At 47.0% G+C, this 62,935-nt stretch overlaps 1 protein-coding gene across 1 annotated transcript; it reads right to left on the reverse strand.

The window, feature by feature from the left end:
* Positions 1-8,630: 8,630 nt before the first annotated feature.
* On the reverse strand, positions 8,631-40,812 carry LOC129330237 (inactive serine/threonine-protein kinase PLK5-like). Its single transcript, XM_054980260.1, has 15 exons — positions 40,693-40,812; positions 34,802-34,909; positions 32,368-32,484; positions 31,110-31,239; positions 28,793-28,880; positions 27,288-27,383; positions 26,570-26,768; positions 23,722-23,860; positions 21,398-21,477; positions 19,985-20,087; positions 17,407-17,487; positions 15,627-15,789; positions 13,954-14,083; positions 12,020-12,130; positions 8,631-11,041 (listed from the first exon to the last, which is right to left on the reverse strand). Exons 1-15 carry the CDS (start codon positions 40,804-40,806, stop codon positions 10,856-10,858), a joined length of 1,845 nt encoding a protein of 614 aa, XP_054836235.1. The 5' UTR covers positions 40,807-40,812; the 3' UTR covers positions 8,631-10,855.
* Positions 40,813-62,935: the final 22,123 nt, after the last annotated feature.

Below are 62,935 nucleotides of genomic sequence, written 5' to 3' on the forward strand. Positions count from 1 at the left end.
AGGTTTTTGGTGTGGGTGTGGTTGGTTTTTTTCCTTCCGCGTGAGCCAAGATGGAGCAAAGGGCTTTATTACCTTTTTGTCTTCCCTGTCATAAACAACACCTGGAAGCTGATCCCATCACTATCCTAGGTATTCAAAGTAGCATCCACTGGGGTCCTTAGAAGTCTCCCACCCTGGCGCTCACCACCCTGGCATGCTTTCCGATCATACCCAGGACCGCCGCTGAAGGATCGGCATCCTGGAGATACTGGAGACTTGCAGTACATTTCTTCCTATTTTTTTGGAATGGGAGATTATTGTTTTAAGCAAATGAGAGTGGCAAGAACAACATGTTTAGCACCTTATTCATTTATTCCCCCACCCTGCCCCAAATGGTGCTGGGAGGAGCTGAGCCCTACCAATATCCACATTCTGCTGTGCACTTGGAGTTCTGATAAAGTGTGAGTGGTTCGTGATGGGCCGTTTCTGCGGTGAGAGATGCTGCCTGAAGAACACAGAGCCTGGGCCTGACGACAAGACCACCAATCCTGCCTAGCGGTACAGGAGGGGACTGGCATCTTTCCTGGGCTTGGGTTGCCACCTGTCACATCTAAGCCAAGCCCCTGCAGCAGTGTCTTGAGCTTGGCTTGAACCTAGTTGGCATCACCACAGGAGTGGATGAGTGTGTTTTGCTTGAGGCAGAAAAATTCCTTGAACCATCCCAGAAAGGCCCTGGTAGTTTTGAGCTCTTCAGCATATATTAATTCTTTCAACTATTACTCTCCCAGTTGTCTGCCACCGTTGGTGGTGCAGATATGCTAACCAGCAGGTTTCTGTCCTTAAAGTAACCTCGGAAACTTTAAGTACTAATGGATTTATTGCAGCATTCTCTCTGCTACTGTAATACGGTTTGCTTTATATTCATGTAAGCTATCTGAATTTATTGGCGTCTAACTGATTTTGAACATATCAAGTAAATTCGATTTGACTCCTTTGGTGCTAGTTAAATCACGACGTGTTTGTTAGTTTTCCTGCATTCTCTCTGCATGCAGGATTTGAGTCCAGGGGCACCTTAGAGACCAACAAGATTTTCAGACACGTATCTGAAGAAGAGTTAGCCGTGTTAGTCTGTAGTAGCAAAATCAAAAAGAGTCCAGTAGCACCTTTAAGACTAACCAATTTTATTGTAGCATAAGCTTTCGAGAATCAAGAGAACTTGATTCTCGAAAGCTTATGCTACAATAAAATTGGTTAGTCTTAAAGGTGCTACTGGACTCTTTTTGATTTTGTATCTGAAGAAGGGAACCCTGACTCTTGAAAGCTGACATCCCATTGGTCTCTAAGGTGCCACTGGACTCAAATCCTGCTGCTCTACTGCAGACCAACACGGCTACGCACCTAAACCTATTCTCTTTACTCAAGCTCTTTTCCTCTGCCAGCCCTCCAAAACTTCTGCCAGAATAAATCTTGCTAGCCTTTAAGGTGCCGCAAGACGCTTTGTTTATTTATGCCTTTCTTGAACAGAACACAGTCCCCTTTTAGAATGGCTCGAGCCTGCAGGGCCAGCGTCTGCCCTTAGGGGTCAGCCTGGAGCCGTCGGCTGCTGCAACATGCCACGAGCAGCAGAAGCCATGCGCTGGAGCGCGCATCTTTCTTTTGTTTGCAGAAACCAGATCTCTGGGGATTCAGGGCGTGTCCTGAAATAGGTGCAGGGTTAATTTTAGGACCGGTTTTATTTTCAAATCTGTTTATTATAGCAAGAGAGGGTGTGTGTGTGTGTGTGTGTGTGCAGGATCAAGTTTACCTTGTGCAGCAGCCAGCCTAAACACTTTGGCGCAAGCTACAGGAGGCCCTTTCTGGACAGACAGACGGGCTAAACTTGTGGTGCGACCAGATTCCAGGGCTGTCCGTCTTGTCCCCTGCTGCTTCGACCCGTGCCATTCCCACTGTTTCTGGCTATGTTGTTCCACTCCCTGCCCCAATCAGGCAACCCCCAACCCTGTCCTCCCCCCTCCCATAACCCACGTTGCCAGGGTATTCTTGGAATGCATGCTTACATTGTAGTTTCTTTCAGGGTCCTTGTGAAATTGTTCCAGTTAGTATCAGTTGCTTGCCTCCCGGAGAGCCCCCAGACCAGTTTTGTTGCGGGTATATTTTTGCAGCCGAGCACGGTTGATGGGTGGGGGCAGCCTCGGGACCCAAGCTGTTGAAAACAAGTGACCATATTAGGCCTTTGAAGCTGGGTCTAGGTCGGGCCGTGCGCTCTGACTGGATGGGCACTCTTGCCCCAGTGACGGGACTGCCATAGGTGGAAATGCCGTAATGCTACCAGTGCACAGGGCAGACTTAAGACACCTTGAGCAAAGCCGTGGTTCTGTCTAGCTCGGTAAGCTCGCTGCTTTCCTCTGACTGGCAACGGTTCTCCACGGTCTCAAATAGAAAGAGGAGCCTTTCCTGGTCCTGTTCTGGAAATCTTTTATTTATTTAGAAATTTGTTCTCCAGTTTTCTCCCCAAAGGGGCTGACAACATCACCCCCTCCTCCATTTTATCCTCCTACCAACTCTGAGCTGGCTTAGGCTGAGAGCAAGCGACTGGGCCAAGGTCAGCCCTGGCTTAGTGGAGAAGGATTCAAACCCGGGGCTCTCATGCCCTAGTCCAAACCCTAACTACGGCACCACGCTTGTCCTTATACAGAGTCATTTAGCTCAGTATCATCGCCTCTTACTACTCTTATCATCTCTTTTTTTTCTACCTGGAAATCCTTTAACTGGGGAATCAGGCCTGAAATCTTCTGCCCTGCCACGGAGCCTCTACTAGCTTGAAGCTGTTTTCATGGATGCTGTATGAGGAGCATTCCATCACACACAAAGACACCCAGATGCTAAACCCACTAGAAAAATGCCGCCTTTGTGCAATGCAAGTTCTGCTTCGCTTGGGCTGGACGTTCACCTCTGCATGATGAATTCTGGTTGTTGTTTTTTTAAAGATGAGAAAGGCTGGCTCACATTGTGGGCATACCTTGCTAGCAAGGCTGAGGTCTTGCAAGAGAGCTGAGCTCCAGAGCACAGCTAACCCCAAAAGAGTACTTTATTTATTTACTTATTATTTTCAACTTTTATTCTGCCCTCCCCACATAGGCAGGCTCAGGGTGGATTACATCAAGTAGCAAAACCACGAACCTAGCAAACATAGTGGAGCATAAATTGACTTTGAGGGGGGTCCTACAAAAGCGTTGCGGTGAGACAGCGGCTGGTCCTCCGTGGCTGTTGGAGGGTTCTGGGGGGTTGTTACTTATCAACCTGCCAAGCTAACTCCCCCTCCCCATCTGGAGACCCATTTATCATGTCTGATCTTTTAATTTTTTCCCTCAGGCCCCTCTCTGATTTAAATAGCAGCACTCAAATTAGCCATGCTCAGATGGAGTTCATGATGGGGCTTTACCAGCTGCTCTCTTCTCCCTGCACCCTGCTCCGTCCGCCATAAGCATGCCCTCTGCAGTCTTACAGTCTAAGAAAAGAAGATTCTTGACCAGCCCCAGGTGGGTTCATCTGGCCTGAGCATGGAGTTTCCACTAGTAGCTATTGATGCATTTCCTATGGATCTGGCTAATGTCCTTTTGGAGTCATCTAAGATTATTGCCATCATTGTGTCCTGTGGCAGTGAGTTCCGCAAGCCTGTAACATCCTTCTGTTCTCACACAGCCCAGGCCTCCCCAGCATCCGGTGAGGCTCATGGCTGAGAGAGGAAACTGGGATCAGATCTTGCCTTTGCCACCAACCCACTAGCTGGCCTCTGGCGCAAGCCACTCTCAGTTTACAATATGGCGATAATAGTGCTGGCCTACCTTACAGGGTTGCTGCAAGGACTGCAACGAGATGGTGTGATGTGTGTGAATCAGTTTTCCCACTTGGAATCACTAGGTAAATATTAAATATATTCATGGTACATTGTGTAGTGGTAAGAATGTCAGATTAGGCTCTGGGAGACCCAGGTTCAAGCCCCGCTCTGTCTCAGAAACTTGCTGAGTGAACTTGGGCCAATCACACTGTCAACCTAACAAACCTCACAGATAAAATGGAGGAGAGAAGAAGAATGTAAGCTGCTTCGGGTCCCCACTGGGGAGAAAGGCGGGGTATAAATGAAGTTTAAAAAAAAAATTAAAAGTTCTGGACAGCCTGTTTTCCACCAGATGTGTGCTGTATTTACAGTCCATCCTCCGTCAGCATCTGAAGCTGGAAGGTACTGGTAAACTCAGATTCCCTTTATTAAAATTTCATCTCCCAGTAGGTCAAGCAGCCCTTTTTATAGAACTGCTACAGTGGAACACATGAAGCTGCCTTATACAGATCTTGGGTCTATCCAGGTTAGTCTTCCCTACTCTGACAGACAGCGGTTCTCCAGCATTTCGGGCAGATGTGATCTGGAGATACTGGGGGATTGAACCTGGGACCTTCTGCATGCCAAGTAGACGTTCTGTCACTGAGCCTTAGTCCCTCCTTTGTTTCTAAACACATTCAACAGCACTCACTGTCAGGGTTGTGAGAGAGAAAGAAGCAGAGTCCTGGCATTTGATAGCCCTGTGCCTGTGTTTGCAAGTACGTGCATCGGGAGTGCGTATCTCAAAACGTATCTGTTGCCTTCACCCCACCCGGAGCTTTAACTTCAATCTAGATGCTTAGAACGGGGGACTGAAGCTTTCGAACACATGTATGCGCACATTTTTGAAATGCATTTTCAACACTGTCCCAAAAGGTGAAATTGTTTCCAGAGGCAGGGACACAAATACTATCCCTGGTAGACAGGGACGTTTGGAGGGCAGGTACAGAGAATTTAAAGCTGCAGTTTTGCGGTGGTGGTGGCGGCGGGCGGCGAGCTTTTTGCTAACTCTCTCTGTTCCCCATGTAGGGTCAGAGTATAGGAATGCAACTGACGTTTGCCTTAGAGGAATGCTCTAAAAGTGTGGGGATTTTAAGTGTAATGGGAAAAGGCAGGGCTTTTTTTCAGCTGGAATGCGGTGGAACGGAGTTCCAGAACCTCTTGAAAATGGTCACGTGGCTGGTGGCCCCGTCCACAATCCCCAGACGGGAGTTTAGATTGCCTTCCGTGCCACGGCTGCGTGGCTGCCAGCCATGTGACCATTTTCTCCGAGGGCAACCCACTGAGTTCCACCACCTCTTTTCCCAGAAAAAAAGCCCTGGGAAAAGTTACTGTATATAAGAGGCAACGTGATGGCTTTATAGAATGGTGTGGAGCAAATGAAAAGACTGTGAGTTTTCTTCCTCTCCACTTACAGTAGAATTTAGAGGCCATCAAATGAAGCTGACGGGCAGGAGATTCCGGACAGACAAAAGGAGGTCCTTCAGTCAAAGCATGTTTGGCTTGTGCAGTTTGTCACTGTGGTATATGGTGATGGCTGCTACTTTAATTGGCTTTAAAAAATGAGACAAATTCATGGAGGAGAGGCCTTTTGATGCCTACGGGCAATGATAACTAAACGGAATCTCCATGTCCCAAAGCAGTCTGCATACCAGTTTCTGGGCGGTGATGGCAAGGGGAGCCGTTGGCCGCTGTGCTCTTTTGTGGGCCTTCCAGGAGCACCTGGTTTGCCACAACTGGAAACAGGATGCTGGACAAGGTGGGCTTTGGGCCTGATTGAGCAGGAGCCTTAGAGCCAAGCTACAAGTGACGCCTGACACAGGTTGGACACTTGTCATCTTCCCTCAAGTGTTGATGGGAAATGTAGGCATCCTGGTCTTGCAGCTGTAATGGAGAGCCAAGCTGTAAAACCAGGATTTAAAGGTTGGTGCTGGACAAATGCAGAGGCACCTGGTGCAAATCAGAGGCATTCCAAAGCTCATGAAAGACAAAGATTTCTAAAATTGGGCTTGCATCCACTCCACCATGGCCTATTTGCCATGCTTAAGCTACAGTAGTCCTTTCTCCATGGATTTTCCTGCACAGATGAGAGAATCCAGGTACGCACGATCACCCGAGCACACCTTCCAGTGCTGTGTGGGTAGCTGAGTTTTAACAAAACCAGGTTTAGGTCAGGGAGGGTGTTTTTGTGGGAGCGCAGCTCATGGCAACCAGGCACGCATGAGACACGGACCCAATATTGGGATCAAAGGCCGATGTGGGGCAAGGGGTGCGTACAGCTAAAGGAGAGGTGAGAAGGGCTTGGTTGGGTCTCTGACCCCTCCTCTCCCTCCCCTATCATTGGGCTAGCTGAGCTGATTTTGTGCCCACGGGGAAGTGTCACATTCTTCTGTCATGCTTTTCTGAAAGGTGGTGACAATCCTTGTCCTTGGGACCTTGTTGCACTCAAAAGGCTAATCTCCAAGTTAAGAGAGGGACATTCAAGCCCTGTGATCTTGTCTCGGGGGCTTTCTAGAGAGGGCGCATAGCATTGCCCTATAGGGCAAAATGGCCTGCAGGGGAGTCACATGCATGGAGCTGGCTCTGCCCACCAGTGTTAGGGTCATCCACATGGCAGGACGGGAATATGGGGAAGTGCAGCCCAGGCGAGTGCAGAGAAGCAGGACTTGGAGCCAAGCTACAAGTGACGAATGACACTTGCCTGGCAAGTGAACAGACTCACGTGTATTCCTCCCTGTTCACTTTCCATTCACTTGCGCTCCATTTGATCAAGTGAATGGCAAGTGAACAGGGAGGAATACACGTGAGTCTGTTCACTTGCCAGGCAAGTGTCATTCGTCACTTTGTAGCTTGGCTCTCGGTGTGCCCGCCATCTCTCTCTCAAGGCCAGCTACTAGGGAAGTGCTGTGCTGGCCAAGGGGCTCCTCCTCCTGCTGAGGGCAGGGGGGGGGCAGCTCCCTGGCCTAGAACCACCTCCTCAACCTGGAAGCCACAATCCTGGCTAGAGTGATGGAGATACCACAGCTACTGCAGCATAGGAAGAGGACTGGACTGGGCACTTCAGAGTCTTTTATGGGCCTGCTCTTCTGCTGGTTTTCCTACTCTCTCCCATTAGATGCTTCTTCCCAAGCTCAATAGTCTGAACACCCCTGAATAATTCCAGAGGGAGTCATTCGTGTGCATCCATTGCTGCAAAAAGGAGCAAACATCTTGTGGCAGCTTGAAGACTAAGGGCCAAGCTACAAGTGACGAATGACACTTGCCTGGCAAGTGAAGAGACTCACGCGTATTCCTCCCTGTTCACTTGCCATTCACTTGTGCTCCAAGTGGAGAGCAAGTGAATGGCAAGTGAACAGGGAGGAATACACGTGAATCTGTTCACTTGCCAGGCAAGTGTCATTCGTCACTTGTAGCTTGGCCCTAACAGGCTCAGGCTGGAGTCAAAAAGCGTGTTTGTCTTCAAGGTACGAGATGCCCCTTCCCTTTTGCTGCTGGATAGCCCTTCCCTTGTGCTTCCCTTCTCGTCCATCTCAGCATCCAAGAATTTGCTTCCAGGAGCTTGAAAAGTGTCGTGCAGTTTCTTGCTTCATGGACATGTTTTCGTATATGGCTCAGTTGGCTATATCTGGGTGGGCGAGCATGCCTACAAAAGCCTTCTTCAGTACCTTAAACCAAAGAAACAGATCCAGAAAGGCCCATGTGAAAATATATCTTTGGTACTTTTTGCGCAGATGTTTTTAGGCATTCTGTGTTTAATTGTGACTGTATAATTGTATGTCCTTTGAGAGTTTTGGGTTACTTTCTAATGCAATGTCCCTTCTCCTCTATAGTATAGCCGCCCCCCCCGAATATGCAACATTATGAGTTCTGAGTATTTTCAGTTTGCAAATATTGTCGTCTTTTTAATCATCTCCAGGTGAAGAGAATTTGGTTCTTGAAACATATCAGAGCTTAATCGATTGTGCTTGCTTGAGGCTTCAGTCCTTTAAAAAAATAACCACTGTTGGAAATTGGCTAATAAGTTAGCTGGAGCCATCTTGGACTTAGCAGGCATGCTCTGGTGGTGTTCTTCAAAGCAGCATTCCTCAGCCTGTGCATTCCAGCCCAAAAGTGGGTCATGAAACCAGCGCAAGTGGGTCCCCAGTTTTTGCAGTTTTGTTGATTTGCACACACTCTGTTTTTTATAGTGGGTCACTATAACAAATAAATTGGGACTTGTAGGTCACCATACCAAAAAGGTTGGGGATCTCTGCTTGAAAAAGGATTAAGGCACATTCATAGAGGAGCATCTATCTGTCAACAGCCATTCACCATATTGGCCAGCATGGCGTAGCGATTGGCATGTTGAATTTGGAAGACCTGGGTGTGAATCCTTACTCTGCTACTGAAGCCTACAAGGTGACCTTTGGCCAGTCACTCTCCCTAAGCCTAACCTATCTCACAGGATTGTTTTAAGGATAAAATAGAGGATGGGAGAACTATGTATGCTGCCCTGAGCTAGTTTAATGGCAAACAAACAAACAAACAGCAAAGTGGAACCTTCATGTTCAAGGGCAGTCTACCACTAAGAGGTGTGGCAAAGAAATGGGGAGGGCTGTTGTCTTCCTGCCTTGCCTGTGGGCCTCTCGCTGGCCACTTCTGGGATCCAGGATACTGGCCTGGGTAGCCCTTTGCCCCGCCTGATCCAATTAACCTCCAGGCCCATGTGTCTTGCCTGAGCACCCCAAACAAAGAGAAATCTATGTGTGAATCTCATGCACGCCCCCAGCTCATTCTTTTCTTCACTCGCCATTGACAAAGCAGAGAGCCCAGTCTCGAGTCCTCATCACTTTAATTACGAACCGCATTTATATCGTACAATCAAGATAGCAGCAGCATTGGGGCAGGTGGCATGGGAATGTCAGCCCAACACCATCTTAGGTCCCGCTGCGCATCGACACCGTGAGCCAGAATCCTGCTCTGCTCACACCTTGCTGGGAGCCCGGCTGCCGGGAACATCCCTCACCTTAAATTCATGCATTTCTCCTTCCTTAAGCTTGCAATGAATCTTCTCACTCCCTCCATCATTTTTTTCCCTTCTGGCTTTGCCAGCAACCAGCGCTGTGCCCACAGGACTTAACCTCCAGCCACATTCAGCTTCCTTCCTTCACTATGCAATATTCCTGTTCCCTCAGCTTTTAAAAAAAAAAACCTTTCTCATTCCATCCAAGCCCTCCCCACTAGAACACATGCTCAGACCTATGGCCTCTCCCCCTCACCTGCTTCTTTCCAAGCTAGCCCCAGTTCAGACCTGAGAATCTCCCACCCCTCCATAAAGCTTCTCTTCTTTGTAATGGCGTTGACTGAAAAAAACCCAGAAGGCTGCCCCTTGCTCAGATCCTCCATTCAAGGGTATTCTGCTCCGCATTGAGCATCTGTCATCTTGAAGTTCAGGAGGCAAGATGGTTTCTGCTTTGCACGCACTAGGTCCCAGCTTCGGTCCCCGGCATCTTCCATTTAAAGGATCTCAGTTCCTTTTCAGGACCTGCCCCCTTTCTCTGCCCAAGACCTTGGAGAGCTCCTCTCAGAGTAGACCCAAACGGGCTTAAAGGAACCAAGGGGTCTGACTCTGCAGCAGGCAGTTTTATGTACCCATGCAAATTTGGGAGAAGTTGTAGCGGTGTGACAGAGCAGATGCATTGCATGCAGAAGGCCCTGGGGTAAAGGACAGCAGATGCTGGGAGAGGCCTTTCCACACCTGGGATGCTGGAGAGACGTTGCCAGTCTGAAGAGTCAATATTGAGCAAGATGGACCAAAGCTCTGGGTCTGCGTCGGCTTCTTCATACGCACACAGATCTCCAGCAACATTCCTCTGCTTTTAGAGCCATCCCTTGGTGGTCTGGCAAATGCTTTGCTTGCAAAGTGTTCCCAGTTCAGTCCAGGACTCTCCAGGAGCAACTGCTGGGAAAGACCTTTCTCAGCTTGAGATCATGGGGTGGAAATACACCTTACTAAGTCCCATGGGATTGTATGTATAGCCCTCAATTCACATGCAGGCTGTTCTTGCTCTGCGCCCCTGAATGCCGCTTTCACAGGAGCTCCCTTTGGGTGACTGCATCGGCAAGTGATTCCGGGAGGGCAGAGCACCAAGTCAGCTCTGTTTTCTGCTGTGAGAACAAGTACTGTAGGCTCCTTTGAATTGCAATTTGCATTTCTTTAAGGTGTGAGAAAGTGTCAAGATCTGCATTTCAGTGAATGGATGTGAGGTGGGGGAAACGGAGGAACTGAGAACGGGCGGAGCAAATTGAAGTGTGAATGTGAGAGCACATGCATGAGAAGCTGGAAGGGGGACACATGAAATGATGCACACTTGAGCTTCCCTAAGTACTTAGTAACATGTATTTCCACCCTTAGACAGCAGCTGCCAATCACAGGATGAAGTTGAATGAAGCTAGTTGGGTGAAGGAATAATCTGTAAGCTTTGTAAGCTTGAGGAGAGACACCCATGGGTGTTGCAGTGGCTGTAGGTTCTCTATCTCTTCTTCCTACCCTAAAGAGGAGCCATAATTGTGATCTCCCACGGATGCTCTTCTCCACAAGCCCCCCACCCCTGCATTCTCTGCCCTTCACTGTTGCCTTGCGCCTCTGCAACATTCTCACCCTGTATCCATCACTCCTCTCTCCAGCCACAGAGATCTTGGCCAGATGTTGAGGTTGTTCCCGTGACATGCATGCCGTCGCCATACATATTCACAGCTCGGCAATACATTCGTCATAACTGACTATATCCATCAGCTCTAAAATAGCACTCCGGAGAGTCCCTGTTCCAAGTATTTGAGCCTCATTGCCAATTTTTTCCTCTCTTGGGAGGAAAAAAGGTGCTGTGGAAGAGAGCAGGATGTGTCCCATGAGCCTGCAAGCAGTCCCAGGTGTGGCAGAATCTCCCAGGTGGCTCTTCACATCCCTGCATCTGTTTCAGGCAGCCGGGAATGGGAGCATGGGGTGGGGGTTGGGGGTTGCTACAGGCTGTGTAACATGCGCAGGGCGTACTCCATCCTCTCTCGGAGGGGCAGCGTCCACCCTTCCTGCATCAGAGTGTCCAGTGGGAACGTAGTACTCCGTCGTTGGCGGTCTACAAACGTCAAGAGATACTCTCCAGCTTGGCGACTGAGGACAATCTTGGTGTGGTCGTGGTAGAAGTTGACCTGCATGGGAGAAACCCAAAAGTGTGAGAAAGTCCAGCCAGCTGGTGAAATGCAGTTGGGTGTAAACGGGCGACAGACATTAGAATCCCCCGTCCTGAATCTTTTTGCAACAAGGAAAACTCAATCCTGGCCCTTCAGTTTGGGTGCTTCAGCCGTTGAAGGTGGGATTTCTGATCCATTAAGTACCCTTTAAAACACCCTTCTGACACTCAGCCCCACTAATCTTCCAGCTTGAGAAATATTTATATCCTGCTTTTCTCCCAGTTGGGGACCCAAAGCAGCTTTCACCAGTCTCCTCTCCTCCATTTTATCCTCACAACAACCCTGCAAAGTAGGTTAGGCTGAGAGTGAGTGAGGGTCCCAAGGTCAGTGAGTTTTCATGGCAGAGTGGGAATTCTGACGTGGATTCTCCCAGACCCTGGTCCAACACTTTTACCACTGCGCCACACTTGCTCTCATATCAGATTGATCATCGGAGGACAACTCTGTATCTGTCCCTTCCTTCTCTCCCACCCCACTGTGTCACCAAGATAATCCCATGCTTGTGAAGGCCCGGTCATGCATGCTCTATTGTCACACTTCAGGCTAGTCCCCAATTTCATGCCATGCACTGAAATCGCTTGCATGTGTGCATCTCGAATTTCATAGGCAAATGCTGAAATGCTTCTTGCAGGCCAGCCTTCCTGGAAAGAGCCGTGGTTTAGTGGCAGAAGTCCTGCTTTGCACGCTGCAGGGGTCTGGGTTTAACCCACAGCGTCTCCACTTAAAGGACCTCCCAGTGCAGGTCTTAGGGAAGGCCCTTCTCTGGCTGCCAGGCCAAGGAGATAATGCTGAGCTAAACCAGCAGTCTGACTCAGTAGTAGGCAGCTCGTCCTGCTTAAAACTGTTTCACTGGGCAGGTGGATGAGGACCAGGGGGAAGGTGGCATTTGTGTATGTGGAAGTGTGTCATCTAGGGACCCACAAACCTGGCAGTTACCTGCAGGGTCCCATTGCTGAAAAGCATCAGCAGGGCTTCGTCGGACTTTGCAAAATGCAGGAGGTAAACATCGTCTGTGGCGCTTGCAGGATCTGCTGGCTGGTGCCCACCCTGTGGAGGAGTAAAGGATCAATGCCCCCACATAGGCAGGAAGGAGATGGGGCTGCAGAGCCCAAAGGAATCCAAGGACTGCCTCCCTCATATCTAGCTTGTCTGATGTTTCCATGAACCAACCAAAAGGGACAGAGGGGAATATCCTGGGCCGGGAATGTGGACTCTGAACTAGGGATGTTGTCTTTTTAGCTGCCATGGCCAGAGGCAATTGGAAGATTCCCCTCTCCTTCCTTTGCATACTCCCCTAGCTGACCCCAAAATTCACAAGATCCCTTCACAATCACTGTGGCAATCTGTTCCAAAGACCAATTAAGTCTTCAGTATTTCCTCTGGTCTATTTTCAGTACCCGTGACCTGATGCAAAAGGAAGGTGTCAAACTTTCATAGTTGGAGAGAATAAATTTGTTCTTTCAGCACTATGCATGATGACGTATTTATGCACCTCTGTCAAGATACCCCACCCACCCACCCCCAACAAATCCTGCTGTGGCCAAGTCTGAGAGTAAAGATTTTTATGAAGTCAGTGTTCTTGATATTTTGAGAAAATGCAAAGGGCAAGGCAGAATCTGAGGGGGAGGGGAGTTCTTACGCCTGAAAGAAAGAAAACGAAGAAAGCAAACGTTTCATACAATTACTGGTACCCTTTCCTGGTCTTTAGCACTGACCTTTTCCAAATCACCCCGTTATAGAAACGTAATGGCTCTATTCTTGTAGTTCTTCCATTTCTCATTTACAAGATCAGTTACCCAAAGACTGGACATTACATTTGAGCAGCAATTTTGTTCCTGTCTCCTGCTGTACCTTTCCCTTTGGTTTAAATTTATTCCGCTGTGTTCTTATGAAAACTGTATTGCTGTTCTTGACCTTTCATGCCATTTTCTGCTCAAGGGTATCATCCATTATTCTACTGAACCTGGGGTTCCCAGCCCCTGGTTTGGGACTCTACCCACTACACAACACTGCCTCTGCATTTTTATTGTGATTTGGGTTTCTAAAGATTGTCTTTATATGATTTTTAAGAAGCTGCTTCAAGAGGCTTACATGGCAAAGCAAAAACAAGGCACCCTTGGTAACAGATTGCAGAACAGAGTGAATAGATAATAGTAATAGATTGGTAATAGATTGCAGAACATCAGCCAAGGGATAAAAAGGCAATTAACCAATTTATACAATTTGTCAAAAATCATTACTATAATCAATAACCAACCTTTTAAAGTGACTAAGTGCAAAGTAGCAACTAACAATAAGTTCAGATTCTCTTATGGTACATTGTTACACTAAGTTCAGATTCTCTTACAGTACATTGATAATTTATAGGCGAACCTTAAACAGTGAAGGCAAGCGGCCAAGCATAGAAATTACAGTGGTTGCTATAGTACATTTACAGACATTTACTCAGAATTAGGTACAAATAAGTCTGGAAATACAACAAGGTAACCAGGAAAACAGTAAAGTCCAAAATGGTTCAATAATAATCTTTATATTTTCTTTTGCCATCTATCAAGGTGCCATAAGAGAATCTGAACTTATTGCTAGTTGCTACTTTGCACTTAGTCACTTTAAAAGGTTGGTTATTGATTATAGTAATGATTTTTGACTAATTGTATAAATTGGTTAATTGCCTTCTTATCAAGAGGCTTACATAGCAAGACATTTCCTTTTAGAAAAGTATATATGTTGGATTGGAGTGGGCAGCTCTGTTTCACCCGTGGTGGTACTTTCATCCGGCACCAGAAGCGTATCCCTGATGCAAGAGACTCAGCTTGCAAAATTTTGATCAAGGAAAAAGCAGAGACAAAGCTCCTCCCCTCCTTCCTTACCTCCAGCAGCCGCTGCTGCATGTATCGGGTGAAAAAATGAAGGATGCTCATTTTGGTGTTCAGGGATGGGGGCACCTCTCTCCGTGGAAAGGAAACGACCTCCTGGACTTCTGAGCAGTAGCAGATGTGCCTGGAGTATAGCAAGAGAAAACACTACATCATTATATGTCTAGGATGGACCAGAAGCCCCAGCGCCTCCCTGAAGCTAAGCGCCAGTCATACAAACCACCAGCTGCAGTCAGCAGCCAGCAACATGCCAGGCAGGGCAAAGAAGAGAAGCATGAGCAGAGCGCCTTTCCCATTGCTCCATCACCTGCTCCTATTGCTGCTGACGTCTCAAATGTTTGCGCCGTGAGGCAGGGATCTTTTGGGGTTGCTCTGTAAAGCTACTTGAGGGATACCAGGCTGTTTAACCTAGATTCCAAACGTGGCCTTAAGCATGGATGAAAATCCATTCAGAGGGTCTCCGGAAAGGGAATGCTCAATTCCAGGGCAAGATTCCTCCTCTTCACTCTGTCCCCACTGAGGACTACTGACCTGTCCCTGTAATATTCAGAAGTCCATTTCATATTATCATTACAGGGTTCCAGAATTGGGGACTAATTCCAGATTTATGGTTCTGAGTATGACAGCTTGGTAAGCTGCTATCAAGGACAAGGTAGTCCCAGTATAACTTCCTTTGTTTATTCCCAGTAAAGTTATACTGTAAGAAGACCTTCCGCATATTCCAAGCGATTGCAGCATCTTACGGTCACAACGCTTCCCATTTTCCAGCTCTGCAATATGTCCTGTATGAGATACAACAACCAGAACTGCAGACAGTATCCCAAACCCTGGTGGGAGAATCTGTTTGGTGTTGTAGGCATTTGGGTGGCTTTGTTTCAAACTATTTTATACGTGGCCAAGCCTTTTGCAATGAAGGTATCTAAGGACTTAAGAAAAGCCCTGCTCCAGCAGACCAAGGCGAATCCACCGAGTCCAGCATCCCGTTTCCAACAGTGGACAGCTCAGATGCCCCAAGCAAGACATGAAGGTTACCACTCTCCAGGCAGAGTCTGGACTTTTCCCAGAATTGCCACTGACCTCCAGACTACAGAGATCAGTTCCCCTGGAGGAAGTGGAAGCTTTGGAGGGCAGAGTCTATGGCATCAAATCCCTGTTGAGCTCCCTCCCTTCCCCAGACTTTGCATTCCCCAGGCCCCATCCCCTAATTTCTAGGAGTTTCCCAAACTAGAATTGGTAAATACAAATTGCATGTCCCCCCAGTGCCTGCTATTCAGAAATACATTGCCTCTGAGCATGGAAACTCCATTAACACATGATGACTAGTGGCTGCTAATATACGTCTCCTCCTCCAGGAATGTATCACCCCTTTAGATAAGGACATTAACAAAATCTGGATCTGTTTAGTCCACACTCCTATTATCCACAGTGCAGATGCTAACTGGAAGCTCACAAGCAAGACATTGAAGGCAATGGCCCCTCCCTCAATTCTCCCCTGCAACTGGTATTTGGAGGTAGAGTGCTTCTGAAGCTGGAGGTTCCATTTATTTATCATGGCTAACCACTATTGTTAGTTCTGTAACCAGTTTTAAGCCATTGCCACGAAACAGCCTTGAACAAGTTCCCCCCCCCCCAAAAAAACAGAGCAGGGTAGGCAGGGAGATACTCACTGGTGCTGAGGATAGAGTGCGATGTGCGTTCCATCCGCAAGGAGCACCCCAGTTGACCCATCAGACAGCAGATAACCAAAGCCGTATTTGTTAGAATAATCCACCCATTTGGTGACCATCCGGACAGGCACCGACCGTCGCTGGTTCTCCGGATTTTCTGCCGCTGGAAGGGCAGAGAGGTATGAGATACCGGTATGGAATCAAGTGCTCTGAAAAACTCCATTATTCACTTTAAAAAAAATCTACAATAGCATCTTTTTTTTTTACTGGCTGTGGCTGGATGTAGAATATTTAAACTAAGAGCTAAGCTACAAGAGACGAATTACACAAGGAGGAGCATGTGAAGGGAGTCACAATGTTAACTGGGAAGCTGAGTTTTAAAAGAGATCGGAAGGCTTTGTCAATTTCCACTCTCTACAGAGCCAGGGAGATGTCTGTTCAGAGGGCTTGTATATTTCCTTTTCTCCTCCTAGAAGGGGAGGTGAAACTGACAGAGCCTTCAGGAGGCAAAGAGGAAATTAACAAATTCTCTGAGCAGCTATTTCACTGGCTCTGTAGAGAGGGGAAATTGACAAAGCCTTCCGATCTCTTTTAAAACTCAGCTTCCAGCTAACATTGTGACTCCCTTTACATGCTCCTCCTTGTGTAATTCGTCTCTTGTAGCCTGGCTCCAAGAACAAACATCTGCAATTGGTGTCCATTGTGGAAATAAGCACATCAGCACAGTTTTGTGTCATTTATGCTGCTAGTTTTGGGGAAGGCCAACCCCCCACCCCGAATCTCTGGAAAGGCTACTCCCCTTTCTCCTGGCTCCTGAGATTTCACCAGGATTTACCAACAAATTCTCTATTTTGTTTATTTCATTTATTTATTGACACAGGATTAAGAACGAGAAACTTGCTTTTTAACAAAAAATCAATTAAAAGCCCAACATTTGCACAGTGCAATTGTAGAATGGGCACATTTGGAGAGCCAAGCTACATGTTACCTGTGACACATCTATTCGAGGGCGGGCAGTGCAGGGTTGCCATCTCTGGCTTGGGAAATTCCTGAGGATTTGGGAATGAAGCCTGGGAAGGGTGAAATGTAGCAATGGGAGGGGCTTCAGCAGGATATAATGCTATAAAGTCCACCATCCAGAGCAGCATTTCCTCCGGGGGAATTGATCTCTGCTGTCTGGAACTGCAGGAGATATCCAGACCCCACCTGGAGGTTGGCAACCCTGCATCACTGTGGCCCCCGGCAGCCATTTTGGCTCAGGAAAGTGGTGAGACAGGGAAGGCTGAAGTCCCTCTTCTTCCTATGCTGCTTGCATTCCTTAGTCAAACTGAACCTTGGCACACATGGGAACGGACACAGTGTCAACAGTTAATGCGTAAGTTTAGCCCTCACACACAAGCACTGTGGTAAATAGGGGTGACAACCAGGTGGAGTCAGAAGCGGACAATACTTGCAGCAGTCAGGGAAGGTTCAGGGTCCTGCAGAGCCTGATACCTCTGTTTCTCCTCTCCTTTAGCTACCGACCCGCTGGGCCTTGCACCTGGAGCCTTCCAGACTAGGGAGGCTGTGGAAAGACACCTTCTCTGTCCAAAAACAGACCTTCCACTTTGGCTGCTGACTTTCTGTTCCTCAGAAAGACCCCTAAATCCCAGAGATCGTTGGAAAGCCAGTTCCTGTGTGGGCAGTTAAAAGCACAAAAAGGGCAAAGAGGGGCCTACAAGACCACAGACCAGGCCTGTTACCTCAAAGGGGAGCCAGTCGAGGCAAACGTCAGCCTTACCCTGGGGGATCGTCTTCAGGCAAGCCCTCAGGACTCGATCGACTGTCTCCAAGGTGCCACCCTGGCTCCACTCAGCATCCCCTGAGGGGAGATAGCTGGGTAAGAAAACAGTGTGATGACAGGCTGTGGAGAAAACCCCACACCTCTAGGCCAAAGTCCCTGATCCTCCTAGACTTTCTGGTTTCTCTCAGACCATCATAGGCCATAAGGTTAGCCATTCTAGTTCCCTCCTAGCACTCTCAAGATGGACGTCTTTTAGGTACCAAGCCCATCATGACCCAGTGACCTTCCTTGGAGAGCAAGAGAGCGCAGCGGCCAGGGCCAGTTGAAGGTATTTCATCAAATTCAAACTATTAGAGAGAACTCTGTGTGAGAAGGCCCAAAAACAAAAGCCATAAAATCATTTAATATAGGTTTCCAATGGCATTAGAGTCGTATTTATGTGTTTAAATGATGTTTTCACAGCACAGATTCTGTACTTTTGTTATAAGTGGTGCCATAAGCCAGTGTGGTGTAGTGATCAGAATGTTGGACTAGGATCTGGGAGACCCAGGTTCAAATCCACACTTTGCCATAGAAGTATGCTCAGTGACCTTGGGCCAGTCACACGCCTTCAGCCTAACCTTCCTCAAAGGGTTGTTGTAAGGATAAAATGGAGGAGGGGAGAATGATATAAGCTACTTTGAGTTCCCATTGAGGAGAAAGGTGTGTTATAAATGCAATAAATAAATAAATGTTGCTCCAAACATCCTCTAAACCTAGGAGGCCTGATGCTGTGGCTGCTGGCTATTGTCGTTTACCTGCTATTATCATTGGGCTTCTGTAATCACTCCACTCTCCAAGATATAAGGACAGAAGGACTCACATTCTAGATGTATCTAAAGAACTGAGCAGTGACTCACAAAAGCTCATATCCTACCACAAATTTTGTTGGTGTTATAGGTGCCACTGGACTCTTGTCCTTTTCTGCTATCACAGGTAGGACAAAGATAAAGTTAAGGGAAAAAATTCCCCTTGCCCCCTACCTTTCAACCTATGACCTACAGATAGGGATCCATGCAATGGTCACCCCCAGGTTGGACTACTGTAATTCACTCTATGCAGAGCTTCCCCTTGGTCTGATCCAGAAATTACAATGGGTCCCAAATGCTGGTGTGCATGTCCTAACCAGCACTCCGTATAGAGCACATATTACTCCCTTCTTGCAGCAGTTACACTGGCTCCCTGTGGAGTTCTGGATCAGATTCAAGGTTTTGGTGTTGACCTACAAAGGCTTTAGCGGACTGGGACCAGCATACCTGCAGGACCGCCTCTTGCCATATGTTCCCCGGAGAGTGCTTAGATCAGCCGATTAGCATCTACTGGTGATCCCTGACCCCAGGGAGGTTTGACTGGCCTCCATCAGAGCCAGGGCCTTTTTGGTCCTGGCCCCAACCTGGTGGAACTCTCTGTCTGTAAACACCATGATCTTTTATCCTTTCGGCAGGACTGTAAGACAGAGATGTTCTGCCAGGCATATGGTCGAGGCTGCCTTGTATCCATGTACTGAGCCTCCCTACCAGTCTCCTGTCAGGGGGAGGGGCTGTATAATCATCTTGGGACCCCCCCACCAGTGGAGTCATAATGCAACCAGAATGGCTGTTCCCCCTTCATTCCCCTCCCCTCCCTTTAAGAGCTCCCCCCTCTATGCACTATTGGCTGGGGCAGTTGGTAGGTCCCACCCTCTTGGGAATCGTATTTTATTGTATTTATCATATTTCTCACTGTATTTTATGCTTGCTAGGTTGATTTAGTCTTACTATGTTTTAAATGTACTTATACCTTGTTGTGACCCGCTCTGAGCCCGCTTGCGGGGAGGGCAGGCTAAAAGATGAATGAATGAATGGATGGATGGATGGATGGATGGATGGATGTTAAGGTGAAGCAGGGCAACAGGGTTGCTTTTATAACTCTCTTTGGGATACATGTGTTCAGTTAACCTTGGAGGACATGAATTGCTCTCAAAAGTTTGCTTTTTAGATAGCTGGAATCTGAGAACAGAACGATCTCCACGGTGGGTCAAGTTTCCTTCTGTCTGGTACTGGTATGACGCATGGCATACAGAGGGAATCCAGCTTCACATCACTCTGCCCCATTCCTCTTTCCGTGTAGGCCATTGTCTCTCTCACCTTTGCTGGCCCCATTTTTTCCTGCCCCCTGCCTTTTCTGGAGGGAGCTTTAAAAATCTTTAGGCCAAAGGTTTCCATGGGCTTTTGACAAAGCTATTGAATCAATCCAGGGAAAGGGAAACCTTCCCTTTCTCTGCATGTTGGCACTTGTTAATATTACTAATAGAAAATAATTTGCTGATTACTAAGGAGAGTACCACTTTTCTGTGTTTCACCAAACTGATCCGCAGAGCTCTGAAGGACATGTTCATTCATAACCATGACCGATTCTCAGAGATGGGTTCTTCCTCAGCCTGCTCGTAGAAGCGCCCCCTCAAGTCCCATCATTCCGTTCCAGGACATGCTCGCCCAGGGCTCCTCTGCCACCCCCTCCCTGGCCCTAAGCGGTTTCCAGTTCCTTGTCCACTCACCCTCTCCTTCAGAGCAGTTGTTGTTCAACGATCCCTTCATGAGCAAATGAACGGGGAAGCTGCTGGGGTCTTCCACGGGGTTTGCGCTCCCTTTTTCTGCTTCCTGGGTCAGGCACAGGGAGTGGGGCAACAAAGAAGCGATCTATATGACTCCGGTGGCACAGAGCAAATACCACCCCCACATGCCCGTAAAAGCACCATAAAAGCATGGCTCATATGCAGCCTCAGAGAACCCTAGGCAACATGTAGGAAAATGCAAATAGAGGTGAGCTGAAAAAATTTCCCCGGAATTGCACTAAAAAAAAAAAAAACACGTCTTCTCTCCCTTTCTCTCTGCAGACTGCTTATCCTACATTTCACTGTCCAACAAGAAACCCCTATCTATCATTGGAAGGTTTTTTTAAAGTTTGTGTTCATGGGACTGTTGTTTTAGACAATAGACTTTGGGGGGAGGGTCATGACTTTGGGTTTAAATGGTGATTCTGATTCTGCAGAAGGTGTGTTTGAGGGTCCAGCTGGTACAAGCTGATGGACAATCTGGTTGTGTCCCACTTGTTGCTGCATGCAAAGGGAGAGCACTCAATGCGTTCCTGGGAATGGGCATTGTCACGGAAGGCCCACAGTGGCTGCCAAGTGTCCTTTCAGAGAATCTAGTCTGCCACAGAAGAAATCACAGAGCCTCTGATAAGTATTGGAGCAACCCCGGAGCTCCTCTGTACGCAGCTTCAGTTTACAAAATCCTCATCAGTCTAATGACACAAGAACAGCCCCAATGGATCAGACTTCCAAAATTTCTTTCCACGGGGCCAGCGAAGGAAGGAAGGGAGCGAGCAAGCCCTGCTGGGTACGACCAAGTGGGACAATCTAGTTTAGCATCCTGTTTCCAGCAGTGGGCAGCTAAAATGCTTATGGGAAGCCAACAAATGGAGTATAAAGATAGATCCCTACAAACCCAGTGTTTATATAGATGTAGACCGCTTCTGGACATGTGAGCTTCATTTGGCCACCATGACATGGCCACCAATTTTACAGATTGCCATTAATCTTACAGGCTCAAAGACAGTCTCTTCCCCCCACCCCAGCTAACCTCAGTAGGGGTCTCTATAGGTCCATGACGAGGGTGAGGAAAGAGATATTTGGGGAGATGTTTGTGAAGGGAAAACAACAGAGACTTTATAGGAGCTTTGTTCTTGTTGGAGGGGGCTATGGAAGAAAGACTCGGGTTTGTTTCTGACAGAAGCACCAAAACACTGCAGAAACGGGGACAGGTGCCTGCCTCCCCCCACCCCTATTTTAACCCAAGACATATGACTGTAGTGCAGTCACAACTGCCAAAGGATTTCTTTCCAAATTCTCTCTTGCTGCTCTAGATAAACTCTTGCTTTTCTACAACACCTTCCCCCATTTCCTTACCAGGCTGGGGCGCTCCTCCATTGGGCATTGCGGCAATCCTTGCTGGGGGATCTCTTCTACTTTCTGTGGGATGGGGCTCACTGTGAGCGGGAAGGCAGAACGCAGCAACAGTTAGCTTGCAGAGGAAGCCAGGAGGCTTTGCACACCTGGCAATGATTTACACCTTTCCACTAATTGATGATCTCCAGCTTATGTACAGAATATGGATTGAAACACAGAAGGAAACTGACCCCAACTGACAGCTTCAGTCTTAAGAGCAGATGAAAAACTATGATTTAAGAATTATATTTGGATGGCTTTGACCTGGCATGTAAAGGACAGGTCCTCCCCCTACCTCAAATTATTTGGGAAGATTTTTACTGGGAACAAATTAACAGTTTTAAATGAAATCTTTTTTTATTGTAAATATATGAAGCTGAATCAGAAGAAGGGTAGGGGTAGAGGTTAAGTCCTTCTAGCCAAATTTGCAGGCATTTGCAGAAGTTTTAAGGTGGATTTCTCTATTCCCAGGACAAATCTTCTTAAGACAGGTTAATTTCAGGTGGGTAGCTGTGTTGGAGCAAAATTCGAGTCCACTAGTGCCTTAAGGACCAATGAGATTTCCAAGGTAAAAGGTTTTGAGAGTCAAAGCTCCCTTTATCAGATATCAAGGAGCTTTGACTCTCAAAAGCTTATACCCTGGAAATCTTGTTGGTTTTTAATGTGCTACTGGACTCAAATCTTGCTCTTAAGACAGGTTGGTTAAACATTCATAAATACATGGATCAATGGGAGGAGAATTTAAGGAAGGGGTTGGTTTTGTTTAGGGACACTGCATTGACTGAATATCCCCTTTCCCCACCATTTCTGCCTTGAAGAAATTGGTATCCTCCCCACCCAAATATGACTACATGTTCCCCCTCCCCTCCACAATGAAACAGACTAGAGAAGACATTATGCATTTAAATAATGTGCACCCTTTCCAATGTCATTCTTTAAATGTGATATAGAATCATAGAATATAGGATCATAGGGTTGGAAAGGACCTCTAGGGTCATCAACCCCCTGTACAATGCAGGAAATTCACAACTACCTCCCCCACCCCACACTTACCTGCAGTGACCCCTGCTCCATGCCCAGAAGATGGCAGAACTCCATCAGGATCCCTAGCCAATTTGGCCTGGAGAAAATTGCTACCTGATCCCCAAGGTGGCTATCAGCCTTACCCTGAACATGTAAGAACTAAGCACTGACGTAACCCTTCCTGCCCCCCGCCCCATGATCTGCCTAGGTTCACAGAATCAGCATTGCTGTCAGATGGCCATCTAGTCCCTGCTTAAAAACCTCCAAAGAAGGAGACCCCACCACCTCCTGAGGAAGCCTGTTCCACCGAGGGACCACTTAGTTTCCACTTAGTTCCATTTTAAGAAATTAGGTATTTATGTACTACCTCCAAGCCGTAACTCCCTTTTCCCATCATGTGTTCTGTTATTGCCAAGTTAAGGACCATTTCCCTCACAGGAGAAAACTGAGGAAAAGTAGGAATTGAGCAGTTCTGCCCTTGCTTCATCGCCTGTTACAATTTCACTTCCCTGTCCCTCAACAGGCCAACAATGTCCTTGCTCTTTTTCTTACTTTGAACATATGTCAGGCTGTAACACACACAGTTGTTAAAAAGAGTTCTAATGCAAAAATCAAGTCTCGCTCATGTGAAAATCCCCGGTTTCATTTGATTCCTGATTTGCACTTTGGGTTTCTGAATGGGCAGGTTGCTTTCCTTTCTCTGCATAGCTGCAGCTGATCAACTCTCCCCTACTCAGGACTTCAGTGAGGGCCAAGCTAGAAGTAACAAATCATACTTGAATGGCAAGTGAATAGACTCACATGCAGGGCTTTTTTTCCGCTGGAACGTGGTGGAACGGAGTTCTGGCACCTCTTGAAAATGGTCACATGGCCAGTGGCCCCGCCCCCTGATCTCCAAACAGAGGGCAGTTTAGATTGCCCTCCGCACTGCTCAGTGGTGCAGAGGGCAATCTAAACTCCCCTCTGTCTACGTGATCGAGTGGAGTGCAAGTGGAGCGCAACATGTAAGTCTGTTCACTTGCCATTCAAGTGTAATTCGTCACTTCTAGCTTGGCCCTGAGGTTGCCTCTGAACACATGTCGAATGTGTTCCCCTCACCAGTTTGCCAATGCAGCTGGGCTTCAGAAAAAGGTGTGTGCTATCCCCAAGGGCCCCCTTTCATTTGGGAAGGGAAGGAGTGTCCCTGTATGCTACAGTTCCCCAGCCTCTCCCTGCTATTCTGGTCTCCTCTGGCTAATAATATTCAGGCTAAGAATACTTACCAGTTCTTGACTCTTGGCAGGGGGATCCCCGAAAGAAAATCTTGGCAGCCTTCTGGAAGAATTTGCTGAGAGGGTTGGGAAGAGTGAACATGGGTGCAGAATGACACGCCCGGGATGAAAGCCTGACGGGAGTGAAACCCTGGTGGGGAGATGAAAGAAAGAAAGAAAGAAAGAAAGAAAGAAAGAAAGAAAGAAAGAAAGAAAGAAAGAAAGAAAGAAAGGTTATTTTCCCCAAATGAAATTCCAGTTCCAAGTTGCAGTGAAATGCTCAAGAACATGCCAGCTGCTCGAGGTACAAAGGTGAGCAACAGAATGTGGACAAACGACGCAGCTCCTGTTTCGTGTTGTCTTGGAAGAACAACTCTGGGTACCAATTAGGGAGAAAGTGGGATATAAATAAAATAAAAAGAAGAGCAGGATTAAGAGGAGGGGGAGAAAGAGAAAGTAAGGCCTTGGAGCCAAGCTACAAGTGATGAATGACACTTGGCTGGCAAGTGAACAGACTCACGTGTATTCCTCCCTGTTCACTTGCTCTCCACTTGAAGTGAACAGGGAGGAATACACGCGAGTCTGTTCACTTGCCAGGCAAGTGTCATTTGTCACTTGAAGCTTGGCTCTTAGACTGGAGGGGCTTGCATTGAGGGCAGGCAAAGGAGATAGAGAAGCACATTAGCCAGGCAGTCACGGAGGAGAGAAGGAATGATTTGCATATAGGCAGGTTTTCTCCTAGAAAGTTAGATATCTGCTTTCCGCCCCCTCAATTAAGTATGAAGAGGAGGCCATGCAAAGAGTATAATTTTATTATGGCCACACAAGGAATGTCAGGAGAACACCTTGAACAGAACTAGCCGTGGTGCCCTTGTCCAGAGCTAGCTGCTAGCAAGTGCCAAATTTAAGTGGAAGTTTGGAGAATTCCAAGACATCCTATAATGGCAAACTGGGAGAGCCAATAAACTTAAACACACACACATGCACCCAATTGCAAGAGATCAGTAGCCCCTCTAAAGTTGTGCCCATCTGGAATTTTCATTACCTTGGACCTGCTTTATTTGGGCTGGCAGTTGGCGGCTAGCTATAAACTATAACGGGTTCAGGGGGATTAGTGCATCTCGTTAATCTGTCTTAAATTAGGCTTTTATATATTCCAACAGATTTATATGGAGAGATTGATGGTGGGAAGAGATCCATATAGCTGAGCCAAATACCTTGAATTACTGAGTTAGTCAGGATCTGAAAGCCACCTAAATCATCCAGGATCTACCCTCAAAGAGCTCCCCCACCCCACATCAATCACAGCAGCCTAGACTGCGATGCACCACGAGCAGAGGAGACATGGAAGGAGGCTGTGGAACGCAACAGGTAAATCACAGAAGAGTTACTTAATATGCAAGTGAGTGCTGATCACTCGCGTAAGCGAGCCATGCCAGAGACTGGGAAGGGAGGCAAGATCCATCATTTGGTCAGGCGAGTGCAGGGTATAGTTAGAGGGCCAGACCAGGAGTCCTGAGTTCAAATCCACTCTCTCCTATGAAGTTCACAGGCTGACTTTGAGCCAGTCACTCTCTCTCAGTCTAACCTCCCTCACAGGGTTGTTGTGAGGATACAAAGGGAAGAGAAAGCCCTGAATTCCTTGGAAGAAATGTGGAATAAAATATATTAAACAGATAAATGCTCGCCAGGTTAGCCCTGGTTTAGACTAGGGGTTCTTTCTTGACCCTAATATTTCACTGTTGAGTGAATTAAAAATATTTATACTCTGCTTCTTAATATATCACTTCTCGAGAGAGCTTCCAGAAGTTATTAAAATTACAATTCATTGTTTTTATTTATTTATTTACTTTCTTCACAGCGGTGAGACCCAAAGCAGCTAACATCATTCTCCTCTCCTCCATTTTATCCTTACAACAACCCTATGAGGTAGGTGAGGCTGAGTGTGAGTGACTGACACAGGCCCACCCGGCAAACTTCCGGGGCAGAGCAGGGATTCAACCTGGGGTCGCCCAGATCCAGCACTTTAACCACTACATCGCTATTAGTATAGCAACCATAACTAATTAAAAGCCACAATAGTCTAAATGAGACCAATGGCATAATGGATTTGACATAAGAAAGGAATCGGGTCCTTAGTGCAAAGGTGAAACAAACCCACTTGTCCACCCTACCACTCTCAAAATTATACCCAACTCTACCTTCACTTTCTGCCAGCATCAAGTCTAACTGTAGCTGACTCTGGTGCTCCTGATGAATTGAAAGGGGTAGAAACACACCAAAGACCCTAAGCCGAGGAGCTTTGTCTTCTTGACCTGTACAAGTCCTGTAGCTTTCCCCCAGCAGAGATAGAAATGCTAGTGTGTGTGTGTGTGTGTGTGTGTGATTTTCAGCAGGAAAAAAATTATGTAAGTTGCTAGGTTTAAGATGTCCCTCTTCCCACTATCGAAGAGTCCAGTAGCACCTTTAAGACTAACCAACTTTACTGTAGCATAAGCTTTTGAGAATCACAGTTCTCTTCGTCAGATGCGCCTCTTCCCACTGCGACCTTTCCCATCAAAATTGATGTTAAATTGTGGAAAAAAATGGAGGTAAAAAACCCAATGTCGTACAGAAGAATCAGAGAATCACAACAACATGTCTTCCCAGCCCGATCAATCAGAAAAAGTCCAAGATTCCAAGCCACTTCCAGTTCATTCACAATTCTGATTCCCAGCAGGCTGCCAAATTTTTATTCCTCTAATGGTCCAAAATGTCTTCTGGTTCACCCTGGTGTACCTCTGCATCTCCTTAAACCCGTTCCCATTTCGTTTCACCATGCTACGTCCAACAAGTTGACATACACCCAACCCCCTGGTACCTGGGTGAAAAAGACATGGTTGAGGACCTCCTCCAAACTGGGCCTGGCAGCCGGGTCAGGAGCCAGCAGCTTCCCAATCAGCTCCCGGGCGCTGGGAGAAAGGTGACTGGGCATCGGATAGCGGCCCTCTCGGATACATTGATACATCTCTTGCTTGTGGGTGATCTCAAATGGGGAGCAGCCAGTCAGGGCTGTATACCTGGGGGGGAAAGTCAAGCAATCAGGGGTATTTCTGCATGGATGTACCAGATGGTAGGAAGTGTGGTACTGCTGGAGTCCATCAAGTGGAGACAGACGCTTCCAGCTGTGCCTGGATTCTGAATTTACAGTGTATGCACTTGAAATGCTAAGGGTGGATTCCGCTTCCTTGGCTTCTACCACCACACCATCTGCTGTGTTCAGACTCTGCAGCGGTGATTTTGGCAACCCTCGTATTGTTTACTCTCTCTTACTGGGCTTTCCTCTGGTGGTGTATATGTATGCAAGCTTTGGAGACACACAAAGATCTTCAAAACAGTGAAAAGAAAAGACCCCAAGTCAGCTAGCTATAGGCTCAAATATTTTTGTCTAGTCTCGTCAGAAAGGCAACACATCTTCCCACCCGCACCTCCAAATGCCGGTAGAAAGATACAGACAACTGACGACCTATCATAAACTTCCGCTATACATAGGGTGGCTGCTGGCCCACCAGAGCTTCTTTTGCTTCTGAGTTACTCACATGATACAACCCAGCGCCCAAATGTCCGACTTGAACGAGTGCCCCTTTTTAGCAATTACTTCAGGAGCCAGGTAATTGGGGGTTCCGCAGACCACACTGTGGAAGTGGGGAAAGGGGGTATGGGTGGAGAGTGAAAAGAGCAGGTAAATCCCCTGAGGAAAAAGACAAGGAATGCTGTGCTAGCAAGATTAGGCGTAGCTTTTCTTGTGGCATGAGGTTCCAGGGGCAAGCACCAAATTCGAAAGGTGCGTTACCTGTCTGAAGCTAGAAAAGCAAGCTGAGGCTTTAAGGCAAGGGGGAGAGGCTCCGCTTAGCAGACTACAAACTCAGTCAATGGAAGCTGATTTACTGTGGATGGGAGCTGATGAGAAACACTGTCTGGTTTTGCAAATGAGGCCCAATTCTTCTTCAAGGTTTTCTTTGTATAATCAGGGCCAGGGCGATTGAACTGCACACCCTTTTAGTTTGGAAGTATTCTGATTTTGAAACACGGGGCTTTGTCCCTTCCAGGCGAGGTCACATGTGCAATAAACTTGTATGCGCTTGGGGGAAGCCCCAATTCAACTTTAACACATGACTACTCTCAACTCAAAAATGGTTTGGGGGGAGGAACATGGCTCCTGTGTGTGCGTATAGTACTGGACAGTGTCAGACTAGGATCTGGGAGACCCAGGTTCAAATCTCCGCTCTGCCATGGAAGTTTGCTGAATGAGCTTGGGCTGATTACATTGCCAACTCCTGGTTGGGAAATTCCTGGAGATTTGGGGGGGGGGGAGCCTGGAAGGCAGGATTTGGGGAGAGGAGGGACCTCAGCAAGGTTTTATGTCATACAATCCACCCTCCAAAGCAGTCATTTTCTTCAGGGGAACTGATCTCTGTAGTCTGGAGATCAGTTGTAATTCCAAGAAATTCAGGGCTCATTTTGAGGGGGAACGCGCTGGAACACAGTTTCGGCGGTTCCCCAAAGAGGTCACACTTCAGATGGCCCCGCCCACCTGACTCTCAGCCATTTGGGGCCCGTTTTGGCCCGGATTGGGCCTCTGATGGGTGGTGGATCACTCTCCCACTTTGCAGTGGCCCAATCCTGACCATTTTGGGCCCCTTTTTGCCTCTTTTCAGCCCCCTTTTGCCATTTTGGGCCACATTTCGACCCAGAATGGCCAGGACTGGGTACAAAACAGCCAGGATAGGTGATGTCAGGGGGTGTGGCATATGCAAATCAGCTGTGCTAATGACACACTTCTCGTGATGTCAAGGGGCATGGCATATGCTAATGAGTTAAGCTAATGAGTTCCTCCAGCTTTTTTTCTACGAAATGACCCCTGAAGAAATCTCCAGGTCTCACCTATATACTCTCCACCTGACCAACCTCACAGGATGGCTGTGAGGATAAAAAGCAGAAGAACGATGTAAGCTGCTTTAGGTCCCCGTTGGGGAGAAAGTCAAAGTATATATGAATCAAAATAAATTCCCCAAACACATGCTTCACCGTTCATGGCACTCACCCCCGCCTTCTGTTAGCCTGTTCCTCTCGGGTTGCCAGTCCCAAGTCTCCAATCTTTACCTGCATGTTTTTTGTGATGAAAAAGTTACCTGGGAATGAGAAGGCCAGAAAGGGTCTAAGCCCCCATCCTCAATACAGACCAAACACCACACAGCAATTCCCAGAGTTTCCGATACAGCTGCATGAGGCTGTGCCATTTATGAGGTTATTGACTAAGCTGTTATCTGGGAAACCAGAACGAGAATCAGAATCTCTGAGAGGCAGCATCGCATAGTGGTGAGAGTGTCAGGCTAGGAACTGGGAAGCCCAGGTTAAATTCCCACTCTGCCATGGAAGCTTGCTGGGTGACCTTGGGCCAGTCATACATCCTCAGCCGAACCTACCTCACAGGGTTGATGTGAGGATACAATGGAGGAGAGAACCACGCAAGCCACTTTGGTTCCTCATTGGGTAGAAATGTGGGTTATAAATGAAATAAACAATAATAATTTTATGCATGGTCTCTCTGGAATTGGAAAAGATATGTGGTGGGGGGAGTGTTGTGGTTAGAGGCTGCCCCAGACAGACTGGGTGTAATAGATCACTGTTAGATCGGAGACAGAGAAGCACCCTCGGAGAAGAGAAAGTTCTCTGGCCATTTTCACACTACTAACCTGCTTCCGTAACGTTGCGAAACGTCGCACAAAAAACACGGAAGATAGCCTCTTCTCGTGAGAGTTTTGCACGATGTCGCGCAAAACTCTTGCGATGCCGTGCAAAACTCTCACGAGAAGATGCTATCTTCCGCGTTTTTTGCGCGGCGTTTCGCAACGTTACAGAAGTAGGTTAGTAGTGTGAAAACGGTCTCTGCGTATGTTTGTGTATAATGTGCGTGCATCCTTGTGAACACAGCAGAAAGACTCCTTTTCAATGCAACATTCCCGTCTCTGCTTCTGTCTGATGCTTGCTGAGCATGCAATATGAGCAACAGCAGGTTAAGTCCCAGTGCGTGTGAAAAAGATATTCTTGCACAGGACACACAGGCCCAATTACAGCTGCATTCCCCACTGGAGTCCTATGCCCAGAGAGCTCCCAAGGTCCAGCCTGCAATAGTGGGATGAGGTCACCTCGCAGGCATTCCCCACTGCTCAGCCCCAGACAGCCGGCGGGCTGGCTGTGCCGCTGCTGTGTATTTTTAATCCCCACTCCAAAGTCCAGCCTTGCGAGTGCCTGGGAGGAAGGGCGAATTTGGGGCAGTGGGTGATTAACTTCCCTAGCATCCCTAATTCCAAACAACTATGATTTTGTATCCATGCATAAGCCGCTAGAGACCAAATATCTTTGGAGGAGTCAGCCACGTGCCGTAACAGAAGTTTTAAAGATATTAAAGTTGCGTTTTGTGCTGAATCCTAAAAATATGTTATTAAATATTCTTCCAAGTAGTTATAACAAAAGAGCACAGGGAACTTTTGAAATTTATGGTGATGGTGGCAAGATAGTATATGTAACAAAACCAAAGGCAGAATTTTGTCCAGATAAGATTGAATGGGTGTGCAAATTGTATGAATACGCATCAATGGCTAAATTAATGTTGTATATACATAACAGACCAATCCACGAATTTCAGGAAAAAAATGAAAGCTTTTTTTGATGATGTAGCTGGAATTAATTAGAACTGAGAATAATTATCACATAAAGTTGATTATAAAATGCTTAATACAAAACATTTGATCTAAGGTAATGAGGGAAGGAGAGGAAAATTATTGTGTAGCTTAGATACTTGGTCTGGTTACTTGATGCATTGTTTACTGTTTATTGATATTATTCTCCTTTAGTTCTATTTTGATCTTTCAATAAAATATATAAAACCTTTTTTTAAAAACCCAGAAGTTTTAGAAACAGACATCCCAGGCGTGCTCCACCTTTAATCTAGCCAACCTGTCCCTCATCAATCATCTCTCTCCCACTCAGGGTTTTTTTTCTGGGAAAAGAGGTGGTGGAACTCAGTGGGTTGCCCTCGGAGAAAATGGTCACATGGCTGGTGGCCCCGCCCCCTGATCTCCAGACAGAGGGGAGTTTAGATCGCCCTCTGCACCGCTTGGCGGCGCGGAGGGCAATCTCAACTCCCCTCTGTCTGGAAATCAGGGGGCAGGGCTACCAGCCATGCGACCATTTGCAAGAGGTGCTGGAACTCTTTTCCACTGCATTCCTGCTGAAAAAAAGCCCTGCTCCCACTAAAACTTGAGGGGGGGGACTTCTTCTGAGTCAGTTTGCCCATCACCTGCTCACCAAAGCAACCTTCCTCCCATCCAAACCAGACTTCAGGCGGTGCTACCTACTCAGTTTGAGGTCGCGGTGGATGATCCCTTGTTGGTGTATGTACTGCAGGCCAGAGATGATCTGCTTCAGGTAGAACCGGACCTCTGGCTCTGTCAGTGTCTTCCGCGCTTTCAGGATGTGGGCCAAGGACTGCAGAGGGGTTGGGGAGAAGCAAGAGAGACAAACGAAGCTGGTTTTCCACAGTGCACTGCGGCGCCTGCCACTCATTCCAAGCTTGGAATCCTGAATTTCAAAAGGGCAACCATGCACCGCACTGCGCTGCAGGAGGCTGGGCTGGAACACTGCAGAGCTGGAGAGTTTCACTCAGGACATCACAAACCCCAGTTATGCAGAGTCGAGCCAACGGTCCATCAATCTCCACCGACAGAGAGCCAGTGTAGTGTAATGGTTAGCGTGTCGGATTAGGATCTGGGAGGCCCAGGTTTGAATCCCCACTCTGCCAAGGAAGCTTACTAGGTGATCTTGGGCCAGTCACAGTCTCTCAGCCTAACCTACCTCACATGGTTGTTGTGACAATAAAATGCGTATAAATACAATAAATAAATAAAAATAAATGAATAAAAATAGGAAGAGGGTCTCCGGGATCAACCTAACACTGCTGTCTACCTTTGAAAGGGGAGAATCTTCAGCTGGCGTGCTCTGCCACTGAATTATGCGCCCTTCCCCAAATTCTAAATCACCGAGGGGCCTTGCACAAATCCCCCTGTTCTTGGTCCCTGCCTACCTCACAAGGCAGTTCCGAGGCTAAACCCCATCTCCAAGCTCTCTGTTTTTTTAATTACCTGCTTTCCCCTTTAGCATATTATGTGTGGAGCACATGATGTTCGAGAACATGATGCTCCACTCTCCTTGGGTCCAGCCTAACTTACAGGGATGTGGTGCTGCTAAACCCCTGCTCTAAGCCCTTTGAGGGAAGCACAAACTATGCTCCTGATTCTTATCATCTGCTTTCCACTTTAGCACATTGTGTGTGGATCCCTTGATGTTCAAGCATGCTCCACTCACCTTTGGCCTCAATTTACTTCAGAGGATTTCTGCAAGGCTAAACCCTGATGGAAGAACTCAATACAACCTCTGCTCACAAACTCTGCTCTTTCTCTTTGTTCTCTGCTTCCCTTTTAGCAGATCAGGTTCGAAGGCCATTAACACCCCAGGTAGGAGCGCATGTGGATGAAATTTCAGTCACATAGAAAGCCGTTGCCCTCTTAAACATTACGAAAACTCTCACAGCTAAGACCTCCAGTTTCTGCTTCTCACCTTTCGGCTGCAATATTCCAGCACCATGTAGATATTTTCCTGGTCAGCAAAATGTCGGTGGAACCCCACAACGTTTCTGTGCTTGAGCTGGCTGTGCAGTTCAATTTCTCGTTCAACCTGCAAAGGAGTAGGAGGGGCGGCAAATGAAATTTTTGCAGAAATGCGTGCACACCCGCCGAGAAGTCACGAGGCGCAAGTGCTGGAGTCAGCGAGAGCTTGCAAACACGGCAGAAGAAAATCCACCAAGGACAAATGCCTAAGGGGAGAGAAAAATAGTAGAGTCCAGTAGCACCTTTAAGACGAACGAACTTTATTGTAGCATAAGTTTTTGAGAGCCACAGCTCTCTTCATCAGATCTGACGAAGAGAGCTGTGGCTCTCGAAAGCTTATACTACAGTAAAGTTGGTTCATCTTAAAGGTGCTATTGGACTCTTTACTATTTTGCTACTACAGACTAACACAGCTAACTCTTCTGGATATATAAGGGGAGAGAGAGTATGAAAGAGAGAACCAACAGAGGTATCTTGCTGTTTCAAAATGTGAAGAAAGCCCACCACCAACTGCTTCTGTGGCTCACCCTCGACCCCTCTCTCTAGTTGGTACCTTTTTTAGGATGTTAAGGAAAGCCCTGCCTGATCAGAACTAAGAGGGATTTGTTTTAGCCAGTAACACTGGCCTAGTGAAAGACCAAATTCACATGCTACGAAGTCCTTGCGTCCCTCACATTTCCCTCCCCGTCTTGTCGACCATGATGCTCTTGGAGTTCCAGGCTTGGAAGTTAACTCCCAGGTGCGTAGAGGGCCAATTTGAAATAGGACCACAGAGGAAGGGGGACTGCAACCTTCCACCTGTGCCCTTTTCCGAACAAGAAACGGTCAGGAAATTATTTGGGGGAAATGTACGTGTACTGATGGGCTGCACCTAGTGGCTCTCCAGGGCTATTTTCCAAGTTGGGAGAACAGTGTAGGCTTAAGCCTCCTCCTCCCCACTTGCCACAGTTGTAATCCAAATGGGACCCCCACCCCGTGCCTGAGAATTAAGTTCCGAGCATGGAATTTGCCAACCACGTCTGTCAAGACCTGTGGTGAGCACAAGGACTTGGTAATTTGCCAACTGGCCCTGAGAAATCTGAGGGCATCAAAACTAGAGTCTGTCCCATTTTATTCTCTAAACCAACGCAAGCCAAAATTTGGCTGTTACTGGCCTAATCTGTGGCCACTAATGAGTCTATGGCCACTAACGAGGCCAGCATTAGCGCATGGCAGGATGATGTCTTTCCAGCGCAACAAGGAAGGGAAGGCCTCCGTGAGGGGGTGGGGTGAACTGAAGAAGTGAGTTGTGACTCACGAAAGCTCATACCTACCATTAATTTGGTTAGTCTTATACAGGGGTCATTTCTTAGAAAAAGAGCGGGAGGAACTCATTAGCATAACACATTAGCATAACTCATTAGCATATGCCACGCCCCTTGCCATCACTGGAAACATGTCATTAGAATAACTGATTTGCATATGCCACACCCCCTGACATCACCTATCCTGGCTGCTTTGGACCCAATCCTGGCCATTCAGGGCCAAAATTGGGCCCAAAATGGCAAAAAGGGGCTGAAAATGGCTGAAAGGGGGCCCCAAATGGCTGAGAGTCAGGTGGGCGGGGCCACCTGACATGTGACCTCTTTGGGGAACTGCCGGAACTGCGTTCCAGCACGTTCCCCCTTGAAATGAGCCCTAGGTGCTACTGGACTCTTGCTCTTTTCCACTGATTCATTAATGTTTATGATGGTGGTACAAAAGAGTGACTTGCAACCAGGAAATCAGAAGGAGATTGAGACTTCAAAGGGCAGCCATGAATGAACTAGAAGAAGAGCCTTAAGTGTAAGGAAGTATTGCTGGGAGCCAAGATCAAGATAATTCATACTATGGTATTGCCCCCATTACAATGTATGGGTGCAAGCTGGACAATGAAGAAAGCTGACCAGAAGAAAATTGATTTGTTTGAAATATGGTACAGGAAAGTTTTACAGATACCATGGACCACCAGAAAAACAGATGCGTGGGTTCTAGATCAAATCAAGACGGAATTCTCCCTAGAAGCTAAAATGACTAAACTGAGGCTACTTTGGTCACATCATGAGACGTTGAGACTTGCTGGAAAAGACAATAATGCTAGGGAAAGGTGGAAGGCAGTAGGAGAAGAAGACTCAACATGAGATTGATTTACTCAGTAGAGGAAGCCACGGCCTTTAGTATGCAAGACCTGAGCAAGGCTGTCAATGACAGGACATTTTGGAGGCAGTTAATTCTGAGGGTCGACGTAAGTTGGAAGTGATGTTGGGGGACCGTGATTTAAGAGATATCCAATTGAGGCAAAGATAGACCCAATCTCTATACAGTTCCTATCAATCCGTACCCCCAGACCTCAAACATCAGCTCACCTTTCCCCTGTTGTCCAGTCTGGAGACTCGGGACTGAGAGACAACCTTCACTGCATAGACTTTGTTGGTAGATGTGTCCGTGAACTTGAAGCATCTTCCAAACGCCCCCTGTGACAAAAAGGGGACGAGATTAGGAATCAGGCCTCTGTTGGGATACAGGAGTGAGCTGCAGAAAACAGAAGATGCTTAACTGAAGTCGCCATTCACAGACCTATTAAGACATGTTAGATTGGCAGAGGCATGTGCAAGTTTTGGAGTCTCACAGAATGCCTTTGCTAGGTAGAAGAGTGTGATGAAGACTTCTGTGACACTCAAAATCTGACACATCCTAAGATGGTTACCCCCCGACACTCACACGCAAAATAGTCCTATATATACTTTTTTATACCCCATGGAGAAATAGGAGGCTCCTCCTTCAAACTTGAATTATCCTAGAGAGAGGAGGTTCCACTGGAATAGCTTCTGAAACATTTCTTCCTTTTCTGCACATTTGGCAATGGCTGTAATATTAACAAAAACTGGAGCATGCTCCATCCTGAAGGCACAGAGTAGGTGAGAATAATGCTAAAATAGCCCGACAAAAGCTAACTGGAATTGAGACTGGATTCGTGCTTTTTAAAAAAGAACCTCTTCTTATTGTTAATCCCCAGTTGCAGGACCCAGTAGCTCTGTGGAATAAAGCACTCCATCTTAAAAGGGAAAAAGGAAATTTTCCTGTCCGCCGTCCAGCGTTTGTGACAGTTCTTATGCATGTGTAGAGTGGGCTCTGGCTGCCAGAAACATTTGCCACAGTAAACGTGTTAAACTTCCAGGTGCCACAAAACTCTTTGTTGCTTTGGCTGTGGCAGGGTCACACTAGTACCGCTGCAGAACCAGTTCTAATTCTCCCCGTTCCTATGGCTTCTTTTTCATATTTGGTGCCTACTGTATCCATGTCCTGGAATAGAAATCACAGGATCCCTGCCCCCATGGAGTTTACGATCAGCAGTGAGCAGCCATAAAGGGAAGCTGAGAGCGTAACTTAACGTTACAAATTGCACGGGTTCACCATGAGAATGAGTTCCCAGTGGCAGTTCATCAGTAAATGTGCAGCACAGCCCGATTCAGACCAGACAGCTGTGTAGGAGGGAGGAGGAGTTCCCGCCTTCTCCTTGTGCTGTTTTCTGTAGCTGAAACAGCCCAGGGGGCATGGGGGGGGGAGTTCCCCAAGGGGCATGGCGGGGGGAGTTCCTGCTCTGTTGGAGCCGGCATGTGCACTGAACCCTTGCATGTGCTAGCTCACCACAGAGCAAATAATGGCCCTGGGGGTTTTCAGCCACAGAAAACAGCACGGAGAGAAGGCAGGAATTCCACCTTCTCCTGCACAGCAGTCCCGATCTGAATCAGGCCACCAGCAACTAGCAGGTACAGTATGGCTGCAAGCTTGTAATGTCTAGTTAGGCTATGAAGCAAAGGGAGGAAGGAATCGGGGACTGGAAAGGGAGCTGTTTTTAATCTTCTCCCATGACTCGGAGAACTCGCACAAGATCCTGCTGAGGCTCTTTGCCCAGTAAGCCACTTTCCACAACACAAACTGCCCTGCTGTTTTCTGAGCTTGGACTGGATCTGGTTGGTTCTGTAGTACAGAAGAGGGTCCATTTGAGATGGCTCGGGATACTGTGTGAACCAAAGACTGCTGAACCAGGGCTGTGTGCAGACTGGGGGCTGTCATGGCTGACCCCCTCCCCAATGCAGTTCTCAAGGGGTGCTGCGGCACATCTCCAGCTTATGGGGACAAGGTCCAAACATCCATTCCCTGACCCCTCTCCAATCCCATCGGATTCATCCAATCGTGCAAAGAAAAAAAATCCATTTAATTTCTGAAATGTAAGACACATTTTATTGTCTTGAAGCTCAGGATGCACACGCGCACACACACTCCAGACCGCCATAAAGTATGTATCCCTTTCCCCAAGCCAGATATGTGGACATTAATGCATTTGAATGGGAATTCCTTCTGAAGGATAGCAGTCTCACAACCATTACTAATAAGTTCATTTAATGCACCATTCCTTGGCATATATACTAATCCTAGAAGGTCTGTGCAGAGAATTTGGTTTGTGTTTTGTGGCAGAAGCTTTGGTGGATTGGAACACACTTGGTTAGCTGCTTGACGTGTATCCTCAACTGAAAGTATTGTATACAGTGGGGCCAAAATGCAAGTGGTCCAGCCAGTGATATTTCCATGCAAATCTTGACTGCAGGCAAGAGATGAGCGAGATTATTCACAACAGAAAGACCCAGAAATTGAGAAGCAGCCAGTATCCATGCAGAGGAATATCATGCTCCCTCTAGGTACGAGCAGGTGACTCTCACACCTGGACAGAACAGTAGAAAGGATGTGGCGCTCGAGTGTTTATCGGGAAGGTGGTGTTAAGAGTCCAGTGTTCTGACTAAGCGAGGTGCTGGTTCAGCAGGAGCAAAGAGGAGCCAGGAGGTGGCCGGGCGTCCCAGATATTTCTAAGGGAAAATCGAAACGCTCATTTGGAGCTTGCAGAGATGAGTGTGGGAAGGTACAGCTTCTGGAGAAGGAGCTACAAGGGATGAAGGCAGCCGTTGCGGGGAGGAAACGGCCCCACCTGAAACTGCAGGTAGGAAAAAGATACGGTTTTCCTAAGCCATGTGCATACCATCTCCAAAAGGGTTCAGTCCAAGGAATTCCAGGTGGTTTGGGATCTCATTTCATCCTCACAAGAAAGGAAGCCAGCCAGCTCAAGGCAACTGCGCAGGGGTGATGCATGGACGGTTCGTTTATTTATACCCTGCTTTTCTCTCCAGTGGGGACCCAAGGCAGCTTACATCATTCTCCTCTCCTCTATCCTGTCAGGCAGGTCAAGATGAAACTATGTGGCCAGCCCAAGGCCACCCAGCAAGCTTCCATGGCAGAGTGGGGATTCGAATCTGGGGCTCCCGGGTCCTGCTGTACTGCACTTTAATACTTTTTTCCCCCTTGCAAGGATCCTGCATCTTTAGAAGCTTCATGGAACGTGCAAGATGGACAGTTTTTCCCCATGTGGAGATGTAGGAATGGGAAACACTTCCCCTGTTGGATTTCTGCTTGTGGGGCTGTTGTTAAATGCACAGGAGAAAAGCATTAGGAACCTCACAGCCCCAAGGTGGAGCTCTCTGCTTCACATCTTCATTGCAGCACTGACAAGCCATTTGCACCAAGTCCACAACCAGGGCAAGAAGGCAACAGAGCTCTCCTGCTGTGAGTCTCTAGTAATCAGAGGTAGACTGCTTCTGAACATGGAGGTTTCATTTAGCTCTCATAATTCTTGGTGAGCATTTCTTTCATACACATGTCTAAGTTTTAAGATGAGTTTTATAAGATGGAATTGTTTTATTTATTTTGGGACCTGTTTTTATATTCTGACGTGATCCACTCTGAGCCTGCTTGCAGGGAAAACAGAATATAAGTGCAATAATTAGGTTAATCTCTTTTTAAAAATAAGAATATTAACTTGCAGGATCAGACCTAAAGTCCACTTTAGTCCAGCTTCCTCTTTCCAACAGGGGCCAGCAAGTTCTTTCAGGAAACCTCACAAGCAGGGCAGGAAGGCTGGGGCTGTTCCCAGTTGCTTGTCTCCAGCACCTGACATTCAGAGACACACTGCTTCGGCACATGGAGGTTCCACCTTATCTAACATGCCTTCCTTTTTGCTCCAGCCGTCTGATTTTGGGGCAGAGGTGGGTATGGAACCCTCCTCAGAAGCCTCGACGACACAATCTCCTTCATTCTCACAACTAGAGCAAGAAGGCAACAAAGCTCTGCTGTTGTGAGTCATTAAAAGTCAGAGGTAGACTGCTTCTGCACATGGAGGTTCCACTTCACCTACCATGCCTTCTTTTTTGCTCCAGCCCTCTGATTTGGGGGCAGAGGCGGCTATGGAACGCTCCTCAGAAGTCCTCGATGACGCGATCCCCTTCATTCAGAAACCGCAATCGGATTGGCAGGCCTCCGAATTGGGCGGGGCGTCCTCTTCCACCTGTAACTAGCCCGGGCATGTTTGCAAGAACCCGGGACATGTCTGCGCAAGTCACGGGCATAGTTGCTAGCTAGAGGGATTCTCACGTTGTGCGTTTGGTGTCAGCGGTCGGAATGGCCCTCCAAGTACAGGCAGGGCACGGACACTGGGGGGGGGGAGGGACTGGGGGCTGAGGACGGCTTGGAAGAGGGAGATCTTCTCTGTCTCGGACTGAAATCCTATGCACTCTTGCTTTGCAGCGACCCATGGGATTCAAGAGGCTGGTTTAGGGCGCTGTCACTTGTGGGGGGGGAACAGTTCCTCCCTCAAACAGTCGCGTGTGTTCTGCACTAGCCGACCCAGAGTAATTTAAATTATAACCTTTTTTTGGTCTTTTTACATTTTGTGGGCAGCGGTTGTTCCTTTTGATGTCATCACGGCCCAGCAATTCGCTTTTGCTCTGCTCTATGAAATAAATATTATTTTCCCTAAGTGGTACCCCCCTGCGTTTGCCAAATACACGCACGTTCATTTTATGTATAGAGGGATTCACCTGGCTTTCAGGGCAGCTAACGTCAGTCGGTAAGGGCACATCCGATCTGCAGAGCCCTCGATCCAAAACTAACGTGGCAATGATTAAAGATTAAAGCAGCTTCAGGATTCTTGGGAAACAAACTTTGGGAAAACAGCCCCGAAAACTGCCTCAATTCACCCCATAACCGGCCACAAAATGCAGCAGCAGTCTAGAATCTGGATTTTAAGAAAACGGTTTATGGAAAGACTATTCAGTCACCCCTCCCTGCATTTCTCTCTTCCTTCCCTCTGTCCCCCCCCCCCCCGCCCAGTGCTTATTTTATATTGTAAGGTCATCAGGGACTGGGAATTCTCTAGTGTCGCCTTTGGGATTCTGCAAGGATCCACATACAGGTTTACAGGTTTATCAGTATATGGTCATGCATGAAAATACTTACCAGCCAAACATGCTTTGCAAGAAGAAGGGGCCCCTAAGTGTGCAGGAGGCCGTCTCAAATTTCCCTCCCCACTCATTCCTTTGGGTTTTTTCCCCCCAACTCTCCAGAGGCGAGTGGGGTCCAGGACGCCAAAGAGGATTGGTTGGAAGTAGGGCTAGCAGGATGCATGGCGGTTGTGTCCTCAGGGTGGGGAGAAAAGGGGGGCTTAGAGGACTTGGGCAAGCTTGATCTGCCAGTCACCTTGTGACTCAGTTTCCCTTCCCTGGTATGCAGGAAAGTGGCCTCACTCATGTCTCTTGGTGCAGTGGGGAACCCCTTTGCGCTTCTTAACGCAGTCCTTTTGCTCCGGAATTACACAGTAGTTAGGGTCGCCAACCTCCAGGTGGGGCCTGGAGATCTGGAATTACAGCTGATCTCCAGATGACACAAACCAGTTCCCCTGGAGAAAATGGCAAGTATTGATGGTAGAGTCTATGCCCCGCTAAGGTTCCTCTGCTCCCCAAACCCCAACCTCACCAGACTCCACCCCCAAATCCCCAGGAATTTCCCAACACAGATTTGGCAACCGTAAGATCCAATAGCACTTTAAAGATGCATAAAAATTATTCCCCCCTAAACTGTTAGTCTGTATAGCGCAGCGCTCCGGACTCCTGTTTAATTTCCCTGCGACAGCCTGACACCTTTAGTGGCTGCAAGCAACCTCAGCGCACGATCGCCACGACAGGCTCTTCCCTCTGCCTGGGCTCTGTTCCGTGCCATGCAGCTTCCCTACCGAGCATCTTCCTCCGTCCCCCCAAACCAGCCCCTTCGCTTCGAAAAGGGACGTGCACGGGGGTAAAAAAGCCTCACGCACAGGCTAAAAATACAAGAAGATGTCAAGACCAAAGAAGCGCAACTTTGCAAAGCGATTTACCTTGCCCAGTAGCTGGCCCCTCTTGTAAAGCGTCCCAGAGCCGGGATCCTCGATGAAGTATTTCAGAGCCTCCCCCTCGGCTTTCCTCCGGGCTGAATAGTCCATCCGCCCCATGGCCGGTGCCTGGCAAAGCCTCCGAGGCAGAAGTGCCCCCCCACAGTCCCAGCGCCTTCCCAACCCCCTCCCCTCCCTTCCCCTCCCCTGCCCTGCCCGGCTCTCTCCCGCTGCTGAGGAGAGTCTGACCAAGCCAGCTGGTGCCAGGGCTCCTTATAAGACAGGGCGTGGGGACCGCCTCTGCCCCGGCCTTGCCAATGGGACAGTGAGAAACACAGGCAGGGGGACCAGACTGGGGCACACAGGAGCAGTGGGGACTGCTTTGCGGTGGCCAGAATGGGAGACGGTTACTGAAGAAGCAAAACAACAGCATTTGAGACTATTGGCATCTTCTTTTTTTCCTTAGTGATTTACAAATGTTATTTAAGCTATCAACAGTAAACATAAAAGATAAAAAAACCACAACGATCTTTTAAAAAACCCACACTAACAATACATATAAACATGTAATAACAAACAAGGCAAGCAGCGAATATCAATAAAAAGACAATACAATTTAGAAAGAGAAGAAAAAAACAAAAACAGAAAAAGACAAATTGAGTTCCGATTTTCTCCGCAACAGCTAAATATCGTTTTTAAAGTCTCGCTTATTCTGTGTTAAATGTAAGAGCCCTCTTTTTTCTATTGTTCGTGATTCTTAATCCATAAACCCAGGTATCATCAAATCATTATCTATTTCATGAGCCTAGGGTCTAGTGGCATCTTCGAAACCAACAAAATTCTCAGGGGCTAAGCTTTCGAAAGTCAAGCTCCCTTCTTCTGATACCACTTCTTCATATTTGAAGAAGAGAGCTTTGACTCTCGAAAGCTTAGACCCTGAAAATCTTGTCGGTTTCTAACATGCCACTGAACTCAAATCCTGCTGTTTTACTGCAGACCAACATAGCTATCTACCTAAAAAAGCCAAGTTTTCTTGCAATGAATATTTGTGTTCCCTCCCCTCCATATTGGGACAGGCAAGAAACACTTCTCTTCCTCTAGCAGGGATACCCCTCCCCAAGTACAGCTGCAGGTTCGTGTTCTGGCGCTGTGCAATCTGCACTTTTATTTAAAAGCAGGAAGAATGTTGATCAGGATATATTGGTGGTGGAGAGTGCTGTTAAGCCATAACTGAATTATGGTAGGGTTTTCATGGCAAGGGACTAACAGAGGTGGTTGGCCATTGCCTGCCTCTGCAACCCTGGTCTTCGTTGGAGGTCTCCCATCCAAATACTAACCAAGGCTGACCCTGCTTAGCATCTGAGATTTGACTAGATCTGGCTTGCCTGGGCTATCTAGGAAAAGGGTAAAGGTGTATTAGGATAATGATCTATTAGGGTAAAAGGTAAAGATATATTATGAAAACAGAAGAGCCTGACAATGTGGTTATTACTTGCCATTCAAATTATACGAAATGGAAAATGCTTGCAAAAGCAGCAGGTGGTATGCTACAGGGTGCCTTAGCGTTCATGTATGTGTATTGATGCTCAGGAGGATGCGTCGGGTCACCACTCTGAGATTTATCTTCCAGAGACCCTGGAAAGGGAAGCCAAACCCTAACTGATGGTAAAGTAAGCCTAGCACACTAGCAAAATTTCAACAAGGCACCCTTGCATGACATAAAAGAAGAACAGAAAAGGGACACTGGTATAGCAGAGGCAGGGATCAATAACGAGGGGCAGGAGAATCCACAAGCATGCATCAGAGTTCAGTTGTGTGGTCAGCTTTGCAAGGCAAAAGGTGAACATGAAAGGCTTGGGCACCTGTACAATGTTGTAAACCATATTCTTGCACCAGTTTAGGAATCAAAGACAGCCATGTGCACCTGCACTGTACAAAACTTCATACAATTTGGAAGAAGACTTGGGTGGAGAGTTGACTACCCACGTCAATTGGTAATCCGGACATGATCATTCCATCTCCCTGGTCCCAGAATAATGTACCCAAAAGCGAGGCCTGCAACTCAGCTTGGTCCTTGGCATGCCTCCTGGCTTTCCGCAAATGATGCAAAATGGAATTATTCAAGAAGGATTTTTTACTCAGAGAGGAGGGCTGTACTGTAAGGAAGTGGTCTCAAAGAGGCGCATTAGGGATAGGGACTATAGAGTAGACTTTACTACTATGTACTGTCTGTTGCTTTAAGTATGATCCTGCTCGGTAGTTTTGGTGTTGTTTAATATGTCAGTCTTAGAATTGCCTATGTTCTGTTTCAGCCCTTTTCAGCTCTGTATTGGATTTCTGCTGGTTGAATCTTTGCAAACTTGCATTTATATACCCAATTACATTGTTTATTGAAATGTCTTTGAAACTGACTATACTGATTCACACTGTGTAATCCGTCTTAAATCTCAGTGAGAAAGGTGGACTATCAGTCAGTCCATCCATCCATCCATCCATCCATCCATCCATCCATCCATCCATCCATCCATCCATCCATCCATCCATCCATCCATCCATCCATCCATCCATCCATCAAAACGTTCATTCAGAAATTCAGTGAAGCTTAATCCTAAAAAACTGCATATGGAATTATTCCAGCCTTAGAAAAATCTAGTGTTTACCTCAGGCAATATTGCGGGGAGGGAATCAGATTCCTTTAGGAATGTGGTCCAAATGAATGCTAATATGTAACAATCTAAAAAAGGTTTTACTCGGCACCTCTTATTTTTATTGAATTTCAAATCAGTGTTTATAGAAATAACTATGGCTGTTTTCACACTGCTTACTGGCCACAGAACATTGTGCCGAACTCCCGGAATGACAGCGTCTTCTCGTGTGAAATCATGCCAGGAAGACGCTGTCATTACGGGAGCTTGGCGTGATGTTCCGTGGCCGGTAAGCAGTGTGAAAACAGCCTATATATTTGAAACCCCTTCATCAGAATGAACAAGTAATACTGTCCACGGTAAATAACTCACTCGCTTGAGCACACATGCGCACACACTCAATGATCTATCATGTTTTTGTCCTGCCTCCCTGGAGTTCAGGGCAGCCTACCTGGTCTCTCCTCCCTGTTTTATCTTCACAACAACCCTGTGAAGCAGGTTAAACTGAGAGAATAACTGGCCCTCGCTTCTCTCGTGAGTTTACTAGCTGAGTAGGGATTTAGCCCTGGTTCTCTAAGATCCAACACTACTCCTGGCAATCCTTGGCAAGGGCCTTAGCTAAATGATTAATGTTCATTTGACATCACATAGTGATGAGGTTGTATTCTTGCAGATAATAACCAAGGACTCAATGAAACAACCTTTAAACCCGTTGGCTATAGCTCTCCTCTGATTTTGCTACATGCAGTCATTAACTTGAGGGACAGCGAAAATAGATCAGCAAAATTCTACTGCAGTCAACAGGGCAGGGATATGGTATTTATTTGCCCCGTGTAATCAACGTACATGGCACTTTAGAGGATGAAGGTCCCTGCCCCGAGGAGTTTGCAATCTAAAACTTGAGGGTTTGTATGTGTGTGCGCTCGAATACCTCTGCACCCACTAGAAATGCCTTCCGAAGGGGCATTCAGGTTTCAAAGCAGAGACAGTGAGATCCAATCCTTTTTTGCATAGTGTGGTATTCACTTATTTCAAGTTTGGAACATGGAGTCTCCTTGTTCCGGCAGAAAGCCAAGTGGTCTTCCTTCTCCTAGCATAATGTACTATTTGCTTGTCATTTTGAAGCTTAAAAGAGCTAGTGTGGTATAGTGGTTAGAGTGTCAGACTTGGACACTTGTGAACAAATCCCTGCTCTGCAATGGAAGCTCGCTGGGTGACCTTGGGCCATAACCAGGGCTTTTTTTCAGCAGGAACACGGTGAAACGGAGTTCCGGAACCTCTTGAAAATGGTCACATGGCCAGTGGCCCCGCCCCCTGATCTCCAGACAGAAGGGAGTTTAGATTGCCCTATGCGCCGCTCAGCGGCACGGAGGGCAATCTAAACTCCCCTCTGTCTGGAGAGCAGGGGGCGGGGCCACCGGCCATGTGACCATTTTCTCCGAGAGCAACCCACTGAGTTCCGCCACCTCTTTTCCCAGAAAAAAAGCCCTGTCCATAACACAATCTCAGTCAAACCTACCTTACAAGGTGGTGATTATGAGGTTAAAATGGAAGAAGGGAGAACAAAGTTATGTCACTTTGGATTTCCAGTCGGGAAGAAAATGGAGTTTAAATATCCCAATAAACAAACAAATAAAATGCTCTGGAGATGTTGCAGATGAGAACAGTTGACCAAGACGATGACATTTTTCCACCATGGTCAATTTGTTGGCTTCTACCCTTTCATCATTTAAGCACATATAATGAGTTATTGCCAAATATACATATCAGCTGCTGGAGGACTTTATTTCTGGGAAAAGAGGTGGTGGAACTCACTGGCTCCTGGGTCTGGGCGATGACGTCACTTCCAGATCAGGCTCGAATCGGACTGGAACGGGCCACTGCCGTGTCGGGGAACTCTCCCCCACCCGGTAGCATCCCAATCCTGGCCGTTTCGGGCCCAAATTGGGCCAAAACTGGCCCAAAATGGCCCGAAACGGCCCAGATCTGGCCCAGATCAGCCTGGAACGGGCTGCTGCCACACAGGAGAACCCTCTCCCACCTGACAGTGACCTGATCCTGGCCATTTTGGGCCGAAACGGGCCCAAAATGGCCAAATACCCACCAGTCATGTAGTGAGTATTTTTGAGAGGTGCCGGAACACAGTTCCGCTGTGTTCTGGCTGGAAAAAAAGTGCTGAGCTGCTGAGTCAGTGTCTGCCAGGATTATGTATTTACTTGATTTTTTCTTCCTCCATTGGGATCCACAAGGCGGCTTCAGGGCAGTATCAGAACCCTACAGTAAAAGCCTAAGTACAGCACAGCAGCCATCAAAGTGCAAAATGGCAGCCATCAAAGAGAGAAAGAATTCTGAATTCTCCCAAACGGCCTCTTTGAGGGGCAGGTCTCAGTGCCATCTCCAACATCCCATTAACGGAGGACCCAAAGTGGTGTGTTTCTAGGTAGGGTGAAGAGTGACCTCTGCTTTCACAGAGCAGGAGCCGTCTCCCAGTACCTTAAGGATGAATGCATTTGCTGCAGCAGAACTTCCGTGGACTAGAACCTGCTTTGGCCGATGCACCAAGTGTATTCTCAGCTGACAGATATACACATGGGCCTAAAGAGACAAAAGTTATGAGCAGTTGGGGTCTAAAGGGAACAAAATGCAAGAGGGCCAACAAACATGACTTCTTCTAGGTGTTTCTCTTGCTGTATTTCTAAGGTGAAAATGAAATCCCGCCCTCAAGTCATAGTTGACTAATGGTAACGCCTGGCAAGAGACTAACGGAGGTGCTTTGCCATTGCCTGGCTCTGCAACCATGGTCTTCATTGGAGGTCTCCCATCCAATTACTAACCAAGGCCGACCCTGCTTAGCAGCTGAAATCTGATGAGATCAGGCTCTCCTGGGCTATCCAGGTCAGGGCATTTATAGATTCTTGTCTGACTGACCCACTCCTCCCATCCCAGGAATTAGTCAGACAATTTCTAAGTTACTGCCTGACTAATTCCTGGGGCAGGGTGGGTGGGTGTCACTACGTTTGTTACAGACAAAAGCAAAAGTGGCACTTGAAAGTGGCAGAAGCTTTCATAGGCTGGGTGCTCACTTGAGCATCAGCTGTTGTGGAGTAAAGAGGACTTTGAATTTCACATCCCTGCTATCTCGGCCTCAGCTCCTCAGAAGACCTTCAATGCTGCATGAGAGAAGGCACTTTTCCCCTCCCCTCTTCTTTTGCAAACCTTAAAGGGTTTGCCCATAAAGGCAGCTCCTATGTGTGTGTTTGTGTGTGTTTCTGGGCAGGGCTTTTTTTCTGGGAAAAGAGGTGGTGGAACTCAGTGGGTTGCCCTCGGTGAAAATGGTCACATGGCTGGTGGCCCCGCCCCCTGATCTCCAGACAGAGGAGAGTTTAGATTGCCCTCCGCGCTGCTTGGCGGTGCGGAGAGCAATCTCAACTCCCCTCTGTCTGGAGATCAGGGGGCGGGGCCACCAGCCATGTGACCATTTTCAAGAGGTTCCGGAACTCCGTTCCACTGTGTTCCAGCTGAAAAAAAGCCCTGTTTGTGGGTGTGTGGGGAGAATCTGGCATTAGTTTCCTCCATCCACCCTGCCATATTCTACATCCCGAAATGTCCTTCCTGGTAGGGCTTGAAAGTGGCATCTTCCCCTGTTGCACAAAGCAGACTGATAAGGAAGTGTTACGAACCTGCAGCCTGAAAATCGACTTTTTAGTAAATAATAATATTTTTTTAGAATGTATATAGCATTGCAAGGATGCTTTGCTTATGTTATCTTATTTAGTGTGATCCTTACAGTGGATAGGCCACTATGGTGAAACTGCCTCCATTCTTGTGTCTCAGCGTCCTTAATTCTCCAGCCTCTTTCTTCCCCAGTCTTTCCCTCGGACTCCCGTTTCTCAGTTCATTTCTTCCCCTACTCCCTTCCTTCAACCCCACTTTCTTCTTAACTTAGTTTCTCCATCATTTGGAGCCCTCTGACTGAGTCCCCCTCAAATGATGTCTCTCAAGCCTCTGTGAAGTTTTTATCCCAACCTAACTGACCATTTCACTGGTTCTCCCACAAACTGGACTTCAAACATTTCTATGGCATTGTTCCTTGTCCAATTGAAATGGTCACAAACATTGTCTGATGTCATGGTGGCACAACCAAAGGTAGTCAGAGGCTTCATTCCGTAAGTTTGATTCCATATTATGGTTATTCCCAGACCCAGAGCATGAATTGCAGGAGGAAGAACTGGACGCAGGTGAAAATCAGTTTAATCAACATGCAGGACATGTTTTTTGAATTCATCACAGCAATAATGTACTACCATAAATATGACTATAATGTTCATTAATAGATCTGGAGGAGTTCGCCGTGTTAGTCTGTAGTAGCAAAATAGTAAAGAGTCCAGTATCACCTTTAAGACTAACCAACTTTACTGTAGCATAAGCTTTCGAAAGCCACAGCGATCTTCGACAGATCTTAAAGGTGCTACCGGACTCTTTACTATTGTTCATTCATTTATTAATACATAATAAATAAATAATGTATTAATTTATTAATAAACTAATAACACTGCTCAAGACGATAAATGGATTCACCAACCAACTCTTCTCCAATTAATCAATTAAGTCCAACACAGCACAACAGAGAACTTTACCTTTCAAAAAGCCTTCAAAGAAACAAAAAAAAATAAAGAACAATTTCATTGTAAATGTTAAACTTGATGTTAAGAAAAGGTTATACTTGTTATATTTGTGGTTAAAAAAAGAAAAATAAAGTTTTAAAAAATGCAGGACATGCGGAGGACAGAACCAAAGCAAAGCCATTGCCACAAATGTTGTGGTGGAACTAGATTTTTAATATTCTTTAGGGGGGATGTAAAAAAAGCCTATTGTGGCTGAGCGCCAGTGTGGTGTAATGGTTAGAGTGTCGGTCTAGGTTCTAGGAGACCCAGGTTCAAATCCCCACTTTGCCATGAAAGCTCACTGGGTGACCTTGGGCCAGAGACCAGTCACACACTCTCAACCTAATGTACCTCACAGGGTTGTTGTGAGGAGAAAATGGAGAATGGAAGAATGTTGTAAGCAGTTGGGGGTCTCGACTAAGGAGGACAATGGGGCATAAATGAAGTAAATAAATAAAAATAATGATATAGGCTGGGACCTTTGGATCCAGTGAAATGACAGCCTGGTGAAAGTACAGCATGATCTCCTCTAGAGGTCAGCGTTTCACCAGAGATGCAAAGCCAGAGACCGAGAGCTGGTCTCTTGTTCCTGCTTGGATTGCTGAAGACCGAGCAGAATTAAACATACAAAATGGCCTTTGGCTTGATCATACCCTTGTTCCATCTATCACAGAATCATCTACGCTGACCCACACTTATTTCTCACATAATTTTAACTGGCGATGCCATTTGGATTGGAGTCTTCTGCAGGGAAGACTGGGGGCCTGGCCACTTAATTAGAGCCACTCTGACTACAAGGAATTGAGGATAGCTGTGGACTGATGAAATGTTGTATAGTGGTTAGAGTGTCAGATTGGGATCTGAGAGATCCGGGTTCAAATCCCCATTCTGCCATGGAAGTTCTCTGGGTGACCACGGGCCTGTCACACACTGACCTACCTCACAGGGCTGTTGTGAGGATAAAATGGAGGTGAGGAGAAAGGAACAAATTACTTTAGGCCCTCATTGGGGAGAAATGTAAGATATCGATCGATCGATCGATCAATCGATCGATCGATCGATCAATCAATCAATCAATCAATCAATCAATAAAAAGCTGCCTTATGCCAGAACACCATAGGTCCATTTAACCCAGGAGTGAAAGCAGTTCTCCGGGTTTTAAAGCAGAGAAAGGTCTTTCTCAACACCTTTAACTAAGAGTCTCTCGACATGAGATGCCTCGGTGCATGCTCGTTAAGTGTAGGGAGACACAATGTTAGCTGGGAAGAGTAGTTTAAAAAGACAGAGCCGGCGGAGATGGCTCTTCAGAGGGTTTGTTAATTTCACCTTCACCTCTGGGAAGGCTCTGTCAATTTCTCCTCTCCAGTCTAAAACTGTGGGATTGCAACCAGAGGGCAGCGAGGAATGGAAATGGGCTGGAGCTGCCTTCCAGAACCAAGCTTGGACCTGGAGAGGTTATAATGGGCTGAAGTTTCCCTTCTGGCATTTCACAGCCCCTTCACAGCTGCGATGTATAGTAAAGCCTTTGCCCAGCTGCCAGCTGTCTTTTTAAGCTAGCCTTCCAGGCTAACATTGCATCTCTTGATACGTGTTCGTCCTGTGGAAGATGTCAAGTGTAGAGTCACCATGTGTAAGTTAAGGGGGGGGGAAGGAGGTACAGTATGGGCTACCCAGTGAGCTTCAAGACAAGTAGGGAGAAGACTGAAAAGGCTCCCCTTCCTTTCCCTTCCCTTCCCCCCTCCTTTTTTTTTGCTGTGGTCAAAGGAGATTGCCCTGAGGTTCTGACTACCTAGGCAAAGCCATTGATTTAGAAGGTCTCGCATACTGTTTTGGGTAATGCTGAATAAGTGCGAATGGGCATGCAAGTAAATCACGCTGAAGCATAAATGCTTGATTTGCATTAATTTATGATGACTGCAGAACAAAGAGTCATCTGCTTCCATTGTTTGGCTAGGCAGGGGGCAGGAGTCTCGCACAGACTGCTGGAATCCTGCAGTGGAGTTCTCGCCGTACGCCACCCACCCACCCAAAATTGCTGTTTTGCAGCTTTGGGAGGCCTGACCCACCAGGAATTAATAATATGACCCCCCCTCCCCTTGGGAGATGAGGCAGAGGCTGCCCTTTCAACGCAGCTGTCCCTGGGCCCCTGTTTTGGCCGCGTGCCAAACCGGTGGTCATCCAAGATCCCAGCTGTGGTGACAAGCAATCAATGCAGGTTAGAGAAGCTTGACAATATTTCAGATCCAAAATTTGAATGCAATAGCATCCCCCACCAACGATGACAAAAAGTCAGTTCAGTTCCCATACTGCAGTGGGGGGTTTTGTGATTGCACCAGATTTGCCACCATGAGTAGGCACTCGGCAACTACGCAGCTTTACCCCTGCTTTCCTGGGAGTGCTTATACCCTGACTTTTTAAAAAATCCACTTTGCAGTCTGCTGTTTCTCCATGCATACTCTTTATTTCGTTTTGGGGGTTTTGGTTAAAGTCAGCAGCGATTCACAAAGGGGTGTAAGAAATCTGACAAAACAAAGGCATTTTTCCATGTGATTCCTAATTATTTGGTGTCTGGGTACCTTCCATCCGTGAGGGTTGGAGACGCTTAAAAGGAAGAACTCTGCCCTTTGGTAAGGAGATGATGAGTCAATTTATGCACAAAAAGATCCGTTTGGTATCTGCCAGGCACCAGGACTGCTATGTGTTTTCCTCACCTCTGGGTCACTTCTGATCCCTGGACAGTCATTCTACACTGTAGGATTTTATGTGTACCTTCCCTGTTCGTGTGTCCTACTTTCCGTTATAGAGTATTCAGTTTGCAGCTTTTTTCATTTGTGTGCTTGTGATGGTGTGCTCTATCGAACACAATCTTCTACCAAATTGGGCCCCGCAGTTCCCTTGCTGCTGATCTGCAATTGTCTGAAATTTTCAATTTATTCCTGATTTTCTTAGCAGTTGATTCCCAAGCACCGGAATCAATTTGGGTACGGATCTTCCACACCTCTGCCCTTTTTTTCAGTTGTGGAATCATTTTTGTTTTGTTTTGTTCTGCACATGCCTTAAATTATCAGGATTTTCAAGCAAGTGTGCTGTCATCATCGTGGCATCTAGCCCTCTTTAGCCCTTTCCCTTCCAGAGATACAAAGAAAAGGGCATATCTCTGCAATGGAAGGGGCTAGAGACTTACTTTTTTCTCAAAGAAAGTTGGGAATTCAGAGAGCCTGCTGCACCTGTTATATTGACATTAGGTCAATATTTCTATATGAAATTGATGATTAAAAGAGATCAAAACAAAACCACGAAGGAGAGAAGGTAGTTTGAGAATGAGGACGTCCAATCAGGGCTTTTATTATGGCGAAAGAGGTGGTAGAACTCAGGGTAGTGGTTGCCATCACCTGGGGCAACTCACTACAGGAGGTGGCTACCCTGCCTCTACACATGTGTGCACTGCCGGCGCCAGGGTTTCTGGTGCCCGCAGCGAATCCCCGACGTGTGCGCGATGTTGTCATTGTGCGACGACATCATCGCATGCACTGTGCAGCGCAAGCCGCCTGCAGATGGCTGGGGCAGTGGGAGGAGGCTGCTCCGGGCTCCGCACGCCACCCCAGCAGTGGCTTGTGGCTGCTGCGCCCGACTGGGGATGTGTGGCGGCAGTGGCGGCGGCACAGGCTGGCTGCAGCCGCTGCAGGCCAGCCACGCCAGCTCCGCGGCGCGCGGCTCCACCCCAACACCCCCTCCGGCGCCTCTCCAGGGTCCTTGCACCTGAGGCCACCGCCTACTTGGCCTCTATGGGCACGCTGGCCCTGCATGCGCGTGCAAAGTGCTCACATGCTCCCAGAACCGTGCAATGATGTCACTTCCAGGAAGTGACTTCATCATGAAGGGCTCAGTATGAAAGGGCTCTTTAAATTTTAAACCCTGGATTCAGCTGCTTGGCGGGGACTTCCCAGCCAGACAGCTGAGGCGAGCCGGTGAGGTTTAAATGCCCCTTTCTATGCTGCTGCACAGTGGCATGGAAAGGAGCATTTAAACCCCAGCTTCTTTTCTGCTTCAAGTTTCCCAAAGCACGTGATCATTTTGGAGAGGTGCCAGAATGCCGTTTCACCAGAATCCAGCTTTAAAAAAGCCCTGAGTCCAATAATCAAAAAGTGAGTTGGAGGTGGGTGAGAATAGGTGGCACAAATAAAACCAAAAGAAACATTATGCACAAGGGAAAAGTTGACTCAAAATCGGCTTCCAGAAAAAGACTGGACTAAATGCAGTCTCAAAAGAACTGGGGGGAAAGGAGGGGAAACCAAAAAACTCAAAGCAAAGACTGAAGGAAAAAATGCAGGTGGAACTCAGGGGCTAAATCGAAACAGTGTATGGCCAGAACTGATGCCCCTTAAAAAGTGTGACTCGACCCTCCCCGAGTCACGTCAGGGGAACCCAGACACAACACATCAAACATTGTAAGGTGCAATTTGGCCCCATGGCTTCAGAAAACACACAATGTTCAAGGACGGCCAGAAGAATCAGTCCACAGAACGCCTCTTGCATTCTTCGGTCAGCAACTCCTGGCTCCTGCAGGCTGTTCAGTAGCTTCCCACAGGCTGCTTTGCTTGCAAGTGTAACCCCCGTGAGGTTAATTGGTTTAGCCCAGTGGGGTGGAGTCAGAAGCTAGAGGCAGGCTGCTGAGGAGGAGGCTGTTTGCTGGGGAGCTTAATAAATTATAAGCTCTTATCATCTTGAATAAGGGCTATAATTCCCCAACAAGAAGACAGAAGCCTGGGGTATAGTTGCTTCGAATGGATGAGAGGGGACTCATCATTTCTTAAATGTTGAACTGTTTGCCTTTTCAGGGACATTGTTGATTTGGAGTTTTTTGTATGGTTGCACTTAAGAATTAATTTTTTTTAAAGTTGTATTTTACTGATTGTTAAAAAGTTTAAAAGAAAAACAGTTATTTCTTAAACTTGTGTGAAAGTTGCTTTCTAAGCTCCATAGAACCCATGAAAAGAGACGTTACACAAGCTCCAGAAAATAAGCCTTCAGATGTTTTCATTTGTATGTGCGTGTATTTATTGAAAAGTTTTTGCTTCTGCTCTTGCATTTTTTACTGCATCTCTAATTTACGAACAAGACCCATGGAATAAAAACAGCAAAGAAATTCCAGAAAAGTAACTAAGAGGAAAAACAGCCCAGCAGACATTTAAAAAAACCTGGCAGAGTTTTAAATAGAAACAAAACAGCATTTTATGCAGGGAAAAAACAAACCTTTAAGCAAGAGAGTTCTGAGCAGACACCAGGAAGTTATCAGTGATAAAGTAAGGTGAATCTCCCGTGTGAGGAATTTCTATAGCCTTCACTGCTACAAAGAAGCCCCTATGCTGAAGCTTGGGGGGGGGGGTCTCTGTTTTATGAAGTTTTTTGCACTTGTGAAGGGAACTGATATTTTTAGCATGAGTTTCCCCCCAGAGTTTCTAATCTTGGAGCAGGGAGTGAATGCACCCTCTAGCTTACATCCGGATTACTGCCCACCCATGAACACTAAAGCATCACGCACGGGCTGCCGGTGTGCAAGGCTGTTGTGTTATCTTTTGTTTTTCAAGCACATCTTTAGCCAAAAGAACAAAATACGCTCTTAGCTTTTCAATGAGTGAAAGACTGGTTATTGCAGAATGAATTTTTACTGCCTAGAATATTCAGCAATTTGGGGGAAGGGGATGGGACTCCAGAAGAGAATTTTGGCACAACTACTGGGGTGGGTACAAACATGCTCCTGTTTGCCCCACTGAGATTTGTGAGGAGTTTCCCCTATCTTTATGCATAGCTACCACAACTCAGCATATACCTGGAAAGGAACCTCTAAACAGATTTGTTCAGGAGAGGGTGTTCATTAAGGCCTCTGGATATGCCATTAGGAGCTATTATATTTTTAGTTCTCCTGCCCAACTTCCTCAGTCCTCTCTCCTTAGGATGAATCAGGACCTGAGCTGTGTTTCCAAGCATCCTTTGACCCTACGCAGCTGCTTCTACAGCTTTTTTCCCCACAAAGAGACTCCACTTCAGCTGTGTTTGGGAGGTATCCGTGTGCTGAGCTACGTTCCTGGCGCCGTGGTTCCATCACCTCAGGTTTTTCTTCCCGATCCCATTGGGATGCCTCCAAGCCCCATAAGATGTTTGGTCCAGAGTAAAGCATTCAGTTTGGCTCAGATGTGTGCAGAGGGCAGGGGGGCCAATTTGGGGAATGGTTACAGCAAGATGAAGGACCTGTTGCCAAGCAGCAACATTGCAAGTAACACCCAGGTGGTTAGCTCAAACATACTGTGCTGTTACAGCAGAATAGAAATGCCTATGTATTGGCAACAGAAATCAATAGGGTTTGTGCCTTTAAGAACAGACTTCTGGGAAATGTAGTCTCCTAACCCCTTTTAAACAATTTCCTCTGGGGAAGAGCGGGAACTGTGTTTTATATCTCTTCCACTCTTTGTATCACCTTTCCACCTAGGCTAAGTGCTGAGTCCCCTGTGGACCATGGGATGTCCCCTGGCTTGTCTTCCTGAGAGATCATTAAGAGTTCCCTGCAGCCTCTCCAAAGTCTGTACTAGGCTAGCAATTGAGAATGAAACATGGCATTGTGTTAGGATTGCCAGCTCCAGGTTGGGAAATTCCTGGAGATTTTCAGGAGGGTGGGGAGACCTCAGGTGAGCATAACATCATACAAGTCCACACTCCAAAGGAGCCATTTTTTATACAGGAAGTGATCTCAATAGCCTGGAAGAGATGCATTGTAATTCTGGGAGATCTCTAGGCCCCACCTGGAGGTTGGCAACCCTGTGTTGCATAGTTCCAAGGTACATTGTAGATCTCTAGGCCCCACCTGGAGGTTGGCAACCCTGTGTTGCATAGTTCCAAGGTGGGCAGACTTGATGTTACTGTGAACTACTTAATTTTTTTTCAAGAGCCTTGGGAGGTATTAGTCACAAATCAGCAACTTAGGAGATAGATAGAGCCAGTCACAAAATGGCGGCTTAGTAGGCGAAGCCAGTCCCTAGAAGAGTAAAAAACAGCTTTGATTCAGGGGGAGGAGTCAATAGTACGCTCCTTTCCTGTTCAGAACAAGGCGGAGAAGAAGGAGAAGAGACGTGAAAGAAGGAGGAAAAGCGGATGTGAAAGGGTGCTAGTGCTGTTGTATTCCCATCCAACAATAAAGAGACTATAGTCCCCATGGAAAACACTCAATACTTCAATATATGGTTCCAATTTTTATCTTAAAGTGCAAGATGCATAATAAAGTTAACCAGTGATTGTAATCAGCAGGGGTCATTTCATAGAAAAAGAGCTGGAGGAACTCATTAGCATAACTCATTAGCATATGCCATGCCCCTTGCCATCACTGGAAGTGTGTCATTAGCATAACTGATTTGCGTATGCCACACCCCCTGACATCACCTATCCTGGTTGTTTTGGACCCAATCCTGGCCATTCAGGGCTGAAATTGGGCCCAAAATGGCAAAAAGGGGCTGAAAATGGCCAAAAAGGGGCCAAAAATTATCAGGATCAGGCTGCTGCTGAGTGGGAGAGTGATCCACCACCCGTCAGAGGCCTGATCCGGGCCGTTTCAGCCCCAATCCAGGCTGAAATGGGCCCAAAATGGCCGAGAGTAAGGTGCGTGGGGCCACCTGACATGTGACTGCTTTTGGGTAATCAGTAAACTTTCACTCTGTTACTCGCAGGGCTTTTTTTTTCTGGGAAAAGAGGTGGTGGAACTTGGTGGAACTCAGGACCACACAATGACATCACTTTGGGTCAGCTGGAACAAGGGGGGAGTTTTTTATACTTTAAATTGCCCTCAGTGAAAATGGTCACATGGCCTGTGGCCCCGCCGCCTGATCTCCAGATAGAGTGGAGTTTAGATTGGAAGACAATCTAAACTCCCCTCTGTGTGGAGATCAGGGGTGGGGCCACCGGCCATGTGACCATTTTTAGGAGGTGCCGGAACTCCGTTCCACCGCATTCCCGCTGAAAAAAAGCCCTGGTTACTCATATGCCACCAGCACTCCCTTAGTAATCCAAAGTCTCCTTTCTCATAAATACACTTCAATTAGTACAGACTTCATAGACATCAATAAATATTCAATAAATATGCAATAAATATTTATTTATTCAATAAATATTTATTCATTAAAATAAATTATCTTATTTATAAAATTATTTTATTAATTTTATAAATTTAAATAAATATTTATTTATTATTATCTGGTCAGAGGGGCTGACCAGATGAAGACTGGGTTGTGTGTTTTTTCATGCATATCCCCCTATCTCCCCAAAGGAACTTGCATCATTCTCCTCTTCTTTGTTTTATCTCATCAGCATCATGCAAGGTAGGTTCAGCTGAGAAATGTTCAACTGGCCCAAGATCATCCAGCAAGCTTCCACGACAGAGTGGGGATTCGAACCTGGATCTTCCCCGATCCTCTCACTACTTACGCTTGCTGTGATGAAAGTGGACAAAGGGAACTTTTTCTCCCTCTCCCATCATACTCCAAGTCTGGGTCATCCATTGAAGCTCATGAAAGCCCTACTTCACACAGTGCAGAATTAACTATGCAATCCTATGTACAGTCATACATTTGTAAGCACCCTAGCTTCAATGGACTCAGCAGGGTGTGACTCTGTTTAGGATTGCCTTGTAAATTGTGAGACCCAGTTAGTCAAACTTTATTGCTGTAGCCAAAGGGCATGTTTGTGGGACTTACTGTCAAGTTCACGGAGGAGGAGAGGTTTGTCAGCAGTTATTATTTGAGCCTGATCTCATCAGATCTGAGAAGCTAAGCAGGGTCAGCGTTGGTTAGTAATTGTATGAGAGACCTCCAACGAAGACCAATGGCAAACCACCTCTGTTAATCTCTTGCCATGAAAACCCCACCAGGGTTCAACATTAGTAAGCTAGGACTTGAGGGCACTCTCCACCACCATTATTCATAATACCTAAATAGAACCTCCATGTTCAAAGGCAGTATACTTCTGAGAGCCAGCTGCTGGGGGGATGTGGAAAAGAGGGCAGCAACAACAGAGGGAGGCTTTGCCCTCCATGCCCCTGCTTGTGTGTGCTCCAGGGCATCTGGAAACAGGATGCTGGACTGGATGGACCAAATGCAGGCTTGCCAATCCAGGACACATGTTCTCATAACTGGAGCATTGGAGATGCAGATTACAAGAGGGAACCTTTCTGATTTGTAGACAAATTCCTTCCCACCCAGTTATTGTGCTGTTTGTTTGTTTTTTCCCTTTTGTTTTGCCCCTTGCAACACAGGTGCCGTTTTTTTCAAACCCAACCTCTTCCCTGTGCCAAAGAAAACGTCTGTTTGATGCCAGACACGTCACAAACGTCGGGCCTTCTGTCTGTCCGGACAATAGGGCCTCTCTGGCTCCAGAGCTTCTTTCCATCAGCATTCCAGAACAGATGTTGCTTTTGTAAGAGATTGCAAACAGCCTTGGCAGGACGTGGGTCTCCTCAACCAGTTTCCCCCCGTGGACGCCCCAGAGGAACCCCTAGTGGAAGCTACAAGATGCGTTGCGTACATTTTTGCACGCACGGACTCCCTGACCTTTGTATTTGCAACCAAGCAAAAGCACCAGTCCTCCTTTACTAGCTGCCCTCCCGATCTCTCGAACCCATCCTTGCAACAGTAGAGGCTGGAAAAAATGCTGGAGTGTTTATTTATTATGCTTTTGTTCTCCTTTAAAAGGAGGTTTAGTTCTCTTCAGAGCGGTCAGAATCCTAACAACCTCTTACTGCTAGGCAAAGCTGTGTGGATCATACTTCAAAATCCTGTACCCCAAAGAATTATACACCTCCCAAACCAGATCACCACCACCCCCTCTCTTTTTTGGTGCTGCTGTATGGAATTGCTCAATACCTTCAGATTGTCTCTGTGTAGGGAAACCGAAGGCAGCCCTAAGAGAGAGGGTGCAGCTGGATTAAATTATATACATTTGGCAAATGAGCATAAATTTTTTATGGGGTCTGTTCTGTACTTTGCATGTGCGCACATGTGCAGACGCATCTCTTTTTTTGTGCAAAATATTGAACTCTGTTCTGTGATATCTCTTTTTAAGGGAGTTGGGAGGGGGTGAAAAAGCACCATTGTACAGCACTTGAGCATCATTCGTGCCGTGTAGGGGAAGCGATTGCTAATTCGCTGATGTAGGACTGGAGGCGGTTTGCTTCTGAATATACGGCCTGTGTATTGTCCACATCGTAGTATTTACACTCTCAACTTTACCTGCCAGATCTGGACAAGATTAATCGGAGGGCAGCAGTTCTCGGTGTTTTAAAATACAAAGGTGCGTCAAGTTGACATACTTGTCCCTGAAGGCTCGGCTCTGGATGATATTGCCAACGTGCCAGTGCCAGGGCAGCCAGACCCTTGCCTTGTAGGGCCAGAAACCACACCTGTCCACCTAAGCCTACTTCGCAAGAGCACAAAAGATGGCAGGCCTGTGGGAAGGAAGTTCAGTGATGATGAAACCAGGCTGGCAGCCCATGTTCCTGCTTCTGGGCCTGATCACCGCTCGAACACCTATAGTGCTTTGCAGGATCGGGGCTGCATCAAGCCCTGGCTGGAAGAAGCCCAGGAACAGGCGAGGCATCTTCCTCTAGGATATTTAAGCCCCACCCCATCTAAGCTGTGGGTCTTGCTGTTTCAAGCAGATTTCATGGGTCAAGTGTTTCTGATCTCCAGTGATCCTAGACACATTCTGGGATCTTGATTTCAGTGCTGCTTAGAAGGACCGACCCAGCCTCCTGCTATGGTGCAGATCCCTCTTCCCAAGGGAGCTGTAGTCTGCTGAAGACCCAGTTGCCTGCCAGAATAATACCCTGATTTTCTCCTTAACAGGGGCCCAAAACAGCTTCCAACATAATTCTCCACTCTGCCATTTTTTCAACACAACAACAACCCTAAGAAGCAGGTTAGGCTAAGAGAGAGTGGCTGGCCCTAGGTTACCCAGCAGGCTTCCATGGCAGATTATGGATTAGAGACTAGGTGCTAAACTACATGAGATAAATTACACAAGGACGCTCAAGTGAAGGATGATGCAATGTTAGCCGGGAAGCATAGTTTGAATTTCACCTCTCTCTACAGAGCCGGCAAAGATTGCTCCTCATAGGGTTTGTTAATTTCACCTTTCTACAAAGCTGGCAAAGATAGCTTCTCAGAAGGTATGTTAATAATTGACAGAGACTTCTGGGAAGCAAAGAGGAAATTAACAAACCTTCTGAAGAGCGAACTTTGCCAGCTCTGTGGAGAGAGGTGAAATTCAAACTATGCTTCCTGGCTAACATTGTGCCTCCCTTCACTTGAGCATCCTCGTGTAATTCGTCTTGTGTAGTTTAGCTCTGGATCTTCCAGATCCTAGTCCAAAACTCTGACTGCTGCACCACAAGTTGTGCAAAACAGGGGTATTCCAATTGTCTACCAGTGCAACATTAGAGGGCTTGCCTCTAGCTTTACACACTGAACAGTGAATCAGGAATATTGCAGTGCTCTGTCTGACGTGAAAATTTAATTTAAAATGATTTTTGTTCCGTGGCTTCAATGAAAGAATGAGATCCAGTTGAACCTTACAGGCACGATGAGATAGGTGAGAATGGCCATGGGCTGCTTGAAACATTGAGTTAAAAAAAAATTCCTTTGCACCACTGGGACATAGTTTGGGTGCATGAGTTCTGTGATGACTCTTGAGGAGGCGAAGCTCTTGAAAAGAGCACGTAACTGACAGCAGCAACTCCGGAGCAGATCTGCTGGAAGCGACTAGTTTGAAGCCTCCAGAAATGAAATGATGTAAGAGGAGGAAAATGCACCCTCTCGAAAACATCCCATTAATCCAGTACCGAAGGTGCTTCAGGAGCTTGCGCCAGCAAAATCTGTAGCTCGAAAAACCGCCAGGGCTTGTGCAGACGAGACCAGGATTGAGCTGTGCTAGGAATTACAAACTGCGACTGGCTTTGGAAAGTTCGGGCCCATGTGAGGGGGCATTAAGAATAGGGATGCTGCGAGTTTTGTGCAGAACACGTTTAACAAGGAAGCATACCACGTTCAATGGCTCTGATGGCTTTTGAGCCGATTCTCCAATGTATTTCAATTGGCTGTGATCAAGCCTCGAACTGCAGCCAAACAGCTCTGAGGCTGTACAGCAGCTGCGGGGTTTCCGTTTCCTTTCCTTTTTGCTTTGCAAAGCCATTCTCGCATCTGCTCTGCAAGCAGAATTGACTCTTGCTGAGGGTCATGTATGGTTTGGTCTGGTAAGTAAAGAATATGTGGGATAGTACAGTTCCCATAAGGCACATGCATGAACTAACCTCCCTGATGAAAACAGACCTAAGAAAACACCAGACTTTTTTTTAAGTACAGTTTTCATTTAATATGTGTGTGTTATGTGCTGTCAAATCATCTCCGACCCATGGCGACCCCATGAATGAGAGAGCTTCAAAATGTCCTATCATTAAACAGACTTGCTCAGATCCTGCAAACTGGAGGACATGGCTTCTTTGATTGAGTCAAGCCATCTCGTTTTAGGTCTTCCTCTTTTTCTACTGCCTTCCACTTTTCCTAGCATTATTGACTTTTCCTGAGAATCTTGTCTTCTCATGATGTGACCCAAGTACGATAGCCTCAGTTTTGTCATTTTAGCTTCTCGGGAGAATTCATGTAAGACAACCAATTAATTTATTCCATGTTTATTCATATGCTTGGCTGCCGAGTAGCAATGCAAATTCTTTGGAGAAAGAAATTAGGACTTCCATTGAGCTGTGTGAGAACAGCACCAAGTGAAATCCTGCTGATTGCACCGCTCTCCTCTGTATCATTTGAATGCCTGAAAAGTAACCTGCCCAACAGGCTTGAACTTTTCACAACCAGCTAAACTGATCCACAAAAAAACTGGTTGCCACCAGAGAACAGAAGGTGGGCTGAACCAGCAGACATTCAAGTGTCTCTAATTAAGAAGCCCCCACTGCTTCTTGGGTCACATTTCTGATTGGAGGGGTGACCACAGAAGGGTGGAATTCTACTTTGAACTGTATTTTCATAAATATGCGGCCTCCCAGATGGCTCTTGGCCTACTCTCAAAGTTACCCGACATGACCCAAGACAGACTTCTTGGCAAGGGAGAGAAAAAAGGCTTAAGAGGGGAAAAAAGAGCCTTCCTAAGGTTCAGCTACAGATGCTAACCAGATATATTAGGAGAGGTAACAAAATCCGTAAGTCCACAGAAGCCACACAGAGAGAGGAGTTGCCTTTCCGAAAAAGGCCACTAGCCTGCTCCAAACACGTTTTCAGCTCTTTAGAAACAGGCATAGGTCAACCAGGTTGGTCTTAAGTATCAGAAAAAGGGAGCTTTGACTCTCGAAAGCTTAGACCGTGAAAATCTTGTTAGTCTCCAAGGTGCCACTGGACTCAAAAATCCTGCAGGCATAGTTCAGACCGCTGCCACATTGCCAGACAGGTAGGACATTGCCAGAAGGACCAAAGCAGCGGGTTCTCAATCCTCCTGGAAGAGAACTATCTTCTAGTGTCATGTGACAGCTAGAGATCGACTCAGGATCTATTCTGTTTGCTCCCCTCTCTGCTTAATTATTTCAATTGTCTTCTTTAATAAGACCAGGGTGGATTCTCTCTCTCCTCCTCCCCTCCCCTGAGTTTTTTCTTCTGCCTGAGAAAACTATTCCTCAGGGAACTTCGGAGGCCTACAGGTGCTCCCCGGCCTGTTTCTCAACCAGTGCTAGAGGCCAAACCACCTCTCCTTTTTCTTTTCATCCTCTTTATCACCAGCCCAAGCCAAAACAAAACAAAAAAGCTGTTATCTTATCTGGCAGCTGTTCTGTCAAGTTCCCGGACTCTTTCACTGGAATTAAATCAAGACACTCCCACCACCACTGCCTCCCCACCCCCCTGCCCTCCCCTGCCTTTTTGTTTCTCTGTCCTCAGGGCTGTATGTTGCCTAATCTCCTTTTTGGGGAAAGGGGGAAGAGGTAACCAGGGGTGCTGAGACAGCAAGGGGGTGGGAGATCTTGGGGAACAACGTTCAGGGAGGCTGGTAGTTTGCGGAGAACAATTTGTCCGGGGCTAAATGGTGGCTCTTAGCAGCCTTGCTGAGGGACCCTGGAACATGGGAGATCCAAATCAACAGGTCTACATTTGGAAATGTTGAAGAAGAAGCAGTCACTGACCTAGAAATCCCCCACTGCTGTGCCCTGCTGAAGAGAAAACCAAACAAATCTAGCTCAAATATTTTTGATTTGGATCCCACAGAAATCCACCGGCCAACACTTAAAATAGTAAATGCTTCCCCCCTGCTCCATTCAACACAACAGACTCGAAGCTTGTCTAACTTGTCCCTGAACTCTTTCCAACTTTATCTGTTGTGCCTTTCAGAATCTGAATCCCAACAGGTAGCGCTAACTGCTTCAAGGTGCTTTGTTCCTACCAATTTGGCATGCTTGTTTGAATTAATCAGAAGAAGAGCTGAGCTTTCGCACTGAGACCGGAGGGGTGTGTGTGTCTGGTATCTCGCCTCTCGTAAAGATAAGCTTTTGCAAGCAGCTGCCACTAAAGCTGCTGGATTCAAAGTCCACTCGTCGTCATATTTATAAAGATCAATGGATTGCCATACAGCTTAATTTGCATATTCACATAAATCACAGTCTCAGCCAAAGAGAACAACACCTTCCCCTTCTTCCTATTTCTAGAATTCTTTCCTTTTCTAGGGCTTAGACTGTCCGGCCCCTGCCTCTGCTTCTTCAGGGAGGAAATATGGTCACGCTTACTTCCTGGTCACATAAAACACTGAGAGCCAAGCTACAAGTGACGCCTTACGCAGGTGGGACACTTGTCAGCTTCCCTCAAGTTTTGATGGGAAATGTAGGCATCCTGGTCTTGCAGCTGTAATGGAGAG

This window comes from Eublepharis macularius, chromosome 5, assembly GCF_028583425.1.
Source record: "Eublepharis macularius isolate TG4126 chromosome 5, MPM_Emac_v1.0, whole genome shotgun sequence".
Lineage (NCBI taxonomy): Eukaryota > Metazoa > Chordata > Lepidosauria > Squamata > Eublepharidae > Eublepharis > Eublepharis macularius.

Bases quoted from the DNA above. Each gene is read 5' to 3' on its own strand.
- LOC129330237 (XM_054980260.1), bottom strand. From the start codon at position 40,806: ATGGGGCGGATGGACTATTCAGCCCGGAGGAAAGCCGAGGGGGAGGCT. The intron at 23,861-26,569 runs GTACCAGGGGGT...TCTCCCCACCAG, and splicing joins ACCATGTCTTTTTCACCCAG to GGTTTCACTCCCGTCAGGCT. The intron at 12,131-13,953 runs GTAAGGAAGGAG...ACTCCTCCACAG, and splicing joins TGCAGCAGCGGCTGCTGGAG to GGTGGGCACCAGCCAGCAGA.